Below are 72,089 nucleotides of genomic sequence, written 5' to 3' on the forward strand. Positions count from 1 at the left end.
AAAACGTTTAATTATGATATTGATGATTTAACTGGTATCCCCCCCCTTAAAACTTAATAAAAATATAAAATGTAGGGGTATGAACTCACCTTCGTATGGGGAATGAGGCTCGTGGCGTGAAACTGGTCGTGGCAACGCTACGCGATATTCCTCGTTTGTAAGACGTATCACCGAGTATATTTGCATTTCTTTCGTAGCGTGATCTCGATCCCGATTCATTTTGGTGAAGCTTTTCGTGAATAACCGCGAGGTCACCTTTCTTGGACTTTAAAACATTTCCGGGTTTGTTTGGTAATGTTTTAAACTAAAGGGGCTCGTTTTCAAATATTTTATATTTGAAGAAAAAGGCTGTTTTGCAATTTATTTTACACAAGGGACTAATTTGTAATGAATTATATCCAAAAGGGCTGTTTTTTTTAAAATGTTTAAATCATTTGGGACCTGCTTTGAAAAGATTTATGTCAAGGGATGATTTCCTGATTTAAAGTTATAATTAAAGGGGCTGTTTCTGTTAATTTGATACCAGGTTTGGGGTACAAGGGATTTGACGCCTCATCTTCTTCATCCGTTCGTCAAATCGAGTATAGGAACAGAGGGAGCGACGAACAAACGGAACCACGAGAAGGGTTCAATCTCCGGCGATGGCTGGTAGGTTTTGAGGAGGAATCGATCTCCGGCGAGCCTCATTTGGATTGCTTTAATCTCCGTCGGCAGTGATCCAAGAAAACGGCAGCAAGGTCGACGGGAGAAGTTGTGGTCGACAACAATGGTGGCGAGAGGCGGCTCCGGCTGTTACTCGTCGCCTTTTCTCTTCTGATTTTGGCAAGTAACACAAAGGGAAGATGGAGGTGCGGATCGGAACTGGGACAACATTTGGTGGGGGTTTGTTTTGAGTTGTTTGATCGACAGGAAGAACGAGGGAGGAAGGGTGTGGGTTTCTCCGGCGATGAATCGTAGCAGCGATCAGTCTCCGGCGAGTCCTCGTGTTTCTTCTTTCTCGTCGCCGACCGCAGAACTCAACGGAAAAACAGCAGCAACCATCGATGGTGGAGTGGTGTTTGGTGATTAGCTGGCTTCCGATCGGAAATCATTAACTGGGGTGTTTAGGTGGTGCTAGACGACGGTGGAAGACAGAGAAGGAGGAGGAGGGCGCCATGGCCGGCAGCTTCACAGGTTCCTTCTTTTTTTTTACTATTATTCAATGGAGCTTGATCAACAGGTTTAGATGGGTGATTGGGTTTTGATTATTTGACAGGGAAAGAAAGAGAATTCAATGGGTGTTTGGGATTGTGCTTCTTCCACAGGAGGGGAGAAGAGACTCCGATGGCCATTAAGATTTCTCCTTCGACTTGATTTGGTATGAACCCTTTTTCCTTTCCTGGTTTGTTTTGACAGCGTTCAATTCAGTAACAAGAGGGTTGTTTGGGTTTATTGTTGATCCGACAAGAGAGGAGAGAAGAGACGAGGTACTGCTGCCCTCTTTGATTGTTGGAGATCCCCCCTCCTGTGGGGTTTTTCTGTGATTGAAACTGAAGAAGAGGGGAAGAGAAATAGCAAAATCAAACACTGATATCGTGGGGTGTTTTGTTGTTTCAAATGACAGGAAAAAAAAAAAAACAGGAAGAAAACGGGGATGTTCTTCATAGCCAACTATCCCAACAGCAAGGAAAGAAAGAAAGCAATTGTTGTGAGGTGAGAAATTTGGTTCATCTGTGAGCCCAGGAAAAGGAAAGTGGAAGAAGAGCCAGAATCTTGGAAGAAAACATGCTGTCAATTGGCTGTCACTTGGCTTGTTTATTCATTTATTCATCTATTTGTATTTGTATTTATCTATTTATTTATTTGAATTTGATATATTGGTAGATGTATTTGTGTACGTATTTATATAATGTATTTGGTCTTTTTGAATTATACACAATACAAAATCTTAAGTGTATATTTATTTCGAATATATATACATTACATATCCTACATGTATTTAGATATTTGCAAAGGTAATTAACACACACATATATATATATATATATATATATATATATATATATATATATATATATATATATATATATATATATATATATATATAAATTTGAACTTATATATATTAACCATGTAACATTTATTAGTTTGTTAAACCTCGGTTGGTTAAATTAAAATACAAACACATATACTTAATAGACCCCAATTTACGTGTCATTAGTCTTTATTGCATAACGGCTCACGGGGGCTTGATCGTCGAACTCTGACCGAATTTTACCGGTTTTTACATTATCCCCCTGTTGAAGGGAATTTCGTCCCGAAATTTAAGAAATGAGTACCTTAAGAGAAAAGTTGTGGGTTTTCGGTACCAGTTTTAATTTATTACGATATTAGATACATATGTTTGGACTAGTTTTGTGAAAATTTGCCCCATTGGGTTTGCTAATTATTTTCAAACTATATGACGAGTAATATAAAATTTACAAATATGTATAGGTTCAAAAGGATTTTATCAGATTTGAGGAATTATTTCAACCAAATGAGTTGTGTAAATTAAACTTAGCTTTGCTAATTTTATCGGTGAAATTAAAATTCTTAGTTTACTATACGAAAGATTTTGATTGATCATCAATCGTCATAACCACTTAGGATGTTAATGATGTATACCGTCGTGGTGAACATACGATGCTTTGATTAGGGATAATCGACTACAAGATAAGTTTTGTATGGATGAAAAATATATATGGACTTGTTTATGGTTTACAATATTGTTAGGTTTTCACATTTAGTGGAATGAAGTTGTTTGATAGCGATGAGAATGATTGATTTATTCTACTTTGCTGATATGGGAATTAAGGGTTCAATCATTTCTTCGTAAATTTAAAATGCTCAAGCATGACAATGTTAGAATTATAACAAAGAAGGGAACTGAATACAAAACATGTTTCTCTTCCAGATGTTATATATGTATGATAAAACTAGATTGTCTTCCTTAATGAATCTGCAACTCACTAAACCTAATTCTTACTCAAACATAAATTTAAAATTCTGAAACACAAAAGAAATTTACATAAATATTGGTAGTAATGTCAAAGTATGATGTTTACAAAGAAGTTATATGAGACGTAACTACTAATGATGTCAAGTTTATTTTATTACAATGACTTGTTGTTATCATGAGAGATGAAGTATGTTGCCCAAATGAGATGCAACTGTCATATTCTCAGGGGAAACAAAGTTTGTTGCTAAAACGTGATACAAGATTTGTTGCTAAAATGAGATACACGATTTGTTGCTAAAATGAGATACCAGATTTGTTGCTAAAATGAGTATACAAGATTTGTTGATAAAACGTGATGTAAGACTCGTAGATGTACCAAGTCCCCATTCATGAGTTCATAACCCCAGCCTAATGACCGAATTGTGCCCTAGTGACTACTATGTGTATCAAGAACATAGTGTATAAAATGGTAAAATGCACTCAAGCGAATCGTGCAAGTGAGGAGTTGTCTACTTCGGGCTAGCGTTATCCATGATGACCATATACTCAAAGGAGTTAATGATTAGTGTGAACTGATTCCAGGGACCTAAATGTGATAAGACCTCATGAATTGACACTAGCATACACATACCAAGCAACTTATAGCAACCAAGTTTATACGAGTCAAATAATTATAATGAACGTAAGTAGTTTAGCTACAACAGGTCATGTTTTCTTTTGCATGATTGAAGACTTGTAGTATGCAGTGAAAAGAATTTAATCTGAGGTATATGGGAACTGATACGTCGCTTCAAAGTCAAGGATTTGCAGGGTAGACATGTGAAGCATTAAATGCATGCGGCACACAAGTCAAGATTTTAGCAGTATATACTTATACGTGTGTGAATGGAAGAAGAAAGTTACGGCTCAACGAGTATTTATATTCACTTCCTCTTTATTTGTTATTAATTACTTCTCCTACTTCACTTATATAAATCATCACATTCTTACCGCAACTTTTAACTTCTCCCTCACAAATGGATCCACCTGCAGATCATCAAAACCCCATATATGACCTCGATTGGTTTCCGTACTTTGATCATCAAGATCTTTTCAGGTATATATAAACGTCACTCATTACCCTATCTTTCGCACAGAAAAGTGATTTTGTCTATATTGATCAAAACATGATTTGGATTTGTAGTGATCAAAAGAGTATTTCATCGGGTTGGATTTGATTATCTTGAGTTTTGCTTTTTTTTTTTTTTTTTTTTTTTTTTTTTTCCTGACAGTGGTGACATGCTCGACCATCATAATTACGAGTTGTCAGAAAAATTGCCAGAAGGGCTTGATCAGCACGTTTCCACAGTACTTAACCAAGATCAAAACATCATTTCTAGAAATGAGTTTCACGATTTGGATCCCCTTGAAGACATAAGCTTATGGGATTGTTGGGAGGATGGTAATTTACCATCGGTTAGTTTCAGGGAAGACTGCAAACCCGGTGGTGATGCTACTGGTAGTTCTAGTGCTGCCACCACTGATCACGGTGGCCGGAAGGTGGCAAATAGATTTAGACCATTGGAGTTTGAAGAGATAGCGAAGTACTTTGAGATGCCGATAATCATGGCAGCAAAGGAACTTGGGATAGGGGCAACATTGTTGAAGAAAAGATGCAGGGAGCTAAACATAAACAGATGGCCTCATAGGAAACTTAAGAGCCTTGAATCCCTCATTCAAAATGCCAAGGTAAACTACTCTAATAACCTTCTATACATTACTCATGCATGTATGCATGCACTTGGTAACCATAGTAGTTTTGGTATTTTCTAAAATTTTAATTATTAGTTTCTTTATAACATAATCATAGGTCCTAGGCATATGTCACATCGAATCAATTGTTTTACTATGATTTCTGATTTATATTTACATAAACTTAACTCATTGTAAATTTTATGAACTCACACGAAAATTATATTGCATCTACCTAAAAAAAACTAGGAGTTGGGATTAAAGGAGGAGGTAGAGACGTTAGCAGGGCACAAGAAGATGATGGAGAAATTGCCAGGTATGGAATTGACAGAAAGAACAAAGAAGCTTAGGCAAGCTTGCTTCAAAGCTATTTATAAGAAGAGAGGACTTAAAAATCCTTAGTCCTTACCTTTTCTTTTAGCCATTTTGTTATAATTAGTGGATTTTAATCTACATTGTATGTGTTTTTCTCTTGATAGATTGATACCCCTTTTTAGTTTCATTGTGTTTGTCTATTGATTTTCAATGCAGAAAAGTTTGTATAATTTGGGTATTATAGTTTGTATTATGTATTTAGCTATATTCTAGATTGCCGACACGACTACGCTGACGACTCTATACCAGAAGTCTATATAAATAGACTTATGAATTTAGTAGGAATAACTTGATTATAATCTTGTGATTTGTTCCATGTCTGATCCACTCCTAAGATTTACTCGACATGCCCCTCAGTTATGCGTAATTAAAATTTTATTAGACTGTTGATCCTAATGAGTCTACCTTAAGTCCACCACCAAACAAGGAACATGTCAACTATGAGAAACACGCATATGGACTTGTGAGTTATTTGTAAATTGATTATGGAAATAAAGTTTTTAGATTTGTTGAAACTTCACAAACGTACTTAGGCACATGCTAGTCAAACCCCAGATAATGTAGTTGATCAGGCTACATCTTCCCAGACTTGACTATATGTCTCTAAGCCCACCTGTGCTGTCCAACAATCGTAATATTTTTGTTCTGTACTTGTGACCCTGTTCTTTGTATGAATGTTGGTAGGTATACTTTAATTAAGAAAACATTTATTTTTCTGAAGGTATATTTATTTGGAAAATGCACAAATCAGAGACTATTAGTCCCAACTGTGTTTATAGTTTGTATATCTTATGTGGTTTGATACACTTAATTCACTATAAACTGTGCTCTGATACCAATCTGTCACACCCCCAAACCGAGGATGGCGGAAACGTCCGGGGGTGGAGGACTTCATGTATAATATCATAACAACAATTGCAATAGTAATTCAAGTAAACACAACCAACATATATATATATATATATATATATATATATATATATATATATATATATATATATATATAATTGAAAAGTTACATCATTATGATTTACATGTTTATAAATCAATTACAATACATGGACAAGATAGGAAATGTTTGACGTCTTAGCATCCCATTCTCAACCACACTTGGTTACCTGTTTAATGATTTCCTAAGAATACAAGTGGTTTGAAAAAGTGTCAACACAATGGTTGGTGAGTTCATAAGTTTTTGTTTCGTATTATTAAATGCTTTTCACTTACAAACATAGTATTTGTTTTCTTTTGAAATTGGCAAACAATTGTATTTGAGATAATGGTTTATAGAATTGAGAGTTGATTAACAAAAGATAACAACAACTAATAGTCCTCACCCTATACATATACATATGTATATATATAGGATGGAGCATCTAATCATCATACACACTCAACCACGTGCGATCAATCACCTTAGCGTCCCAAGGTGGGGTGGTAAACCCAATAGCGCTATTATTGTCCATAACGTACCTCAAGAATACGGGCATAGTTATGGAGATTAGACTAAAAATGATAATGCACTACAAATACATGTAGCGTAAACAAAACAATAATAATAGTGCACTACAAATACAAGTAGCGTAAACAAAACAATATTTATACAAATACTGAGTTATGTATAACTTATAGAAAACTCGTATGGTGATGTGCAAGTAGCCATTTGAAAATCAAGAACTTGAACTACTTGCACCTTGTGTTGTTTTGAAAACTAAAATGTTTAATGTTTACCAAAACCGGTCGTGATTGAAGTTCAACTTATCTGATGTAATCTATTGAAAACGTTTAATTATGATATTGATGATTTAACTGGTATCCCCCCCCCTTAAAACTTAATAAAAATATAAAATGTAGGGGTATGAACTCACCTTCGTATGGGGAATGAGGCTCGTGGCGTGAAACTGGTCGTGGCAACGCTACGCGATATTCCTCGTTTGTAAGACGTATCACCGAGTATATTTGCATTTCTTTCGTAGCGTGATCTCGATCCCGATTCATTTTGGTGAAGCTTTTCGTGAATAACCGCGAGGTCACCTTTCTTGGACTTTAAAACATTTCCGGGTTTGTTTGGTAATGTTTTAAACTAAAGGGGCTCGTTTTCAAATATTTTATATTTGAAGAAAAAGGCTGTTTTGCAATTTATTTTACACAAGGGACTAATTTGTAATGAATTATATCCAAAAGGGCTGTTTTTTTTAAAATGTTTAAATCATTTGGGACCTGCTTTGAAAAGATTTATGTCAAGGGATGATTTCCTGATTTAAAGTTATAATTAAAGGGGCTGTTTCTGTTAATTTGATACCAGGTTTGGGGTACAAGGGATTTGACGCCTCATCTTCTTCATCCGTTCGTCAAATCGAGTATAGGAACAGAGGGAGCGACGAACAAACGGAACCACGAGAAGGGTTCAATCTCCGGCGATGGCTGGTAGGTTTTGAGGAGGAATCGATCTCCGGCGAGCCTCATTTGGATTGCTTTAATCTCCGTCGGCAGTGAGCCAAGAAAACGGCAGCAAGGTCGACGGGAGAAGTTGTGGTCGACAACAATGGTGGCGAGAGGCGGCTCCGGCTGTTACTCGTCGCCTTTTCTCTTCTGATTTTGGCAAGTAACACAAAGGGAAGATGGAGGTGCGGATCGGAACTGGGACAACATTTGGTGGGGGTTTGTTTTGAGTTGTTTGATCGACAGGAAGAACGAGGGAGGAAGGGTGTGGGTTTCTCCGGCGATGAATCGTAGCAGCGATCAGTCTCCGGCGAGTCCTCGTGTTTCTTCTTTCTCGTCGCCGACCGCAGAACTCAACGGAAAAACAGCAGCAACCGTCGATGGTGGAGTGGTGTTTGGTGATTAGCTGGCTTCCGATCGGAAATCATTAACTGGGGTGTTTAGGTGGTGCTAGACGACGGTGGAAGACAGAGAAGGAGGAGGAGGGCGCCATGGCCGGCAGCTTCACAGGTTCCTTCTTTTTTTTGACTATTATTCAATGGAGCTTGATCAACAGGTTTAGATGGGTGATTGGGTTTTGATTATTTGACAGGGAAAGAAAGAGAATTCAATGGGTGTTTGGGATTGTGCTTCTTCCACAGGAGGGGAGAAGAGACTCCGATGGCCATTAAGATTTCTCCTTCGACTTGATTTGGTATGAACCCTTTTTCCTTTCCTGGTTTGTTTTGACAGCGTTCAATTCAGTAACAAGAGGGTTGTTTGGGTTTATTGTTGATCCGACAAGAGAGGAGAGAAGAGACGAGGTACTGCTGCCCTCTTTGATTGTTGGAGATCCCCCCTCCTGTGGGGTTTTTCTGTGATTGAAACTGAAGAAGAGGGGAAGAGAAATAGCAAAATCAAACACTGATATCGTGGGGTGTTTTGTTGTTTCAAATGATAGGAAAAAAAAACAGGAAGAAAACGGGGATGTTCTTCATAGCCAACTATCCCAACAGCAAGGAAAGAAAGAAAGCAATTGTTGTGAGGTGAGAAATTTGGTTCATCTGTGAGCCCAGGAAAAGGAAAGTGGAAGAAGAGCCAGAATCTTGGAAGAAAACATGCTGTCAATTGGCTGTCACTTGGCTTGTTTATTCATTTATTCATCTATTTGTATTTGTATTTATCTATTTATTTATTTGAATTTGATATATTGGTAGATGTATTTGTGTACGTATTTATATAATGTATTTGGTCTTTTTGAATTATACACAATACAAAATCTTAAGTGTATATTTATTTCGAATATATATACATTACATATCCTACATGTATTTAGATATTTGCAAAGGTAATTAACACACACACACATATATATATATATATATATATATATATATATATATATATATATATATATATATATATATATATAAATTTGAACTTATATATATTAACCATGTAACATTTATTAGTTTGTTAAACCTCGGTTGGTTAAATTAAAATACAAACACATATACTTAATAGACCCCAATTTACGTGTCATTAGTCTTTATTGCATAACGGCTCACGGGGGCTTGATCGTCGAACTCTGACCGAATTTTACCGGTTTTTACAATTATAGCCACCCTTTGGATAAGGTTAGTACCTAGTGGTTACTCTGCCTAAATACTCGGCTACGCAAAACACATTATATATATATATATATATATATATATATATATATATATATATAATAAGTAAACATGTATGAATACAACGAGAATAACAGAACGACCAACCATGGGAGCCCCCCACAACAAGAGTTAGACGAGACACGATTCATCAGCACGCTGAAATACTTTCAACTAGCTCCCAACCTATAATAATTAAATCTTAAGTGAGCGGGATAGAGATGTATAGATCTATACATGATTGACACTCCCCTTTGTGGTTGCTAGCTACAACCTGACAGTAAGTCAAAGCAGGCATAACTTTCTAAACACATTTGCAACATCCAATGAAGCGTCATGGTTTTCAGGATCAACAGTCATAGCTCGATTTTAGGAACTCATCGTAACTTTGTTGAAACTAAAATTAACTATCCTAGACTACTACTAGGAAATAACCTAAGAAAGTTGTGATAGTACTCACAAACTCGAGGAAGCGAGTTTAGGATAAACGAGATAACTAAAATAAACACACCACATTTTATAAAAATAAAACATGTGGACTCGCCAACATTATTTTGACCTTTCAAAAACCACATGTATTCTCAGGAGAATCAACCCGGCTGAAGGATGAGGTAAGCCCGGTGATTCAGCTCGAAGTCTATATGCCTTACTTTTGTACTTTGCATTTATGACCTGTCTGTACCTCGAACAGCTTTGTAACATATTTTTTTAATGAATAAATAGCAACGTTGTTTAATATATCAATGTATTACTCAATGTATGTCTTTGGCCTGAAATCCAACATTCTAACGTCGCACAGCCCAACGTTTCCGCCGTCGGCTGGGGGTGTGACAGGGTTGTTTGAGTGTTTGACTTGGTCTTGCATCCCATCCATCCTTACATGGCCTTGCTCGCTCATTTAATGATGGTATGGACCTTCCTTTCACAAGTTGGTATATTAAGAAGTGTAAGTAACCAAAAACTTGCATGTTTTTTCTCACTCTTTTCTCTCTATGAAGGTTGCCAAACTGAGAGCTAAACCCTTCCCTCTCCTCTTTGTCTTACATCTTGGTTCAATATTTAAGCCTTCATATGTGGATTCTCTTTAAGCTTCATTTAGTATGAACTATAAAAGATTAAGAACAACATATATACAAGTGAAGAATAGCATCTTTGGAGGTTGATTCTTGCTTGGTGGTTACTTCTAGAGAAGCTATTCTTTGAGTATTTTTCCATCTTCATTAAATTCCTAATTGCCAAAAGGAATCAAAGTATTCAAAGGTTGTAAGTTGTTTCTTTTCTAAGGTTGTTTTAATATTCCTAAGCTTTGCAAAATGATCTTTGGTGGGTAAAATGGTTTTACTTTATTCAAATCAAAAATTACGTCTGTTGCTAATCATGCCATTTTGACACTATAATTAGACTATTTTTGAATAAAACCAAACACCCTGATCGTATGCTCATGTTGTCCAAAACCCAAACATACATAATGCAATGACACATGAGTACAATGCCTTGATTGCTAATGATACATGGATTTTATTACCTCGACCACAAAGGGTTAACATTGTACGATAAAAGTGGTTATTTAAATAGAAGCTTCATGATGATGGCTTACTTGCCCTTTACAAAGCCCAAATAGTCACTAATGGAATAATCCATATACTCGAAATTGATTATGATGAAACTTTTCGGCCAGTTGTTAAATCAGCCACCATTCAGACAAGTCTTAACTTGCCACTAACAGAAAGTGGCACATACATTATCTTGATGTCAAATATGTGTTCCTCATGACTACCTCGAGGAATCTGTTTACATGTATTTTCCATCAAGGTTATGTGACCAACGCTTCCCTAATCATGTCCATCACCTTTAGTGATCGCTATATATATGGCATCCAACATGCACCACTTGTTTGGTTTGAATAGTTTGCTAAATTTGTTAAGCGTATTGATTTTCACCACATCCGCCCATATAGGTTATCGATAGGGGCCTCATACCACTTGTTTATTACTTTATGTTGATGCTTTTATTCTAACATCTTCATTAACAAATGTCCTCATATTATATGTGCTCTTAGTAGTGATTTTTTTATTACAAACCTACGTGACGTCTATTGTTTTCTCAACATCTCTGCCACTCAAAACTCATCGAGCCTATTTTTTAGTAAACAAAAGTACATAACTGACGTCCTGCAACGAGCCGACATGCTTAATTGCAAACCATTCCAAACACCTACTACATCGAGTATAAATGGATACCCCCTACCCCCACCCCTTCATGTTGTTGACCCCACATAGTATCACATCCTTGCTGATGTGCTGTAATACCTTACTTTTACTATACCTGATCTCATGTATGTTTTGCAACAAATCCACCACTTTATGCATGATCTTCATGAGGCCTAGTTTGGTGCTCCAAAGCACATACTTCTCTATGTTTGGGGTACATTTGACAATAGTTTACAAATTCATGTCGACACTACGTCCAACCTTGTGGCCTACTCAAATGTTGATTAGGGTGTTTGTCTAGATACTTTATGTGATACATCTGGTAATAATGTGTTTCTCAGTTGTAACCTCACATCCTGGTCATCCGACCGACAAAGTATGATCTCTCGACCGAGTGTTGATGCGGAATATCGTGGCGTCGCCAATGATGTTCCTGAGACTTGTTGGCTTCACAACCTTCTTCGAGACTTGTACTCGTTGCCGCCTAAAGCCATCATCCTATACTGTGACAATTGTCAGTGTGGTCTACATGTCATCCAATCCGGTTCAACATCAACGCACAAAGCATAAAGCACATTGAAATTAATATTCATTTCGTTCGTGATCAAGTTGCTTTATGTCGAATTCAAGTGTTCCGTGTTCTTTCCAACTCTCAATATGCATATTTTTTTTACCAAAGGGCTTCCGTCATCTCTATTTCATGAGTGTCGGTCTAGGTTAATCGTACACATAAAACCTCCTGATAAAATTGTCATAGATTTTATTGTATAAAGATATGTATGTATGTATATCGTTAGCCCACTTTGTGGCCTTAGCCCAGTAAGCCGTATTATAATCTTTATATATTTACGATTAATAGAAGCCAGATGATTTATAGAAAATATAATGTCTAATATGTCCCGATCGGATTTTAATTCCAATATGAAAAGAAACACTAATTTTGCCGAAAGAAGACCAAAAAGTTGCATAAGATTAAAATTAGAATTAAAAGTTGACAAAATAAAGTATGAATTTATGCGTGTTACAATAATTATCAAAAGTGGAATAATGTGACTATAAAATTTAATATATCTAAGTAGCATGTGACGAAGGAGATGACGCTTAGTGAACCTTAAAAACTACATAGTTTAAGGTTTAATAACATATTTTTAATTACTAAAGTTGATTCACTTTAGACTTCTAAATTGGTAGAGTATCCTTGTTTGCTGTCTACCATTAAGCACTTCAACATTAAGCGATTTGTCTAACGATCCATACCACCTTCTAAATTATCTGATGTTTATTCTGATTTTTAACTTTGATCATAATTATCTATGTTCATTATGATTTTTGATTTTTGAATAATCATATTTTAGGTGATGTTTATATGTGCTATAAAAACTGCTAACAAAGTTCTATCTTGGAGAAACATATATAGTTATTTAAAAGAAATAATTTTGAAGGTACATATAAACTTGTCTCACTATCGCTAACTTTAATCGAGTAATTATGTGTTTGTAATTTTGATTTTTGATGTTGTAATTAGGGGTGCAAACGAGTCAAGCTATTTGTAAGCTATTTGGGATCAACTCGTTAAATGCTCGACTTAAGATCGATTTTAAATGATACTGAGCCGAGCTCAAGCTTAATATCAGACTTGTTTATTAAACCAATTCGAGCTCAAGCCTATGTTACTAAGCTTGACTAGGCTTGCGAGCCTAAACGGGCCTACATAAATAATCAAAAATATATTTTTATATATTAAAATAAGTAAGTATATAATAAATATCATTTTAGGGAATTAAGGTATACGTATACGAGCTCAGCCCACATAAGTCTTCACGAGCCGATCTCGAGTTCCATACCATATGGCTCAAAAATGAGTTTAGCTCAAGCTCGAGCCCCAAACAATTTAAACAATCAGAGCTTGAGCATGGTCATGGCTCAAGTTTCGACTGAGCTTGTTTGCACCCCTAATTGTAATAATCACTTTTAGTGGAGGTTTATGTGTCTCAAGAACTAATTACATAATCTAGAATCGGAGAAAGATGTATGAAGTTTGTTGCAAAAATAGTTATATATAAAATTCTCTTTACTAACTATTGCTAAGATTGATCAAATAATTATAAATGTGAATCTAGTTTGTGACGTTCTGCCAATCACTTTTTAGGAGATGTTCGTATGTTTCATAAACAACCTATATTGAAATTATTCGAATTTGGAGACAAAGTAAGAAGTTTTGTAACGACCCAAAAATCAGGGGTAAAAAAAATTTCATTTTTAATATAACCCAAACATAGATATCATTTATTTCAATCATTCTAAAACATTGTTCATTAAAACATTTATTAAAGTTCATCCCAAAATCATTCATTGCGAAAAACATGGGTGTGTGCGCTGTGATCAAGCTGAGCCCTTCCTTTCCAAAACAAAGATACCTAAAACCATAAACAAAGTGTAAACACGAAGCTTAGTGAGTTCCCCAGACCACACCCCACACACAATCCACATAATACATATCATATTAACTATAAACGGTACATGTATCACAAAAACCATATCAATCACATAAGCCATGCATATAATCATATAAGGAAGCCGTGGAAACCCTCCAAGGTCTTACTCCGGGTGCCATAGGAACCCCCTCATGGTCTTAGCCCACTGCCATGGGAACCCTCAAATGGTCTTCATCATCTACCAATCAACCATACATTCAAACATATAAGCTAAACATGCAAACATATAAGGATGCCCTGGAAACCCTCCATGGTCTTACACCGGGTGCCATAGGAACCCCCTCATGGTCTTAGCCCACTACCATGGGAACCCCCACATGGTCTTATATCCAACTGCCTCGGGAACCCCCCTGGGGTCTTCCATGCAAGCATCAGAAAGACAACTAGCATAACAAATACCACACAATCAACTAGTATACCGCATATAACTAATTGTCATGGGAACCCCCGCATGGTCTTCACATAAATACATAGTGTATCGATAGCACATTCACAATAATCATCACAACTAAATAAATGGGTCGGCCTTGGAAAATTAGACCCATTGGTATGGTGAGGAGACTCACCTCTCACTACAGAAGCTTCCCGCATGAATTCCTTAGCTGCTGCCCCGCCAGCTTCCCGAGCTGCCACTACCAATCAATATACCCAATTAGCAATTGGGTCCCATACCATAATCCTTAATCCATCCATACTAAGGCCCAATCCCAAAACAAAAGCCCGACACTATAATGTCCATAAGTCCTTTAATGGCCCAATTTCCAAATTGGGCCCAAACCCAATAGTCCACAAGGCCCAAATACCAAAAATTCCATAAGACCCAATCCGTGGCCCAATTTTCCAATTTGGGCTCAAAACCATAATGGGCCTCCACAAATAAATATCAACCCCAAAACCTGATGGCCCAACAGGGCCTAAAACACAAAGTCCAAAACCATAAAATCCATAAAGGCCCATGAATGGCCCAATTTTCCAAATTGGGCCCACGCTCTTTATTGGGCCTTAATCTAAGATCCAATCCTTCAATTAGTCCAGAACACAACCACTCCGATGGTCCATTAGGGCCCAAGAATCTAGGCCCAAACAGATGGCCCCAATCCGAAGCCCAAAGTCCGAAATCCAACTTGGCTGAGTACGCAGGGTGTACTCAACAATACGATGCGCGTACTCACTTGTACGCCCAACGTACTACCCTATAGTCTCACTTCTGCCATTAAGCATTTAATGCTTTAAGTCATAAATCCAAGCCACATATCTGAGTCCCATATAATTTCTAAACCCATAAAGTCACTGACTTGGTGACTTTTCATGCCCCAACAAGACCAAATAGCATTCTACTTTCATGGAAATGACTCAAACTCCAACATAGATGGTATTAAAATCTAAAGGTGCCAACTTTATGGACCTTGAACCTTAGAAACACTAAGAGGGGCAACTTAAAGCTCCTGGAATGAAATCAAGGCCACTAGATCTCATACTTGGGACCAAAATGAACAAAAACTCACAAATGGTAGATCTAAGAGATGAATGACCAAGTTCAAAGCTTTATACCTTCATCAAGCTGAGAATGAGTCCCAAAAGCCCGATCCATAAGCTCCTCCTTGATTCCCATCTTTGCAAGCTTTTCCATTCAGGGACCAATTCTGCCAACAACTTCAAAGTACTATAACTTCTTCGTTCTAAGTCCGTTTCCGACGAAATTTATATCCACGAAAAGGTAGTAAGAAGCCCTACGCTCCTAGCTACACCCTAAGCCTTAAAACCTTTTGAATAAAACCCGAGACCCATAAAAGACCGAATCGTCAGATTACACTTATACCCTTGGCCTCCGAAGACACAATCGGCCACTTTTAAAACCGGGTGTTACAACTCTCCCCCGCTTAAATTAGATTTCGTCCTCGAAATCATTCCTTACCATTCCTTACACCAAATAACTTGAGCATTATGGCCACAGCCCCGAGCATACCATAGCCTTTCCAAGGCAACCGAATCCAACCCTCGTAGGGTTCTAGAACCCGAAGATGAACGAATTCCTTGCAACCTGATCACATCTGCTCTATCTGAATCTGGAGTCTTGAGATGGTCTGTCTTCTTGACAGACTGCCCACATCGAATCATCCTCGAACTTATTCCCCATGAAAACCATCCTCATAAGAATACGTTCCTACCCGAAATACCTTGAGGCTTCCAAAAGAACAAAATCACCGGTCAACTGCGGCTACCGAATAACAAGCGATTCCACACACAGACCCCAAATCACTGAAGTCGCTCCTACTCCTCTTGCTGCCACATAGCTGCTTTCCTAAAGAATAACTGGGGACCTCCCTGGTCCCAACCTGTCTGCCAACTGTTCGGAACACCGGACACCTACCTGATTGTTGAGCCAAAAACACATGCAACAGTCACCTGTGACCTCCGAAGGATACATCGTCTAACAATAACTGCCCTATCCATACCGCCACTCGTGGCTCCTTCAATCCATTTGATCCATCCGATCGTGATAGGCTGACAACCTGTTGCCACTGAATCCGACGCAAAAAGGCGAATGCTTCGAGAATAACTGTAGTCTTATATCATACCTGTTCTCCTTCGACCTACCGTTTCCTAATTCCAACATGTCGTGGCTCTATTACGGATAGAGCCACCTGAGACACATCACAATGGCTTAAACTACTATCAAACCAACTTATTCATCACCTTGGAATTTTGCCCTCGATGCCCTTGGCATATACATGCCCCACATCCCATCTCACTAAAACAAAATCTTGCACTAAACATGCGCGAATTCCGATTTGGGTTCCTATCCAAACCGAATTGATACTGCGCTCCTATCCAGAGATCCTCGAATCGGTATTTGCATAATGCACCACGACTTCCCGTCATCCTTTACTCGACCGATTAATAAATACCCTTAGCCGATTCAGTGAGACTACCAGTCTCGCACCCGGTCCAACCACCAGGTTCCTATGAGATCCAATATCAGGGCTACCTAGCCGTCACTGTAACGTCCGGGTTTCGGGGCTAAGCATTTTTAGACGATGTAATAGTCTAGGTCAACTATTGTAACTCTTTTGATGTAATAAAGATGAAATATTTGAGTATTTTGTGAATTATGTGAATTTATATGCTTATTATTTAATTATAAATGTATAATTAATAAAGAATAAAAATAAGCGTCAAAATTAAAATGTGAGATAAGCCCGATATCTTTACATAAAGTTGTAGTGGTCGAAACAAGGATTCCAGAGATATAAAGAACGCCGAAATCCGAGTTATAACGAAGATGTTATGACCCGTCGAAGTTTCGTGATGGAACCGACACGATACCTGGAAGCGTAAATAATGAATTTACGATAAAGCGATTTTTAGCCTTAGCGATCTAAACGAAAGTTGTAGAAAACGTTAAACCAAGAGCGTCCATAAAAAGAACACCCAAATCTGACTTCGTATGAGGAAGTTATGATTTTTCGAAGTTTCGGTTTAGCAGTGTACAGCCCGAAGTTCGAATATTAGATCGAGCGGTTTTTAGCCAACACAACCTAAACGAGAATCGAAGATCTCGTTAATAGTAGCACAACGATAAAAAGACAGACAAAAACGGACGTCGGATGAAGAAGTTATGAATTTTTAACGGACCAATCCTGTCCCGACATGTTAAAAATATAACTTTTAAATTAAAGTCAAAATTAGCCGACAGAGTCTAAACGAAAGTTGTAGAGTACGTTCCCGCCTACGCGTGGATATAAAGAACGTCGAAAACAAAGCTCGTATGCGAAAGTTATGATTTTTAGAAGTCGGGAAGGAAAATTGCGAAATCTGCAAGGAGGTGGTGACGTGGCCAAATCTCAGTCGTTGCTTGCTGAGCACGGCCTCGCATCCGATGATCGCCACGAAGCCTCGCTCTACGCCCCGCGTCCGAAGCTGGGTACGCCTGGCGTACTTGATCTTGTCCGGTTTCGAGAGTGGGTGCGAGCCAGCTGGTGCGAGCTGGCATCCTTATCCGAACTACGCCCAGCGTAGTTGAGTGGTACGCGCAACGTAGGTCCGAAGTTTGGCCCTATAAATAGGCTGCGAGGGTTTCCGGATTTTTCACTCATTTCTCCATTCCTTTCTCTCACTACCCCTTTAACCCCCCTAAATCCTAGGAAAAATCCCTAGCACCCTAAGGAAGCCCCGAGGCTCCCGGAGTCCCGAGAAAAAGGGTCTTTCGGTTCGGAAACACTGCTCCGAGCAAGGCCCGGTTTTCTTTAAAATCCGCTGTAAGTGAGCTACGCCTACGCAATTTTTAATATAACTTTTAAATAATTATAGTAATGTTATTAGGTCCTTAAAATAATTATTTGGGTTATTATTATGAGTTATATTGAGTGTTATTTAACGCTTATATAATAATAATAATAGTTAGACTATTAATTAGTCGCGGTTAACGTTAAAACTAAACTCTAGTGGTATTAATACTAGGTTTTGATCAAGAAAAAATTGTTTTGAGATAACGAAGTGTTGTTCGAGTACCGAGTCACCACCTAATCAGGTGAGTGCATAGTTACTTTCATCTTACACATAGATATGAAGTATTTTATATAAATTACGTGCTATGTGTGCATATTATCTGAATACTTGCTGTCTATGTTGGATGAAGGATTTTACACATGTTTTTCGTTATTTAAACTGTATATGTATTTTATATCTACAAAAATGTTGGGGTAAAACATGGGTAGATGTAATAAGACGATGTGTGATAAAATGATGAGAGGCCTCGATGTTGTTGGTGATCCAGTCATCTAGCGGAGTATAGATGACGACCACATACTCTTCTAGACAGTCCAGTGGAACGCTAGCAGGCTCGCAACCTGTAGGTGTTTGTGAACGATGTGTTCACCGGTGTACTCCATCCCCCTCATGGTTGCCTTTAGGACATTTATTGCTGAGGAACCCCCTTTGCAGTAGTGTCCATCCCGATGATGATCCTTAGGCTAGGTCCCTTATGATAGGTGTTTAGGGACGTAAAGTGAGGATAACGGGAACGGGTAATCGGGTTATTGTTGATTAATGAAATTAATAAACTTATTTATTGTGGGTTGAAAACCCTATGTGCTCACCAGGCTCCCAAGCCTGACCCATTCAGTTTCATGTATTACAGGTAGTGGCGCTCGAGCATAGATGTGATGTTTTGGATGAGGGATTACGGATATAGGCCTGTAGATATGAAATAATGTAGTAAGGCTTATATTGTACTGTTTATGCTTTTGATCTGTATCGAACATGACATCCCGAGTGTTTTAATGAAATACATTTCCTTGGAAATTCTTTTGATAAATCTTTATCATATTTTGTTTTGGGACAAATTCCGCAACACTTTTATTTAAAATGTTACTCTGATTTTCAAACAAGCATAAACAAAATCGCTCTTTTCTGGCCGTGAAAATGGGGATGTCACAGTTGGTATCAGAGCATTAGTTTAAGCGAACTAGGAATTTGTAGGATTTCTAGACTTAAACTTAGAATGCTAAGCGATGATTGTGAGGTGTGAACACTAGCTTATTTTAGGAATTATGCCTAAAATGCTTTTATGTGCTAAATGCTTTATGCCTTATGTGCTGTTAATTGTTCGGATCTATGGTCTGTTGCCGACCGGATCTGGAAATCTTATGTGTTTAGGATTCTAAACGTACGACTACGATATTAGAACTAGCATGTAAACGTTTCAGAGAGATAAGGATGATTTAAACGTCTATCCTGAATAAAGTTCTAAATTCACCTTATTCGGTGTATAGATCAAAATGGCAAGAACCCGCAGTGGAGCTGGGAATGCAAATGGGAATAGAAATCAACCCGCAGTGATTCAGAAAATACCTGTCGTAGCGGATGTTCCTGAGCCAATCACGATGGCCGGAGTGCAAGCGATGATCCAGATGATGTTGGATCGTCAAATGGAGGAAACCAGGTGTTTGCTCCAACAAAATCGTGAGGAAGCTACCATACCAATCGTAGAGCCCGAGCTGAATGATGGGCCGTCTGAAGGAGGAAACTACAGTGGGACTGTTGGTCAAGCCAACCCACCGATAGTTAGGCAAAACCACCAAGATGGAGGAAATGACGGACGTGGATGCAAATACAAGGATTTCATGGCATCTAAACCACGGTGTCTATCTGGAAGCCCGACGCCGGTGGAAGTCATGAACTGGATCTCCGAGATGGAAACGATGTTTGAAAGTTGCGAGTGTAGCAACAGGCAGAAGACCGCTCTCGCGGTTCCTCTGTTGAAATCTGGAGTACTAAGCTAGTGGAAGCTACTAGCTGATTCAATGCCCAAAGGAGAAGCGAGCAAGATGTCGTGGGAGGATTTTCTGGTGCAGTTAAAGATGCAATACTGCTCTGAGCAGGATCTTCTGGAGATCAACAACGAATTCCAGAATCTGAAGAAGGGAAGAATGAGCGTTACTGAATACGCTGCAAGCTTTACAGAGAAAATGAAGCTTGTTCTTCACCTCGTCCCAACTGAACTCTCCAAGGTTAACAAGTTTGCCCTCGGATTACCAGCGGACTTCGGTCCAATGGTGAAGCAAACAACCACTCTGAAAGCCGCCATCTAGGCTGCTAAGAATGTGGAGACCCAGATACGAGAGAAGGGTCTGGAGAGAGCGGAGGTGGGAGAGAAAAGGAAATTTGATGGGTCGTCGAAATTCAGCAAGAAAAGCAAATTCTCAAGGTCTGGTACGCAGAAGTCTGGAGGAGGTGAAGCCAAATGGTGCGACAAGTGCAAGAAGAAGCACCAGGGGAAATGTGACGGAGGAGTCACTTGTTTCAAATGTGGAAAACCTGGGCACTATGCCAACGACTGCACGTTCACTAAGAAGGTCTGTTATGAGTGCAACGAGGAAGGGCACATTTTGAGGGACTGTCCGAAGAAGAAGGAGGCAGGAAGACCCAACATTCCACCGAAGCCGAAGGCAAGAGCCTTCCAGATGACGCTCGAGGCTGCAAAGGAGGCAGCAGACGTCGCTTCAGGTACCTTTCTTGTAAATGGATTGCCTGCCAATATACTATTTGATTCGGGAGCAAACTATTCCTTTGTATCGCATAGATTTGGAGGAAAATTAGCATTGCCTGTAGAAAAACTTGATAATGCCCTAATTGTGGAAGTTGTCAGTGGCAAGTTCGTACCTGTTAGTAATCGTGTTAAGAACATCGTCATCGACCTAAACGGAAATGAATTCCACGAGGAGCTGTTACCCATATAATTGAACGGTTTCGACATCGTTCTGGGAATGAATTGGCTTAGCGCCAACGATGCTGAGATTCAATGCCGAAAGAAGATAGTAAGGGTAAACCCACCCGGAAAAGAGTCATTTATGGTGTACGGGGACAAACGCCGAGTAAATTCTGGAATCATCTCCCTGATGAAAGCCAGAAAATGTTTGTCCAAGGGATGTGCATCATACTTGGCATTCGTAATCGATGCTAAGAAGGAAAAGAAAGAGGTGCAGAATATACCGGTTGTGTGTGATTATCCGGAAGTCTTTCCCGAAGATCTTCCCGGATTACCGCCTGATAGACAAGTCGAGTTCAGAATAGACTTGTTACCAGGAACAACACCGATAGCGAAAGCACCATACCGATTAGCACCGACGGAGATGAAGGAGCTCATGACGCAACTTCAGGAGTTGTTGGACAACAGTTTCATTCGACCTAGTTCATCACCCTGGGGAGCTCCGGTGCTATTCGTGAAGAAGAAAGACGGAAGCATGAGAATGTGTATAGACTATCGAGAGCTGAACAAGGCAACGGTGAAGAACAAGTATCCATTGCCGAGGATTGATGACCTATTCGATCAGCTGCAAGGTTCGAGCTACTTCTCAAAGATCGATCTTAGGTCAGGATATCATCAGCTGAAGGCGAGAGAGCAGGATATTAAGAAGACTGCATTCAGAACAAGATATGGACACTACGAGTTCTTGGTTATGTCGTTTGGACTAACCAATGCTCCAGCAGCATTCATGGATTTGATGAACAGGGTTTGTAAACCATTCCTCGATAAATCTGTGATAGTGTTCATCGACGACATTCTCATCTACTCGAAAAGCCAAGAGGAGCATGGCAAGCATCTATGAGAAGTGTTGGAAGTCTTGAAGAAGGAGAAGCTATATGCAAAGTTCTCCAAGTGTGATTTTTGGATCCGAGAAGTCCAATTCTTGGGTCATGTGGTTAACCAGGAGGGGATAATGGTTGACCCAGCAAAGATCGAAGTTGTGATGAAGTGGGAACGACCAAAGAGTCCCACTGAGATTCGAAGCTTTCTTGGATTAGCTGGATATTACCGACGATTTATCCAAGGCTTTTCTTCGATAGCTGCTCCATTGACTGCTTTGACCCATCAAGGAGCTACATATACGTGGGATGAGAAACACGAAGAAGCATTCGAGAAGCTAAAGAAGAGGTTATGTGAAGCACCGATTCTTTCTCTACCCGATGGAGTTGAAGACTTCGCGGTCTATAGTGACGCATCTGGAGTCGGGTTGGGTTGTGTTCTGACCCAAAGAGAAAAGGTGATAGCATACGCGTCTCGACAACTGAAGGAGCATGAAAAGAACTACCCCACTCACGATTTGGAGTTGGCAGCGGTGGTTTTTGCTCTAAAGATATGGAGGCATTACCTCTATGGAACGAAGTGCAAACTTTTCACTGATCATAAGAGTCTCCCATATCTCTTTAATCAGAAGGAATTAAACATGAGACAACGACGCTGGCTAAAATTACTCAAGGACTATGACTGTGAGATACTTTACCACCCCGGTAAAGCAAATGTTGTTGCTGATGCTCTAAGTCGAAAAGTCAATCTTGAAAGGAAAAGGCCAAGAGCGTTGAGAATAGAAGTTGTCTCGACGATTGTGGAAAGTATCAAGAAAGCTCAAGAAGAAGCTTCGGAAAAGAATGACCGAAAAGAAGAACGTTTGGGAAAGACGTTGGTATTCGGTACAAACCGTCAAGGACTGAAGGTATTCCAAGATCGGATTTGGGTACCTAAGACAGGAGGAATAAGAGATCTTCTGATGGAAGAATCTCACAAGACCATGTACTCGATTCATCCCAGTAGCACTAAAATGTATAGGGACCTAAAACCCTACTACTGGTGGCCGACGATGAAGCTCGATGTTGCGAAGTATGTGGCAGAGTGTGTGACATGTGCGAGAGTTAAGGCACAACATCAGAAACTGTATGGGAGTTTAGAACCTTTACCTGTACCCATGGGTAAATGGGAAGACATCACCATGGATTTTGTGACTAAACTTCCCAGGACGAAGAACGGTCACGACATGATTTGGGTGGTCGTGGATCGTTTCACAAAGAGTGCACACTTCATAGCTGCCAACGAAAGGTGGTCTATGGATAAGCTTGCAAATGCTTACGTGAAGGAAATTGTGAGACTTCACGGTGTTCCTCTAACGATTGCATCGGGTCGTGATAGTCATTTCACGTCAAGGTTTTGGAGAAGTCTACAAGAGGAATTGGGTACGAAGTTGTGTTTGAGTACGACTTACCATCCGCAGACTGATGGACAGAGCGAAAGAACGATTCAAACGCTTGAAGATATGCTGAGAGCATGTACCCTTGAGTTCCAAGGTAACTGGGATGAGCACTTACCTTTGGTAGAATTTTCCTACAACAACATTTTCCACTCGAGCATCAAGATGGCACCCTATCAAGCCTTGTACGGACAGAAGTGTCGTACGCCGTCTTGTTGGCTTGAGGCTGGAGAAAAGCAGTTTATGGGCCCCGAGATAGTCAATGAGACTGCTGAGAAGTTAAAGGTGATCAGGGAAAGGATGTTAGCAACTCAGGATCGTCAGAAGAGCTATGCTGACAAGAAAAGACGACCGATGACCTTCGAAGTTGGGGATTCGGTTTTGCTTAAAGTCTCACCGTGGAAGGGACTTATAAGATTCGGAAAACGAGGAAAGCTAAGTCCAAGGTTTATTGGACCGTTCAAAGTTCTTCAGAAGATTGGGAACCAAGCTTACAAGCTGGAATTGCCCGAAGAACTCGATGGTATTCATAACACCTTCCATGTGTGTTATCTGAGAAAATTCACGGGAGAAGTTCCCGACATAATTCCGATCTCAGAGCTAAGAATGGATGAAAACAAGAGGTTGATTGAAGAGCCCGAGGCAATTATTGACCATAAGACTAAGAAGTTACGACGCAAGATGGTCGACTTAGTGCTAGTCCAGTGGAAACATTTGAATGGGCCGAATCTCACTTGGAAAACAGAGGATGACATGATGAGTCGCTATCTGCATCTGTTTGCTGACGCATGATTCCGGGGCGGAATCATCCTAAGGGGGAGAGAATTGTAACGCCCGGGTTTCGTGGCTAAGCATTTTTAGACGATGTAATAGTCTAGGTCAACTATTGTAACTCTTTTGATGTAATAAAGATGAAATATTTGAGTATTTTGTGAATTATGTGAATTTATATGCTTATTATTTAATTATAAATGTATAATTAATAAAGAATAAAAATAAGCGTCAAAATTAAAATGTGAGATAAGCCCGATATCTTTACATAAATTTGTAGTGGTCGAAACAAGGATTCCATAGATATAAAGAATGCCGAAATCCGAGTTATAACGAAGAAGTTATAACCCGTCGAAGTTTCGTGATGGAACCGACACGATACCGGGAAGCGTAAATAGTGAATTTACGATAAAGCGATTTTTAGCCTTAGCGATCTAAACGAAAGTCGTAGAACACATTAAACCAAGAGCGTCCATAAAAAGAACGCCCAAATTTGACTTCGTATGAGGAAGTTATGATTTTTCGAAGTTTCGGCTTAGCAGTGTACAGCCCGAAGTTCGAATATTAGATCGAGCAGTTTTTAGCCGACACAACCTAAACGAGAATCGAAGATCTCGTTAATAGTAGCACAACGATAAAAAGACAGACGAAAACGGACGTCGGATGAACAAGTTATGAATTTTTAACGGACCAATCCTGTCCCGGCCTGTTAAAAATATAACTTTTAAATTAGCCGACGGTGTCTAAACGAAAGTTGTAGAGTACGTTCCCGCCTACGCGTGGATATAAAGAACTTCGAAAATGGAGCTCGTATGCGAAAGTTATGATTTTTAGAAGTCGGGAAGGAAAATTGCGAAATCTGCAAGGAGGTGGTAACGTGGCCAAATCTCAGCCGTTGCTTGCTGAGCACGGCCTCGCATCCGATGATCGCCACGAAGCCTCGCTCTACGCCCGGCGTACTTGATCTTGTCCGGTTCCGAGAGTGGGTGCGAGCCAGCTGGTGCGAGCTGGCATCCTTATCCGAACTACGCCCAACGTAGTTGAGTGGTACGCGCAGCGTAGGTCCGAAGTTCGGCCCTATAAATAGGCTGCGAGGGTTTCCGGATTTTTCACTCATTTCTCCATTCCTTTCTCTCTCTACTTTCTTTTACTACCCCTTTAACCCCCCTAAACCCTAGGAAAAATCCCTAGCACCCTAAGGAAGCTCCGAGGCTCCCGGAGTCCCGAGAAAAAGGGTCTTTCGGTTCGGAAACGCTGCTCCGAGCAAGACCCGGTTTTCTTTAAAATCCGCTGTAAGTGAGCTACGCCTACGCAATTTTTAATATAACTTTTAAATAATTATTGTAATGTTATTAGGTCCTTAAAATAATTATTTGGGCTATTATTATTAGTTATATTGAGTGTTATTTAACGATTATATAATAATAATAATAGCTAGACTATTAATTAGTCGCGGTTAACGTTAAAACTAAACTCTAGTGGTATTAATACTAGGTTTTGATCAAGGAAAAATTGTTTTGAGATAACGAAGTGCTGTTCGAGTACCGAGTCACCACCTAATCAGGTGAGTGCATAGTTACTTTCATCTTACACATAGATATGGAGTATTTTATATAAATTACGTGCTATGTGTGCATATTATCTGAATACTTGCTGTCTATGTTGGATGAATGATTTTATACACATTTTTCGTTATTTAAACTGTATATGTATTTTATATCTACAAAAATGTTGGGGTAAAACATGGGTAGATGTAATAAGACGATGTGTGATAAAATGATGAGAGGCCTCGATGTTGTTGGTGATCTAGTCATCTAGCGGAGTATAGATGACGACAGTCCAGTGGAACGCTAGCAGGCTCACAGCCTGTAGGTGTTTGTGAACGATGTGTTCACCGGTGTACTCCATCCCCCTCATGGTTGCCTTTAGGACATTTATTGCTGAGGAACCCCCTTAGCAGTAGTGTCCATCCTGATGATGATCCTTAGGCTAGGTCCCTTATGATAGGTGTTTAGGGACGTAAAGTGAGGATAACGGGAACGGGTAATCGGGTTATTGTGGATTGATGAAATTAATAAACTTATTTATTGTGGGTTGAAAACCCTATGTGCTCACCAGGCTCCCAAGCCTGACCCATTCAGTTTCATGTATTACAGGTAGTGGCGCTCGAGCATAGATGTGATGTTTTGGATGAGGGATTACGGATATAGGCCTGTAGATATGAAATAATGTAGTAAGGATTATATTGTACTGTTTATGCTTTTGATCTGTATTGAACATGACATCCCGAGTCTGTTAATGAAATACATTTCCTTGGAAATGCTTTTGATAAATCTTTATCATATTTTGTTTTGGGACAAATTCCGCAACACTTTTATTTAAAATGTTATTCTGATTTTCAAACAAGCATAAACAAAATCGGTCTTTTCTGGCCGTGAAAATGGGGATGTCACAGTCACCCTACTGTGACATGCACTACTCATCCACATGATCCTGTATCTCAAGATCCAACCCTTGTATCAGCAGTCTCTACCGGTTCCATCCTAAATTCCTATAACCATCCGGGTTCGCCCCCGGATAACTGATCGATCAATCACCTCTGGTCCTTATCCTAACTAAGTTGTGGCTCCCCCACAACCTTGCGAAGTAGCCTACCATAGTCAAAATCACCTAAAAGAATTCGTGAACGCTACGACACCCCCACAGTCTTACAACACTTTCTACTGCTAGTGAATGCTACGACTCCCCCGCAGTCTTACAACACAATACCCTAACTGTCCGTCAGTGAATGTTACGGCTCCCCCGTAGTCTTACAACACTTTCACCCTAGTTGACCATTAGTGAATGCTATGGCTCCCCGTAGTCTTACGACACTTTCACCCTAGCTGAACATTAGTGAATGCTACGGCTCCCCCGTAGTCTTACACCACTTCCACCCTAACTGAACATTAGTGAATGCTACGGCTCCCCCGTAGTCTTACAACACTTTCACCCTTGCTTTTGTCCTGGATACCTGGACGGTTCTCCCCCACTTAGATTCAACTAAGTCCGCTCGGCACATGAAAATTGAAGAATTCCAAATCCTCCTTACGTTCCAATGATCATTTTGCTGACGACCGGTGCTTACCAAAGCTAGCGCACCAAAAGTATCCCTGTCCAAACAACACACTTCCTGAAACCAGCTAACACTTCTTAAATCCCAACAACATCAATGACTCCAGATGCGTAAAAATAACGTTGCGCTCAAATATCAACGCCCAATGGTCGGATGCTCCAACCCAAAACTCTAGCAACAACTCTCTCTTCCCTCGGCACTCCCGATTGCTCTTCCAAGCACAAGTACTAAGGCTACTGAAAACTAACCATAATTCCCTCGTACAAGCCCTTGAACCAACCCCAAAAATGACTGGAGCAGGTGAAATCACTGCTCCTCCCTGATCGTCAGACAATCGACCTCCTTGTTGCCCACCTGATCACAACGAAAATAGAATGGACTTGCCCCCTATGGGCAATCTCCGATGACGTGGCCAAACCTGCTACACCTGTAGCAACCCAGATCACTAAACAGATTCTGACAATGACTCGGAGCAATCATGGTACCCGTGGAAACCGCCCCGCGAGATTCGTCTGTCCAAAGATCTCTCAAAGATTCCTCGGCATGCTGACTGGCATCTGACCACCCTTGCTAACTCAGACAATAGCAGATAACCGACCCGAGATCTATCTTATCACAATTCCAAAGCGATGCAAATTCCTGATATCCATTGGAAATGGTAGAATATAGCATTTCCGCAAACATCTGAAGGAATCCTGACCTCCCCCTCCTGTTTTACCTCGACCACCTTCAGGACATGGTGTAACACTTCTTTCCAGTCCCAACGACAATCCCAACCCTTGGAACGAAACTCCATCGTGCAGTTTCCACAAGCGTTGCACTAAACCCGACCTACTGGCCTCTCAAAAGCTGATCCGAATTTCTTGGGTCTCCACCCGAGATCCTACACTAGATTCACCTGTCTAAACCTCTCTCATCGAGGTTCTGCCAATTACTTTCCGCCCTCGGATCTGGGAGCCATATCATTTAGGGTCTAGCACCCCGACGCTCTCACCAACTCAATCGTCATGGCTGAACTGCAATAGCTAGTGCAACCTCTGCTCTAAACTGGCTACAAACCACTCCCAAGAGACAGTCTCCAATCCCAAAGCGCAATAAATCGCACAATCAATCCTTGCCGCATGATACAAGAGATCCAAGGCAAACTCGAAACCCTGGCAGTCCTTCCGCTAACAGGCTCACCACCGGAGCCGGGACCAAACCCTGGTCCTACCCATACATGCTCATCCTCATCTTGGCAAAGCAGCTATCCCCACTATCAGAGCATAACCAAGAATTCTCCTTCCCATAAGCTTCTTAGATTCTCCAGGACTCTCACCAATTGGAGCATGGATCATGTGCTTTCCATGGTACGGGCCCATACTACCTTCCACACCTATCCATACTTTCCTCAGCAATCCTACCGAATTCTCTAAGTCACCTACTCCATTGGTGCACCAAATATTCACTAAACAGCAACACAATATCCACCAAAGCAACTCCTAGGCTCCCCCTAGGTTCCCAACCTCACCGAACCGCCCCACTAACTCACTGGAGCATATCCTAGGCTTTCCTAGGTTCCCAACCTCGCCCTGCCATCAGCTGATGAAGAACTCCTCATGATGCCAGCCATCCACTTCCTGGATATCGTCCTATCAACTTAGTAGCTGACTCCCATCAATCAAGAGTTCCACAAAGCACAAAGCAAGCAACATTCGTGTATAAGCACTCCGATCCAAAGAACTATCATAGAACATTCAGCCTACATATCGCAACTCGTGCTATCCATATCCATCCATCCTCACTGTCGGCTGCCTTATGCATGCAAATTATACACAGAACAGGATCTAATAGACTGTCGAATAATAGACTCTACCCTAGGACCACAACTAGACGAGGAACAGGAAATAAGGCGAAATCAATTATTCTAAGGCTATAAGATCCTAATTGTATACAATTTTGAAAGCATACACATAGAAGTTACTAATACCAATAATCATTCTCATTCTAGAATGGCATCCAATATTCCCAAGGCTACAAGAACCACATATCAAACTAATCTATTGCTGACTACTCATCACTAGCATGCAAGTCTACCAGCTCATACAACATATACAAGCATCTCCCCTAGCCCTAACTAGCATGCGATTCACAGATTCATAAACCAAGTCATAACAGATAACATATATGAGTATTCTTGGAAAACTTACTTGAGCTCGGTTGATTGCATGCACCACACCCTTTCTTGTCTTAGAAAACTTTTTCCTTGAAAACATTTTTCTTTTTGAAAACTTTATAGATCCTCAGTTTGAGTTCAGACACCCCCGAAAGTATGTCTGAATCCCTCAAACCAAGGCTCTGATACCAACTTGTAACGACCCAAAAATCAGGGGTAAAAAAAATTTCATTTTTAATATAACCCAAACATAGATATCCTTTATTCCAATCATTCCAAAACATTGTTAATTAAAACATGCAAACATATAAGGATGCCCTGGAAACCCTCCAAGGTCTTACACCGGGTGACATTCCATGCAAGGATCAGAAATACAACTAGCATAACAAATACCACACAATCAACTAGCATACCGCATATAACTAATTGCCATGGGAACTCCCGCATGGTCTTCACATAAATACATAGTGTATCGATATCACATTAACAATAATCATCACAACTAAATAGATGGACCGGCCTTGGTGCCTTAAACCCGTTGGTATGGTGAAGAGACTCACCTCGCACTGCAGAAGCTTCCCGCATGAATTCCTTAGCTGCTGCCCCACCAGCTTCCCAAGATGTCACTACCAATAAATATAACCAATTAGCAATTAGGTCCCATACCATAATCCTTAATCCATGCACGGGTAAAATAACCATTCTACTCCTGGCCCAGTATGATCCAAAACTAAAGCCCAATCCCAAAACAAAAGCCCGACACTATAATGTCCTTAAGTCCTTTAATGGCTCAATTTCCAAATTGGGCCCAAACCCAATAGTCCACAGGGCCAAAATACCAAAAATTCCTTAAGACCCAATCCATGGCCCAATTTTCCAATTTAGGCTCAAAACCATAATGGGCCTCCAAAAATAAATATCAACCCCAAAACCTGATGGCCCAACAGGGCCCGAAACACAAAGTCCAGCACCATAAAATCCATAAAGGCCCATGAATGGCCCAATTTTCCAAATTGGGCCCACGTTCCTTATTGGGCCTTAACTTAAGATCCAATCCTTCAATTAATCCAGAACACAACCACTCTGATGGTCCATTGGGGCCTAAGAATCTAGGCCCAAACAGATGGCCCCAACCCGAAGCCCAAAGTCTAAAATATAACTTGGCCGAGTACGCAGGGCGTACTCAGCAGTACTTTGCGCATACTCGCTAAAAGGCTTGTACGCCCACCGTACTACCCTCTAGTCTCACTTCTTCCATTAAGCACTTAATGCTTTAAGTCATAAATCCAAACCACATATCTGAGTTCCATATAATGTCTAAACCCATAAAGTCACTGACTTGGTGACTTTTCATGCCCCAACAAGACCAAATAGCATTCTACTTTCATGGAAATGACTCAAACTCAAACATAGATGGTCTTAAACTCTAAAGGTTCCAACTTTATGGACCTTGAACCTTAGAAACACTAAGAGGGGCAACTCAAAGCTCCTGGAATGAAATCAAGGCCACTAGATCTCATACTTAGGACCAAAATGAACAAAAACTCACAAATGGTAGATCTAAGAGATGAATGACCAAGTGCAAAGCTTTATACCTTCATCAAGCTGAGAATAAGTCCTAAAAGCCCGATCCATAAGCTCCTCCTTGATTTCCATCTTTGCAACAAGTTCCATCTTCTTGAAAATGGGCCAAACACCACCCAAAATGCACCCACAAAGCTCACAACACTCTTGGATGAAGCAACCACTCGAAATTAGGGTTTAAGGCTCTGAGAATGAAAGAGAGGCGCACCCCCATTGACTTAAGGTGCTATAAATAGTGAGCTAATCCTAAAAATTAGGGTTTTGGAGATCCTGGACGTACACTGGGCATACTCCCTGTATGTTGGGCGTACGTATTTCGAACCCGCGTTTCATTATCCAGCACTACGTGGGGCATACCCCAGCTTATGCTGGGCGTACTCACCTGGATGCCACCTTGCATACATGGGCTGATATGCAAGCTTTTCCATTCAGGGACCAATTCTGCCAACAACTTCAAAGTACTATAACTTCTTCGTTCTATGTCCGTTTCCGACGAACTTTATATCCACGAAAAGGTAGCAAGAATCCCTGAGCTCCTTGCTACACCCCAAGCCTTAAAACCTTTTTAATAAAAACTGAGACCCATAAAAGACCGAATCGTCAGATTACGCTTATAGCCTTGGACTCCGAAGATACAATCGATCACTTTCAAAACCGGGTGTTACAAGTTTATTGAAGAAAATTCCATTTTTTAGCAAATGTAAAACTGTCTACCATCCCTAGTTTGATAAATAATTATCAAATTATGATTTTGATTCTTGATATTGTAACAATCACTTAAAAAGATGTTAAAATATGTTTTAACACTTAATATTGTGATTTGAAGTCGCAGTAGATAGTTATATGACATTTTGCACAAATGATTAGAAAGGAGAAAATGCAATCACGAAATTATTCCCGCCAAACCCGAACCAGTTAGAACGGGCTGCACCAACACAAGAAACCATTAAAATTAGTTGACTATTATAGCATTTTTGTTTCTAATTACAACATTGTTATTCTAATTTTTCGTGTTCTTGTGAAAACACTACATTTAGAAAAAATCTATTTGATTATTGCATTATACTTTCAAACATTTAGAAAAAATCTATTTGATTATTGCATTATACTTTCAATATTATTTCTTACGAGGACATTATAATTTAAATTTTTTATCCGATTATAGTTGTAAAAATTGATTTGTATCTTAATGATATTACTATAATTAAATATTTATAAAACTACAATGTTGTAATAGGAGCGAATTGAAATAGAATGATATGATAAACAAATCAACAAAAGTATGTTGTTATTTCTTCTATTTAACCCTTTAACATAGGGCTAAATAAAAGAAATATCATCTCAGTTTCATTCATTTGTTTATTATAACAACCTATTTTCATTTATTTTTATTTCATCGTACTTTCAATTTCTTTCTTAGTAAATATACCCAATTTGTAACAGCCCAAAATTTAGAACCAAAAATTTCATTTTTAAGTAAGTAATTATAACAACTAGTAGTCTGAAAACATCGATCGTGTCATCCCATATCATAATCAAAACCAATACGTCAATAACCAAAACATGTCATAAGAAAAAAAATATCAGAGTACAACTCCCAAAGATCCCATAATGCAGAAAACCATAGTGTGATGCGCTGTGATCATGTCGGCTCATTTCCTTTCGAAGAAGAAGTACCTAAAACCAAAACTGAAAACCGAAAACCGTAAGCACAAAGCTTAGTGAGTTCCCCCAACATACCCCAAACCATACATAAATAACAATCAAACATATTTGGGTGCTTGCAACCCCTTCGGTATCTTTCAACCGGTACTGGGTATATTTCAACCCCTTCGGTATATTTCAACCGGTACTGGGTATATTTCAACCCCTTCGGTCACTTTCAACTGGTACTTGGTATATATAAACCCCTTCGGTCTCTTTCAACCGGTATTGGGTATATTTCAACCCCTTCGGTCTCTTTCAACCGGTATAGGGTCTTGCACCCCTATAACTACCACATAATAACATACATACACATACATAAACATATTGTCAGACATATCTGGGTGCCCGACATACCCCTTCGGTCTATTTCAACCGGTTACGGGGTCTATTTCACCCCCCTTACCACTACCACATAATAACATAACAGTAAACACATAAATCTCAACAGATAGTGGCACACCAGGCAATTATCACAAAGACAATCATCTCTCCTATATCAACTACTAGTGGGCTGGAATTGGTACCTTCGACCCACTAATACAGGGAAGGTAACTCACCTCCACTGCTGAAGTCCCGTGGATAAAACTCTAGTTGCTGGACGACAGATTCCCGAACTGTCAACATCAAAACAACACCCAATTAATAATTGGGTCCCAATACATAACCATAAGTCCATGCTTAGGGTAAAAACACTACTTTACCCCCAACCTAGCTTGATTCAAGCCCAAGGCCCAAACACACACTCTGAAGGCCCAAAAGCCAACAATGAACCAAGGCCCAACATATGGCCCAAATTTCCAAATTGGGCCCAAACCGCTCACATGGCCTTACCCTAAAGCCCAACTAGATATCCTAGTCCATATACTTGTTCTTAGATGGCCCAACAAGAACCCAAACACCTAAGCCCAAAAGAAGGCCCAACTTGAAGCCCAAACATAATTAGGGTTTTTCACATAAAATGACGATTAGGGTTAAGTGTTACTACTTAACCCATTAAGGACTTAATCCATTAAGTCCATCACCCCACTAGGCCAATCATACAGTGTAATCGGGCATAAGTCATAACTTCAACTCACTGGTCCAAAATGCGGGTCCCGACAAATCCGAAACTAACATCTCTAAATTAGGGTTTTCTAAACCCTAATTAGGGTTTCCAACCCAATCAAAAGCCAATTAGTCCAATGGTTAAGTTTTTACATGAATTAAAGTCTAATAGGTCGGGTACCACCCACCTCGGGCAGTGGTGGTTGGCGGTGGTTCACGGCGGCAGCCACCACCTCACGGCGGTGGTGGTGGTTTTGATTCTAGACCAACTCATGTCCAAGTATCCCAAATAGCAATCTAATCACATATAAATGCACACCGCCACCCAAAGTGGCAGCTGGTGGCGGCAGAATGGCAGCATGAGGTGGCAGCCACCACCTCACGGTGGTGGTGACGGGTTTTTCCTTGATTAATCCGGACAAAAAGTACATTATACAACATCGCACCATAAATCTCACACAAGTTACACCAAAACACACACACACACACACACAGCCACCCACACGCGGTGGCTGATGGTGGAAAAAAAGAAGAAGTGGCGGCAGCCACCATGGTTGGCAGCCATGGTGGTTTTTCTCGGTTTTTTGGCCAAACGAGCACACCCACTACGAACAGCAACACAAAATACACACATGCTTGCGACACACGAGCTAAAACGCACACAACATCCTCCCTCGGAGTGGATGTTGACCGAAGCAGTGGAGAAAAGTCATACGAGCGGCGGTGGTGGTCGTAGCTGAGGCATAGCACCGAAGAACGGAGAAAGGAACGGTGACCGTGAACGACAACAACAACAACAGAGGAAAGGAAGCCCGCTGGCGGTACTCATCGTTGGCAGAAAAGGGAGCAGCGACGGTGCTGGATGGTGGCTCAAAATGGCGGCACGGACGTCGGCTGAGAATCGGCGGTCGCTCGGAGCTTCGACTGATCAGAAAAACGGGAGGGCGTCGGGTGGTGGCGGCTGGAAGGTTCACGCATGGCGGCTGAGGAAATATGGTGTAGGGTTAGGGTTACTATCAGCTATACAGGAGGGAAGAAGTGCCCGGTTTAATCCCTTGCCTTCTTTCAAATTTTTACTTATTTTCCAAGTTTAGTCCCTCACCATAAAACCTTTTTCAAATTAACTCCAAAACTTACCAAACAGCCCTCAGCCTTTAGAATTCTTTACAATTAAAGTCCAATATTTACCAAACACCCTCTAACATCTGAAAATCTTTACATACCAATCCGGAACTTACACTTTAACCCCCAAAAATCTAAATTATGACATTTAAGTCCCCGAAACCATCATCCTGCTAAGCTATTATGGATTTAGGGCTATAATAAAATATAATATACAGCTCGGGGTTTAGGGTTAATTATTTATTTACTTATTCTATTTAATTTCGAACGGAATGTTAGAAATCTCCTACACTTAAAATAGATTTCATCCCCAAAATCATTCCTTACCATCCCTAACACACCCTACAACTTGAGCAACATGGTCACGACCCCGAGCATACCCAAGACTTACCAAGGCATCTGAAACCAACCCTCGCAGGGCTATACAACCCAAATAAGAACGAGTTCTTTACAACATGATCACATTTACTCAATCTGAAATCTGAAGTCTCGAGATGGTCTGACTCCCTGACAGACCGCCCATACTGAATCATTCTTGTTGAACCCAGTCCACTGATCTCCCAATTGACTACTCAACTTCTGATATCTTGAGGTTCTCTTAGATAACAGAATCACTGACCAGTTATCCCTGCAGATCAGTTATACTTGACCAAGGCTCAGATAATCCTTCAAGTAGGAGACTAGTCCCTGCCACGGTTAGACTCAGACGAGAGCTGCGCAACAGGATCAAATCATCTACTCTGAGATTATTTAATCCAACTGTAAGTGACTTAGCACTTTTGATCAACAAGCTACCCCACACACAAGAATCCTCGACACACTACTTTTGCCCGAAACATCATGTTGTCTCTTATCTACTTTCCAAAAGAACCGAGACCTCCCTGGTCCCAACTTATCCGCCAACTATCTGGAATACTAGATTCCCGCCCAGTTGCTGAGTTAAGAAAACCCTCACAGTCGCCCCACTCGACTTCCGAAAGAAAACTTCAGCCGTCAATAGCTACCCGAACCCTATCAGCACCAAACCCGGTGCTAAGCTGAACGCTACGGAACCAACTGTGGTCTTACCTCATACCTGGTCTCCAACGACCTACTGTTCCCTGATTATAATTACACTATGGCCTAAATCATCTGCAAGAATCCGTGAATGCTACGGCGACCCCGCAGTCTTACATCACTTCCCACACTATCTGACTGCTAGTGTATGCTATGATACCCCACAGTCTTACAACACTTCCCACACTGACTGGCCACTAGTGAATGCTACGGCTACCCCCGCAGTCTTACAATACTTCCCATTCTGACTGGCCACTAGTGAATACCACGACTACCCCCGCAGTCTTACAACACTTCCACTCTGACTGACCACTAGTGAATGCTATGGCTACCCCCGCAGTCTTACAACACTTCCACGCTAACTGATAGCTAGTGAATGCTACGGCTACCCCCACAGTCTTACAATACTTCCATGCTAACTGCTATCGAGTGAATGCTACAGCTACCCCACAGTCTTACAACACTTCCACGCTGCCATACCTGTCGTCCACTGCCTTACTGCTAATATATCTACCCGAACACCATCCAGATGCTAACACGCGCCTGACCTACTCTCAACCGAACTTAATTTATGATTGGAACCCCAACCTAAGTCCTCGAAGCACACTATCTGATGCCAAGAAAAACGCGAGACAAATGTTGGAATACCGAACTCCCAACTTCCACAATCCTCAATCTAGACGGCCACTCGACCGCCTTCCTCCCTGACGAGGATGCGAAACTCATGCTAGTTTCACACCTATTTCTGCTTCCTGAATACCTGATCGATTCTCCCCTACTTAGATTCGACTAAGTCTTCAAGGCACATGAGAATTGAAGGATTCCCAATCCTTCTTACTCTCTATTAATCAAACGTTTGAAAACCTGCGATTACCAGTGCTAGCGATCCATTACAAGCCAAACTTAAAAGATCATACAACCCCTGAAGACTAGATGAACACTTTATGAATCCCAACAATACTGATAACTCCAGATGCCTTGAAATGACACCACACTCAAATCTTGAAGTCCAATTAACTGGTGCTCAGAGCAAACTTCAGTATTAGACCACTTCTCTTGGCGCTTCCAAAAGCCCAACCCAAGCACAACGACTGAACTCACCGAACCCCGATGATGCTGGATAACCACCCTGATTAACCCTGACCGCAGACCTTCCACACAATACCCAAGAGCCGATCCCGACCTCAACCCAAAATATCAATCGAACACTTGGAACTCGCTTACGGTTCATGGTATGCAAATGGCATATAACACTTCCCGAAGATGTAACCCCAAACATAAGAAGAGAAATAACTCAAATATACATTTACCCCAACCAATGAAAGATTCCAGAATAATGTACATACTGATAAAACCATGAAGAAAGCAACAGATAACATCCCCGCAATGTCTCCTGCTGGAGTCATGACCTCCTCTGTCTGACATGGCAAAGCCCGACTCCTTTCTGTTGGGCTCCTGCCCTACCCTCTCGTCCATCCGTGATCCTCAAAGTAGCTGGAGCAGGCGCGCTCACTGCTCCTACCTTCAACATCGGATAGCCAACCTTCTTGTGGCCCGCCTGATCGCAGAGGAAACATAACAGGATTTCCCCCTGAGTACAATCCCTGCTAACACGACCAAACCTTCCACACTTGTAGCAGCCCAAACCTCTGGAACGACAAGTCCCCTCATGCAGTTTCCTTCACGTGTTGTACAGGTTTCGGCCCTGCTGGCCTTTCATGCGTTGTTCAGAAATCTTGGGTCTCTTCTCGGGACCCTGCAATGTCTGCACCTGATCTGACCCCCTCTTACCAATGTGCTCCAAATCTACCTCCCACTTACGGGCTCTAGAAATCATATCATTCAGGGTCTCACACCCCGAAATACTCACGAACTCCCTGATATCATCCCACATCATATCATGATTCTTCACTTTCTTCATCGACTCATCTGACGCATACTGTGGTACAAACAAAGCCATCTCCCGAGACTTGGCTGTTGTCACACCCCCAAACCAGACAGTGGAAACGTCTGGGGGTGGATGACTTCATTTGTAGTATCACAACACATGCATTATAGTAATCAGAGTACAAACAACCACTGTATTTAAAAAGTGTAAGTATTTACATGTGTTTCATCATTGTATACTGAAACCAAATAGTTATACAAAAGAAGAAGACAAGACTTAAATAGCTCCATCTTCTCAAAAGCTCAGGAGGTACCTGTCTACTGGTTTCCTGAGAATACAAGTAATTTAAAAAGAGAGTATCAACATAAAGTTGAGTGAGTGCATAAGTGTTTATGTTTTAAAGTATGCTTCTATTTCTTGAATATGTATACTGTTCCATAAAATCCTATATTTTCTGCTGTATATATGAAAGTAGTTTTAATCTCATAAAACCGTTCTGTTTGTAAACCAATGTTCTGTATTTGTATTCCTTTATGTAAAACTTGTATCTGTGAGTGTGCCTGGTTCCACCAACTGTTATTGTAAACTGTAATGTAATACTCTAAATTGTATCTTGTAAAACTAGTACTTTGGAAATATACTTAAGTTTAGTTAATTATACACTAACGTATTGTTAATATCTTTTTAATGAGTTATTATAACCATACTGAGACTAGATGTCCTGCCCCAACGCATTGAAGGCGTTGAAAGCTGTTGATAACAACTGTCACTCGTAGGTGTGTATGCCTGACTATAGCTAGCAGTCTGAGTGCGGGGTTTTCAATCCCAATATAGATCTATACACACATTGTTTCGATCCCCGACTGGAGATTCTGGTTATAATGTCATGACTTTAACTATATTGTTTAAATGAATTAAACAACCTGTATAAAATGACTCATAAAAAGCATATAAACGTTACATGTATAATAGTTATTGAAACCCAATCATTCTGAATTAAATGATTGACAGTATGTTCTTGGATTAGTATTCGTAACATGTATTTGAAAGATGTATATTCTTGATTAGTTTTGAATCAAACCTTTGTTCTTGTAAAACAATGTACTTTAGTATACTTGAATTATTAATTAATGTTCTGTGATTCATAAATTATACCTATTATAATTTATATGTACTTTCTGAATTGATACTGAGTATTCATGAATGCAACCCCTTGCTCAACATGTTACAAAGGGTATTTGAAATGATTGAAATAGCTTTTATACTTATATACATATACAAATATATATAAATAAAACTTAAATGACATTCGTTCAAATAACCGATACTTATAATCCCACATCCAAACAAGGAAAAGGAACCAAAGTGGGTTATCAGTCCTAAGCCTTTTAAACCTTATTTATATAAATATATATATATATATATATATATATATATATATATATATATATATATATATATATATATATATATATATATATATATATATATATATATATATATATATATATGATTTCTGGGAAAAATGCAAGTTTATAAAAACATTTAAAAGAAGTTTAATATTTTGAAATACTTTTGGTGACTTGATGTCATTTTAATACAATCATTGAAAACTATTTGATTTGATGATAACTGAAATCCATTTTGATAAGATATTTAAAACCATTTGTTTATAACACAAAATCTTTGTGTTAGACTTGTATTCCCCTCCCCCCCCCCTTTAAAACAGTAAAAACTACGAAAATACGGGGGTATGAACTCACCTGATTATGAGTGATCTGGAAGGTAAGATAGATATAGGATGCTTGAGTTCACAATTGAAGTTCCGAAGCACAGTTGGATCCTATAAGGCATACATTCACATATATGTGTATTCAATTAGTGGTTACAACTCTTAACTAGTATAGGAAACCACCTAAGATTGTAGGAAACACCCTAAATAAAGTGTTAGCCTCACAAATGGAAGCTTGGAAGGGGTTTCACGGCCACCCAAGGATGGATTTACGGCCTTATAGAGTTCACGACCTCATGAGGTTCACGGCCTCATGAGGTGTTCACGACCCAATGAATCTATGAAGGGTTCACGGCCCTTATGAAGGGTTCACGGCCGTGATCCCTTCAAGTTCATGAAGGTGGTGATGAATCATGAAGAATCAAGGCTAGGATCTAGTAACCTTTCAAGTATAACAAGTTTAAGGTTGAAACACTTACGTTTTTGGAGCTTTGGAGTGTTCACGGTCAAAGATTTTTGAGAGAGAATGGGGTGTTCACGGTTGAGAGGAGGAGAAGTGAGGAGAAAAAGAGGTCACTCTTATATATAGGAGGTGGTTCACGGCCGTGAACCTAGATTGCAGCCGTGAACACCTTGTGAGTTGTTTTCTGGTTCGAATTAATCCTCCCGATCTCAAGCTAACTCATCCTCCCATCAATTCTTACATTACACTGGGCTCAGAAACTCTCAAACAGACACTTAACAGTGCTAAAAGATAGCAGAAACTAGTTTGACTTTGATTGAATTGAATGACTGTACAAGATAGAAATTTCGGGTTGTCACATCATTCCCCAGTTAGAGAGAATTTCGTCCCGAAATTAGAGTTTAAGCAATTAAGCAATTACAAATAACTAAGTAAAAAGATGAGGATATTTCAGTTTCATTTGATCCTCGCGCTCCCAAGTGAATTCAATTCCCCGCTTGGCATTCCAGCGAACCTTCACTATAGGGATACGACTTTGCTTCGTTTGCTTGACCTCTCAGTCCATGATCTCTACTGGTTCTTCCATGAAGTTGAGGCTCTCATTGATCTCGATTTCATCGAGTGGGATTACAAGAGTCTCGTCGGACAGACACTCTTTCAAGTTCGAGACGTGGAAAGTAGGATGTACGTTGCTAAGTTCGTGAGGTAGTTTGAGTTTGTAAGCTACAGGGCCGATTCTAGCGATAATCTCGAAAGGCCCTACGTATCTTGGATTTAGCTTTCCACACTTTCCGAAATGTATCAAGCCCTTCCAGGGTGAAACCGTCAAAAGAACACGGTCACCAACCTGGAATTCTAAAGGTTTCCTTCTCTTGTCAGCGTAGCTTTTCTGTCGGTCTCTAGAGGCTTTCAACCGTTCACGGATTTGAACAATCTTCTCTGTCGTTTCCCGAATGATTTCCGGACCAATGAGAGTGCTGTCAGGAACGCGTCCTTTAGCTAACTGTGTGTCACTGTAACGCCCGTAGATCCGGGCTAGTCAATTTAGAGACGATAAGCATCAAAAATGACTTTTTGATGGAAGATAAATTAGAAGGATTAATCTTAACCAAGTTGTAGTATATGTCTCGAGGTTTCCGAAAATATAAAGAACGCCGAAATCCGAGTTATAACGAAGAAGTTATGACCTGTCGAAGTTTCACAATAAACCGGCACGGTGCCGAATGTCGTAAAAAGTGAGTTTTTGATAAACTACTTTTTAGCCTTAGTGATCTAAACAAAACTTGTAGTGTTCGTTAAACCGAGAGTAGGTATAAAAAGAACGCCCAAATCTGACTTCTTATGAGGAAGTTATGATTTTTCGAAGTTTCGGCTTAGCAGTAGACTGCTAAAAACTCGAATTTTAGATCGAGTGATTTTAACCGACACGACCTAAACGAGAATCGAAGGTCTCGTAAATAGTAGTACAACGGTAAAAAGTCTGACGAAAACGGACGTCGGATGAAGAAGTTATGAATTTTTAACGGATTTCCTGTCCCGGTCTGTTAAAAATAATAATATAAAAATTAAAGTCAAAAATAGCCGACGAAGTCTAAACAAAAGTCGTAGAGCGTAATTTTACCTACACGTGCATATAAAGAACGTCAAAAACGGAGCTCGTATGCGAAAGTTATGGATTTTAGAAGTTTTGGCGCGAAAATCGAGAAATTATTTCAAAATCCGAGAAATTTCGCATAGGCCACGTCACCTTCGCTGTATGAGTGCCACGTGTCCGAACTGCTGAGTCATCGGAGGCCAGCTGGCAAGGCATGTCGCACCCTCCTCGCACCGAAGGTTCGGTCCAATCAGAGGTTGAAGCGTGTGGCATTAGTGGCGAGCCCTCGCATCCAAAGCGTGGCCCAATCCGAGACCGACGCATGTCTCTGTCCGAAGCGCAGGTCCAATCAGAAGATGTCGCGTGTCTTCGCGTGTCCGAGCCTCGCACGAGCCACCTGGAGCCACCTGCCCTTCGCTGCTGCTGCCACCTGCCCCCCTCGGTCCGAAGCCTCCTACTATAAATAAAAGGTTGCGAGCCTTCTCGGATAATTTTAGGAAATTGGCAATTTTGACCCCTTTTTCAATATTTTAGCTATTTTCACATCCCCCGAAGCCCCGGTTTCAATTATAGCACCCGAAACACGTCCCGAAGTGCCCGAGAAGCCGGAAAATTTATCTTTCGGTTTTGAAGCCCGACCCTTCGCAGAGCCCGGTTTCTCAATAAAACTCTCGGTTTTATTAGAAACGATCGTTTTAGGAAACGAATTGCTGCCCGATTTTCATTAAATCAGGTGAGTGTATAGTCACTTTCACCTTACACATATATATGAAGTATTTACCTTAAAATACGTGCTATGTGTAAATATATTAATTGTTTATTTGAGGTGACTGTTGAATTGATGTTTTATACAAGTTTTAAACTATATATATTTTGATCTACAAATATGTTGGGTAAAACATGGGTAGATGAATTAGATGATGTGTGATGAAATAAAAGTGATGAGAGGTATCGATGTTTAAGATGGTCTAGTCATCTATTAGAGTATAGATAACGACCACAAACTATTTTAGATAGTCCAGTGGAACGTTAGTAGACTTGTAATCGGTACGTATGTTTGAACTATATGTTCATAAAGTGTTCTTGAACTATATGTTCCTTAGGTGTTTTTGAACTATGTGTTCATCCGTTAGTTCTTCTTTTTGACACTATTATGTGTCGGGGTACGGGAGCGTACGAGAGTACTTTATTAGTATTTTCCCTATGCTTTTATTTTGAAGAGCTTTGGAGTCTTCGTTTCTTTTGTGAAGTGATCGGACGAGCTTCATGAGTCAGTGTTTTCATTTCCGATGCCGGATAAGGGTGAGTCTGGAGGTTCAGACCACAGCCTAGGCATTAGTCAGTGTTTTCATTTCCGATGCCGGATAGGGGTGAGTCTGGAGGTTCAGACCACAGCCTAGTCATTAGTCAGTGTTTTCATTTCCGATGCCGGATAGGGGTGAGTCTGGGGGTTATGTACCTCACGATATTCAGACCACAGCCTAGGCATTGATAACTACGCCTGACTTAATTGTCTTGTGGTTCTTTCTTCTACGAACAAAGGTTTGTGGTTAAACTTATTCCATTCATTCGATATCTTTATCGATCCTTGTTTGCTGCTTGGGGATTTCTGAAGCAGTTTTGTTAGTTGGTTGTTCATATCGATCCTTTAGGCTAGATCTAGTAAGATCACTGTATAGGATCAGTATGTGGGGATCGATGTTGTTAGTGCCTGTTGTATAAACCTTGGCGACGATGTGACTTCGTGCCTGTTTGATATAAATTGCTGAGGAAAGCAATGTTGTCACCCTTTGATATAAATTGTTGAGGAAAGCAATGTTGTCACCCTTTGACATAAATTGCTGAGGAAAGCAATGTTGTCACCCTTTGACATAAATTGCTGAGGAAGCATTGTTGTCACCCTTTGACATAAATTGTTGAAGAAAGCAATGTTGTCACCTTATTGTTTGTCTTATTTGACATAAAATGCTGAGGAAAGCAATGTTGTCACCCTTTGACATAAATTTCTAAGGAAGCAATGTTGTCACCCTTTGACATAAATTGTTGAAGAAAGCAATGTTGTCACCTTATTGTTTGTCTTATTTGACATAAATTTCTGAAGAAAGCAATGTTGTCACCCTATTGGTTGTCTTATTTGACATAAATTGCTGAGGAATGCAATGTTATCACCTTATTGGTTGTTTTATGTTAGGATGTCTGGTTTGACATAAATTGCTGAGGAAAGCAATGTTGTCACCCCGTTGGTTGTCTTATTTGAAATAAATTGCTGAGGAACCCCCGAAGCAATGTTGTCACCCTTAGTGAAAATCCTTAGGCTAGGTCCCTTGTAATAGTTGTTTTAGGGACGTAAGGTGAGGATAACGGGAATGGGTAATTAGGGTTGTTTTTGGTTGATGAAACTTAATAAATTATTTGTTGATTGATAAACTTAAAGAGTTTATTATTTATTGTGGGTTGAAAACCCTATATGCTCACCAGGCTTCCAAGCCTGACCCACTCAGTTTGTTTGTATCACAGGTATGGATACGAAGTTGCTTTACACTGAGAGATTAAAAGAGAAGTAGATCACTAGTGTAAATGAATGTAAGTTTTGTTTATGCTTATGTTTTTGTATTGAAAATGACATCCCAATGGTTTTAGTGAATAAAATACATTTCTTCGGAAATGATTTGATAACATTTTTATCATGTTTTTCTGGCAACAAATTCCTCAACACTTTTAATCAAATGATTACTCTGATTTTATTTTAAAAAGCATAAACGAAATCGGTCTTTTCTGGCCGTGAAATTGGGGATGTCACAGTTGGTATCAGAGCATTAGTTTAAGCGAACTAAGAAATTGTAGGATTTCTAGACTTAAACTTAGAATGCTAAGCGATGATTGTGAGATGAGTGTCTGCTATATTTTAGACACGAGCACTAGTTTATTTTAGGAAAGATGCCTAAAATGCCCTTATGTGCTAAATGTTATATGTTTGCCATATATGCCATTATTTGTTCGGATCTATGGTCTGTTGCCGATCGGATCTGGAAACTTTATGTGTGTAGGATTCTAAGCGTATGATTACGAGATTAGAACTAACATGTAAACGTTTCGGAGTGATAAGGAGATTTATACGTCTATCGTAAATAAAGCTTTCTTATCTTAAATTCTCGCCCGGTACACCGAACGTTTGCTTGGGTGTACAATACGTTATGGTGTAGATTTGTAGAGAATTGAGTAAATGGAGGAAATGAAAAGCTTATGATAGTGAATGATACCTATCAGAAGATATCGTAAGAGTGGTATCTCGCCTTTAGAATATGTCTAATAAAATAACGAAACGTTTAGAGGGGTACGGTACGTCTGAAGTACACCTCCGATTGGCAGGATGATGAATGGTTGGTGTAATTCTTGAAGTTGTCCCATTGTCTGGAACTTCCATCACCAACCAAGTTGAAGTAGAATTGATTGAAGATACTCGTGGAAGAAGTCCTAGTAGAGTCTAGGAAAATTCTATGATTAATTGGACACATTCGTATGTGTTAAATTGTTTTGTGATATTAGGACTTGGGGACTGCGAGACAGTACTTGGGACGAGTATGTGTAGGTGTGAATAGTAGTAGAGATCTATACTACTGGAAGCACAAGACTCACGCTTGGATCAGGGAAAGTCACAAGGTTACCAAGAAACTAGTGATTGATTCCATTTTATTCGGATATGTCATTACCCTTGTTTCAGTAATGACTATTAAGTTGGTTGTTATTCCGACCCTAGTGGTCATATCAAATTGAGTCCGACTACGATGAGTTTGTTACATGGTTCGGAGGACCAAGTTCGATGTAGCATCTGACTAAAGTCAGAAGGTTGAAATTAATGTGATCGATAGCATCACGCTCGTTGTTAATGAAGCTTGTAGCTGGAAATGCTATATGCTAAAATGTGATTATATCACATTAAGATACGAACGAAGGTATATTCCATTCTGGAATTTGAATCAAAGAGACTTGAGTCTAGACGTTGCATCATCCGATAAAGTTCATTAGAACATGACCCGTCGATCTGTTACAATAGATAAGGGGAAGTACTTATCCTAAAAAGAAGGAGTCCTCAGTAAGGATTTATTTTGTAACTTGTAGGTTACGATTGAAAGTCCAACCTAATACGAAGAGCAGGTGTAAGATTGAGCATCATGGTTATTACTTAGGATGGAAATATAACGTATGTAATCATTATACAAGTCTTATTTTCGTTGATGATTCCGGGACGTAATCATCCTAAGGGGGAGATAATTGTAACGCCCGTAGATCCAGGCTAGTCAATTTAGAGACGATAAGCATCAAAAATGACTTTTTGATGGAAGATTAATTAGAAGGATTAATCTTAACCAAGTTGTAGTATATGTCTCGAGGTTTCCGAAAATATAAAGAACGCCGAAATCCGATCTACAACGAAGAAGTTATGACCTGTCGAAGTTTCACGATAAACCGGCACGGTGCCGAATGTCGTAAAAAGTGAGTTTTTGATAAACTACTTTTTAGCCTTAGTGATCTAAACAAAACTCGTAGTGTTCGTTAAACCGAGAGTAAGTATAAAAAGAACGCCTAAATCTGACTTCGTATGAGGAAGTTATGATTTTTCGAAGTTTCGGCTTAGTAGTAGACAGCTAAAAACTCGAATTTTAGATCGAGTGATTTTTAGCCGACACGACCTAAATGAGAATCGAAGGTCTCGTAAATAGTAGCACAACGGTAAAAAGTCTGACGAAAACGGACGTCGGATGAAGAAGTTATGAATTTGTAACGGATTTCCTGTCCCGGTCTGTTAAAAATAATAATATAAAAATTAAAGTCAAAATTAGCCGACGAAGTCTAAACAAAAGTCGTAGAGCCTAATTTTACATACGCGTGCATATAAAGAACGTCAAAAACGGAGCTCGTATGCGAAAGTTATGGATTTTAGAAATTTTGGCGCAAAAATCGAGAAATTGTTTCAAAATCCGAGAAATTTCGCATAGGCCACGTCACCTTCGTTGTATGAGTGCCACGTGTCCGAACTGCTGAGTCACCGGAGGCAAGCTGGCAAGGCGTGTCGCACCCTCCTCGCACCGAAGGTTCGGTCCAATCAGAGGTTGACGCGTGTGGCATTGGTGGCGAGCCCTCGCATCCGAAGCGTGGCCCAATCCGAGACCGACGCGTGTCTCTGTCCGAAGCGCAGGTCCAATCCGAAGATGCCGCGTGTCTTCGCGTGTCCGAGCCTCGCACGAGCCACCTGGAGCCACCCGCCCTTCGCTGCTGCTGCCACCTGCCCCCCTCGGTCCGAAGCCTCCTACTATAAATAAAAGGTTGCGAGCCTTCTTGGATAATTTTAGGAAATTGGCAATTTTGACCCCTTTTTCAATATTTTAGCTATTTTCACATCCCCCGAAGCCCCGGTTTCAATTATAGCACCCGAAACACGTCCCGAAGTGCCCGAGAAGCCGGAAAATTTATCTTTCGGTTTTGAAGCCCGACCCTTCGCAGAGCCCGGTTTCTCAATAAAACTCCCGGTTTTATTAGAAACGATCGTTTTAGGAAACAAATTGCTGCCCGATTTTCATTAAATCAGGTGAGTGTATAGTCAATTTCACCTTACACATATATATGAAGTATTTACCTTAAAATACGTGCTATGTGTAAATATATTAATTGTTTATTTGAGGTGACTGTTGAATTGATGTTTTATACAAGTTTTAAACTGTATATATTTTGATCTACAAATATGTTGGGTAAAACATGGGTAGATGAATTAGATGATGTGTGATGAAATAAAAGTTATGAGAGGTATCGATGTTTAAGATGGTCTAGTCATCTAGTAGAGTATAGATAACGACCACAGACTATTTTAGATAGTCCAGTGGAACGTTAGTAGACTTGTAATCGGTACGTATGTTTGAACTATATGTTCATAAAGTGTTCTTGAACTATATGTTCCTTAGGTGTTTTTGAACTATGTGTTCATCCGTTAGTTCTTCTTTTTGACACTATTACGTGTCGGGGTACGGGAGCGTACGAGAGTACTTTATTAGTATTTTCCCTATGCTTTTATTTTGAAGAGCTTTGGAGTCTTCGTTTCTTTTGTGAAGTGATCGGACGAGCTTCATGAGTCAGTGTTTTCATTTCCGAAGCCGGATAGGGGTGAGTCTGGAGGTTCAGACCACAGCCTAGGCATTAGTCAGTGTTTTCATTTCCGATGGCGGATAGGGGTGAGTCTGGAGGTTCAGACCACAGCCTAGGCATTAGTCAGTGTTTTCATTTCTGATGCCGGATAGGGGTGAGTCTGGAGGTTCAGACCACAGCCTAGGCATTAGTCAGTGTTTTCATTTCCGATGCCGGATAGGGGTGAGTCTGGGGGTTATATACCTCACGATATTCAGACCACAGCCTAGGCATTGATAACTACCCCTGACTTAATTGTCTTGTGGTTCTTTCTTTTACGAACAAAGGTTCGTGGTTAAACTTATTCCATTTATTCGATATCTTTATCGATCCTTGTTTGCTGCTAGGGGATTTCTGAAGCAGTTTTGTTAGTTGGTTGTTCATATCGATCCTTTAGGCTAGATCTAGTAAGATCACTGTATAGGATCAGTATGTGGGGATCGATGTTGTTAGTGCCTGTTGTATAAACCTTGGCGACGATGTGACTTCGTGCCTGTTTGACATAAATTGCTGAGGAAAGCAATGTTGTCACCCTTTGACATAAATTGCTGAGGAAAGAAATGTTGTCACCCTTTGACATAAATTGCTGAGGAAGCAATGTTGTCACCCTTTGACATAAATTGCTGAAGAAAGCAATGTTGTCACCTTATTGTTTGTCTTATTTGACATAAATTGCTGAGGAAAGCAATGGTGTCACCCTTTGACATAAATTGCTGAGGAAGCAATGTTGTCACCCTTTGAAATAAATTGTTGAAGAAAGCAATGTTGTCACTTTATTGTTTGTCTTATTTGACATAAATTGCTGAAGAAAGCAATGTTGTCACCCTATTGGTTGTCTTATTTGACATAAATTGCTGAGGAATGCAATGTTGTCACCTTATTGGTTGTTTTGTGTTAGGATGTCTGGTTTGATATAAATTGTTGAGGAAAGCAATGTTGTCACCCCGTTGGTTGTCTTATTTGACATAAATTGCTGAGGAACCCCCGAAGCAATGTTGTCACCCTTAGTGAAAATCCTTAGGCTAGGTCCCTTGTGATAGTTGTTTTAGGGACGTAAGGTGAGGATAACGGGAAAGGGTAATTAAGGTTGTTTTTGGTTGATGAAACTTAATAAATTATTTGTTGATTGATAAACTTAAAGAGTTTATTATTTATTGTGGGTTGAAAACCTTATATGCTCACCAGGCTTCCAAGCCTGACCCACTCAGTTTGTTTGTATCACAGGTATGGATACGAAGTTGCTTTACACTGAGAGATTAAAAGAGAAGTAGATCACTAGTGTAAATGAATGTAAGTTTTGTTTATGCTTATGTTTTTGTATTGACAATGACATCCCAATGGTTTTAGTGAATAAAATACATTTCTTCGGAAATGATTTGATAACATTTTTATCATGTTTTTCTGGGAACAAATTCCGCAACACTTTTAATCAAATGATTACTCTGATTTTATTTTAAAAAGCATAAACGAAATCGGTCTTTTCTGGCCGTGAAATTGGGGATGTCACAGTCACCCACTTCAGCCCAGCACAGAGGGGATCTGCACTTTCGGCCATAGAGGGATTCAAATGGAGCAACCTTTATGCTTGTGTGATAACTGTTGTTGTAAGAGAATTCGACAAGGGGTAAATGAGTATCCCATGCCTTTCCAAAGTCTATCACGCAAGCTCGCAACATATCTTCTAGAGTTTGCATCATCCTCTTACTTTGTTCGTCAGTTTGTGGATGGTAGGTTGTACCAATGTTCAGCCTAGTTCCCAAAGATTTTTGTAAAGACTGCCAGAAACAAGAAGTGAATCTTCTATCTCTGTCTGAAATAATAGATATTGGCACACCATGCAGTCTAACGATCTCCTTGAGGTAAGTTCTTGTTAGCTTTTCCATCTTGTCAGTCTCTTTGATTGGTAAGAAGTGTGCAGATTTGGTTAATCTATCGACGATTACCCAAATAGTATCATAACCACCCGATGTCTTGGGTAACTTAGTTATGAAATCCATTGTAATCCGCTCCCACTTCCATTCAGGGATTTAAGGTTGTTGCAATAAACCTGAAGGTTTCTGATATTCTACATTGACTTTGGCACAAGTAAGACAGTTGCCCACAAAGGTAGCAATTTCAACCTTCATGTTAGGCCACCAGTATAGTTTCTTGAGGTCCAGGTACATCTTGTCTGAACCTAGATGAATGGAGTATCGGGTTTTATGTGCTTGATTCATAACTACGTCTCTGTGACCACCTAACTTTGGTGTCTAGATCCGGTTCATGAAACAATAGACTCCATCATCCCTGACTTTGAAGTTTTTAGCCATTCCTCTCAAGGTTTCACCTGCCATGTTTTCGGGTTTTAAGGCCTCAAGTTGAGCCTCTCTGATCTGTGTGGACCGATGTGAATGGATTGTCATGGTCAACGACTTTATTCGGCGTCCCGAGTATTCTTTTCTGCTAAGGGCGTCAGCTACTACGTTAGCTTTACCATGGTGATAAAGAATCTCACAATCGTAGTCGTTTAGTAGCTCCACCCACCGTCGTTGTCTCATGTTCAGCTCTTTCTGATCGAAGATATGATGAAGACTTTTATGGTCCGTGAATATTGTGCATTTTGTGCCATATAAGTAATGTCTCCAAATCTTCAGAGAAAATACCACTGCTCCTTGTTCAAGATCATGTGTTGTATAGTTGACTTCATGTGTCTTTAGCTGTCTTGAGGCATAGGATATAACCTTTCCTCTTTGCATAAGAACACATCCAAGCCCTTGATTAGAAGCATCACAGTACACTACGAAATCCTCTGTCCCTTCAGGAAGAGACAGGATCGATGCACTACACAGAGCTCGCTTCAGTGTTTGGAACGTTGTTTCTTGCTTTTCTCCCCAGCTAAAAGTTACACCCTTTGCGTCAGGGTGGTAAGAGGCTTAGCTTTTCGAGAGAAATTCTGGATGAATCTGCGATAGTAGCCAGCAAGACCTAAGAATTAACAGATTTTTGTAGGTATTTTGGGTGCTGACTAGTTTTCAATTGCTCTTATTTTGGAAGGGTCGACGTGTATTCCTTTTGAACTGACCACGTGACCTAGGAAATCAACCTTCCTGATCCAAAATTCACACTATGAAAACTTCGCATAGAATTTCTCTGATCTAAGAGTTTGCAATACTTGATGAAGATGTTGGCCATGTTCCTCTTCACTTCTTGAGTAGATAAGGATGTCATCTATGAAGACTATGACGAATTTGTCCAGGAATGGACGACACACTCTGTTCACTAGGTCCATGAACACAGCAGGTGCATTCGTCAATCCAAATAGCGTCACTACAAACTCGTAATGACCATAACGAGTTCTGAACGCGGTTTTAGGAATGTCATCCTCCAAAATCCGTAACTGATGATATCTGGATCTTAAGTCTATTTTCAAAAAGTAGCTCGCACCTTGAAGTTGGTCAAACAGATCCTCAATGCGAGGCAGAGGATATCGATTCTTGATGGTAAGTTTATTCAGCTCGCGGTAGTCTATGCACATACGGAATGATCCATCCTTCTTCTTCACGAACAAAACCGGTGCTCCCCAGGGTGAGAAGCTTGGTCTTATGAAACCTTTACTAAGGAGTTCGTTAAGCTGGCTGGATAATTCCTGCATTTCAGAAGGTGCAAGACGATAGGGGGATTTGGCTACAGGGGTAGCCCCAGGGAGTAAGTCGATTATGAATTCGACTTGTCGTTCGGGAGGCACTCCTGGAAGATCATCAGGAAAAATGTCGGGAAAGTTGCAGACCTCAGGAATGCTCGCGATGTCTTTCACTTCTTGCTTTTTATCTACTACATGAGCTAAGAAATCACAGTACTCTTTGTGAAGGTACTTCTGTGCCTTGATGCAAGAAATGCTCTGGAGGTTCGTTCTGAGTTTGTCGCCGTAAATAACAAGAGTTTAGTTAGTTGGTAAGTTCAAACGAATGGCTCTTTCATAGCATAGGATGTCAGCGTGGTTAGAGCACAACCAATCCATACCTATTATGACGTCGAAACTTTTGATAGAGACCGGCATAAGGTCTATTGGGAAAGAAAAGTTATTCAAGGTAAGAGTACATCCTATGTATATATCGTTGGTGGATTCGGATTCCCCGTTAGCCATTTCGACTGTGAAAGTTTTATTTAGTGGTTGGGAGTTTTGATTTAGAAAATGTTTGAACTTATGGCTCACAAAGCTCTTCTCAACACCACAATCAAATAGAATGCATGCATAAGTGTTGTTGAGAAGAGACGTACCCGTGACCACCGCAGGGTCTGCCACTGCTTCTTCGTGACCCAAAGCTAAAATTCTCCCAACTCCACCGACATTTCCAGCTTTTGGACAATCTCTCTTGAAATTCCCCACATCACCACATTGGTAGCATGCTTGACCTACTCCAGCGGCAGGTACTTGGTTAATCAGTTGAGGTGGTGATCTACAAAATCGGGCAGTATGCCCTTTTCTGTTGCAGTTACGACACTGCATTTCCCGGCAATTTCCGTTATGATGAAAATTGCACTTGTTGCACTTGGGGAGATTACCAGCATAAGGCTTAGCTAGTGCAGGGTTAGCAGGAACAGCAGCATGTACAGTAGCAGCATTGACTGCAACTAGTTGTTGCTTCTTTGAGGATTCTTGTGAAGACTTGCCCTTCCTCTTGTTCCAACCTTTCTTCTTGTTTTTGTTGTTGTTATTGTTGTTGTTGTTGTTTCCCTTCGGTTGTTCTGGTGCAGCAACCACTGAGTTTTGACGGGCTCCGTGGTCAATAACAGATTGTGCCAGCTCTTTGGCACTTTCAAAGGTAACAGGCCTTGAAGCTAAGACACTTGATTGAATCTGGGGCGACAGTCCCCAAATATATCTCTCGATCTTTTTGCACTCCAAAGCAACCATTTATGGACAAAGAATTGCTAAGTCACAGAATCTATTGGTATAGGTTGTTATGTTAGAACCAACCATTGTAAGACCCCAGAGCTCTTGCTCGAGTTTCTGAATTTCCCCTCACGGACAGTATTCTCGCATCAGCATAGTTTTTAAGTTCTCCCAGCTTATCGAGTTAGCCACTACCAGAGTCAGTGACTTAACATGGACATTCCACCATGTTAAGGCTCTATCCGAAAAGGTATAAACAACGAACTTAACCTTGCTACCCTCCGGACAGGAGAAGATTTCAAAAATTGCTTCTGTCTTCTCAATCCATTGTCTTAATGCCATAACTCCTCCAGTCCCGTTAAAGGTCCTGAGTTTGGCATTCGAGAAATCTTTATAAGTACACTCTCGCGAGTGCCCATGACTCTCGCCATGGTTAGAAGGATGTGCACTAGCTCCTGACCCACTAGCACTAGGAGTATTGATATGAGACATGGCAGCTGCAACGGATGTCGTGACCGCCGCTTGAAACATAGCAGCATCGAATTGAGGAGGTGGTGGCGGTGCTTCATTGACATTGTTACGTCTTGGATTTCTCCGAGGAGGCATCTTTTACTATAAAAGTTAAAAGATAAAATGATGATAAGATATCAAGAGTGAAGTTGAATTTTGATATCTCTGAACTAAAACATTTAGTTCAACATGAATCTTGTAATGAATTGGAAATAGAAGTCTACGAAAATTACAACTTGCAACAGGATGATATGAAATTGAGTGGTTATTTTTCAAGAAGTATGAAAATGCATGTCGATTATATTGGCATATTGAATACATAAAGTCTGAAAAACTTGACCCTAAACAGGTCTACAATATACCAAATTCTGGGAAAAACATCGACATCATACTGACCTTCCGAAAATGAAATTTTCGCGGTCGTACTGAAAAACATGAAAAATAACGCTAGAACATATCCGCAGACTTAACTATAACTAAAAGAGTGAACAGAGAATGAGTAGAGTATTATCCATTTCTTAAACCAAAAGAAAGGATGAGTAGAGCATCTCCTACTGGCGACGGGTATCATTTAGACGAACCCTCAACTCAGCCATCTGACGCTCCACATCAAGCAGATGTCTATCATACACTGTCTGGCGTACTCGAAGCTCTATGACTTCAGCTCGAGTTACAACCAACTCTTGCAGCAGGGCCTCATTGTCTCTCTTTGCTCTGTTATGAGCAAGTTCAAGATTGCGAATACTATCCGTATTGGCATTCGTGTCAGCATCTAGCTCTATGGTTTGCTGAATGGCTGTCACTCCTAGCTCAACATTTATAGCCACTCGGCGAACCATAATAGGAAGAATTCTGTCTGCAGATCCTCCCTCATTTACGTTGTAGAAGCTTCGGTCTCCGTTGTAGGGTAAGGCTTGACCTTGCTCTCGGCTCCACCTACCCAAGTTCTCAGCCCATGAAGGCGTCGGACCTTGGAAATTTTGTCGTGGATTAGGATTCTGGGCAACTGGTGGTGGATTATAGGCTTCTGATTCGGAATCATTGTCTTCAGGAAAATTTTCTGGAAAATCATCATCTAAGGGAATTTCATGATTCTCTTTCGGCTCTGCATCTTGCCCTTGATTGGGAAAATAAGGGTCTCCAGGTAGATGAACTCCAGCCATTGTTATCTAAGCGAGAATAGGGGTAAGAGATATAGAATATAGTTAGTAACGATAGATTAAAGATACAAGTTTCTACGAGAGAGACTTACAGTTAACAAGTAATGTATTGTGTATGACTTGTTCTAGGTATTACTATAACTATAAAGTGTATACTAATTATATATAACTTGGGTATAATCGACCTTTGATTAAATGACCCGGCTCTAAATCCACAACCAAACAAGGAACAGGAAATGAAGATAGATCACATATTCTAAGTCTATATAACTTTAATTATATATAACTATAATATACCCTTAATATTTATAATTCTACCCTCAATGGTTCTTTTGTTTTCACATGTTTGTTATTAGTATATAATGCCTAAAATACCCCTATAGTATTTTAATCTTTATGTTCTGTTCTGGAGTTCTTCAATATATGTATAGTTGGTAAGTTTTAGACATGTCGCAACACCACTATCACTCCCAAACACATGTTGGTCATATCTCAAATCAATATAGTTGATCAGGCTATATTAGTCCCAGATATGATTACACAACTGCCCAGGTTTAACTGTAATGTTTAACATCCAAATACTTTTAAATTCTTATGACTGTGATACTGTACTTTTAGGTATGAGTGTTAGTATACTTCTTGTAAAAATACTAAAATTTTTAAAAAGTACACTTTTAGTCAGAGCTCTCATCCCCAAATGTATTTATAGTTTGTATATCTTTTATGGATTGATATACTGACTTCACTATAAACAATGCTCTGATACCAATCTGTCACACCCCCAAACCAGACGGCGGAAACGTCCGGGGGTGGATGACTTCATTTGTAGTATCACAACACATGCATTATAGTAATCAGAGTACAAACAACCACTGTATTTAAAAAGTGTAAGTATTTACATGTGTTTCATCATTGTATACTGAAACCAAATAGTTATACAAAAGAAGAAGACAAGACTTAAATAGCTCCATCTTCTCAAAAGCTCGGGAAGTACCTGTCTACTGGTTTCCTGAGAATACAAGTAATTTGAAAAGAGAGTATCAACATAAAGTTGAGTGAGTGCATAAGTGTTTATGTTTGAAAGTATGTTTCTGTTTCTTGAATATGTATACTGTTCCAGAAAATCCTATATTTTCTGCTGTACATATGAAAGTAGTTTTAATCTCATAAAATTGTTGATAGCAACTGTCACTCGTAGGCGTGTATGTCCGACTGTAGCTAGCAGTCTGAGTGCGGGGTTGTCAATCCCAATATAGATCTATACACACATTGTTTCGATCCCCGACTGGAGATTCTGGTTATAATGTCAGGAGTTTAGCTATATTGTTTAAATGAATTAAACAACCTGTATCAAATGACTCATAAAAAGCATATAAACGTTACATGTATAATAGTTATGAAAACCCAATCATTCTGAATTAAATGATTGATATTATGTTCTTGAATTAGTATTTTTAACATGTATTTAAAAGATGTATATTCTTGATTAGTTTTGAATCAAACCTTTGTTCTTGTAAAACAATGTACTTTAGCATACTTGAATTATGAATTAATGTTCTGTGATTCATAAATTATACCTATTATAATTTATATGTACTTTCTGAATTGATACTGAGTATTCATGAATGCAACCCCTTGCTCAACATGTTACAAAGGGTATTTGAAATGATTGAAATAGCTTTTATACTTATATACATATACAAATATATATAAATAAAAGTTAAATGACACTCGGACAAATAACCGATACTTATAATCCCACATCCAAACAAAGAAAAGGAACCAAAGTGGGTTATCAGTCCTAAGCCTTTTCAATCTTATATATATATATATATATATATATATATATATATATATATATATATATATATATATATATATATATATATATATATATATATATATATATATATATGATTTCTGGGAAAAATATAAGTTTATAAAAACATTTAAAAGAAGTTTAATATTTTGAAATACTTTTGGTGACTTGATGTCATTTTAATACAATCATTGAAAACTATTTGATTTGATGATAACTAAAATCCATTTTGATAAGATATTTGAAACCATTTGTTTATAACACAAAATCTTTGTGTTAGACTTGTATTCCCCCCTTTTAAAACAGTAAAAACTATGAAAATACGGTGGTATGAACTCACCTGAGTGTGAGTGATCTGGAAGGTAAGATAGATATAGGATGCTTGAGTTCACAATTGAAGTTCCGAAGCACAGTTGGATCCTATAAGGCATATATTCACATATATGTGTATTCAATTAGTGGTTACAACTCTTAACTAGTATAGGAAACCACCTAAGATTGTAGGAAACACCCTAAATGAAGTGTTAGGCTCACAAATGGAAGTTTGGAAGGGGTTTCACGGCCACCCAAGGATGGGTTTGCGGCCTTATAGAGTTCACGGCCTCATGAGGTTCACGACCTCATGAGGTGTTCACGGCCCAATGAATCTATGAAGGGTTCACGGCCCTTATGAAGGGTTCACGGCCGTGATCCCTGCAAGTTCATGAAGGTGGTGATGAATCATGAAGAATCAAGGCTAGGATCTAGTAACCTTTCAAGTATAACAAGTTTAAGGTTGAAACACTTACGTTTTTGGAGCTTTGGAGTGTTCACAGTCAAAGCTTTTTGAGAGAGAATGGGGTATTCACGGTTGAGAGGAGGAGAAGTGAGGAGAAAAAGAGGTCACTCTTATATATATAGGAGGCGATTCACGGTCGTGAACCTAGATTCCGGCTGTGAACACCTTGTGAGTGGTTTTCTGGTTCGAATTAATCCTCCCGATCTCAAGATAACTCCTCCTAGCATCCATTCTTACATTACACTAGGCTCAAAAACTCTCAAACAGACCCTTAACAGTGCTAAAAGATAGCCGAAACTAGTGTGACTTTGATTGAATTGAATGACTGTACAAGATAGAAATTTTGGGTTGTCACAGTTGTGACCTCTGCCACAGTCTCAGTAGTATGGCGGAGATCCAGAAACTCTCGCGCCAACTGCTACACCTCAATTTCCGGAGCAAACTCCGCTAGAACCCGATCGAGAAATCATCCCATGACACAACATCAACCACATCATCACCCAACTCACTACCAATCTCTTCCCACCAATCACGTGCCCGATCCTTTAACATGCAGGAAGCATATCTGACCTTCGCCTCCTCGGGGAAGAAACTCGTCCTGAACGCGTTATCCATATTCGCTAACCACCTCCTACTGAGAATGGGTTCCCTAACCCCATGATAGTCTGGAGCTCCACAAGCTCGGAACTCCCGAAACGTCATCGCACGCGTCCCCATCATAGCCATCACCTCAAAGCGAAATGCGCTCATTCTCTCATCAAGGATCTCCAAAACACCCTCATTGACTGTACCAAAGATCATAAGAGTCTGGTCTATGATACTGCGCTTAATCTCAGCTGGAATAAACTCCCTCATCTGATCTTCGAGCTGCCCGGCTCCAGAGTCTGAGCCTGATCCCTTGTCGGCACCAAAACTGCCAACTGACCCATCACGTAGCGTCACCATGCTGGAAACATACCTTAACAACCATCCAGATACTCATCCAATATCGAGGGATCATACACGCACTACAAGTTTCTTGGTATTATGGCAACCCTTCTGGAATCGAGTACGGATCCTCTGCTTTCAGTAGTACGGGCCCATACTACCTTCCACATCTATTTTTACTTTCCTCAAGATTTGCCTTGACTCCACCAAGTCCCTTTCACCAATACCGCTCCCAACACTAATATCATCATAGGCTTACCCTAGGGTAATCTACGCCCACTCTCTGCCATCAGCTGCATAAGAAGTCCCTGCTATCTCCCCCTAACTAGCTCGCGAATACCATTATATATTACTAAGACCAGATAATTCTTCGAATGAGAGGTCTCTCCCTACAACGGTTAGACTCAGACGAGAGCTGCGCAATAGGGCTAAACCTAACCTTCTGAAATTATTTAGTCCTCATAATATGTAACTTAGCGTATTCGCTTTCTAGTTAGTTAGAGATAACTAGAACTTCTAATAGCACAAAGCAAGCAACATTCGAGCATTGAGTAACCAAAACCAAGCATATCCTAATCAAGCCATTATATCACTAACTAAATAGTACTAGCATGCAGTTCAATAAGCACATATAGTAGGCATACCATGCATTCTTCTTACATCCTTAGCCCTAATCTAGCATGCAATTCTCATACACATACAATTGGCATACAAGGCATCCTTCCTAGATCCTTAGCCCTAATCTAGCATGCAATTCTCATAATCATAACACATATCATAACAAACATTTATGTGTATATTTCAACCCCTTCGGTATCTTTCAACCAGTACTGGGTCTATTTCAACCCCTTCAGTCTATTTCAACCGGTACTGGGTATCTATTTCACCCCCTTACCACTACCACATAATAACATAGCAGTAAACACATAAATCTCAACAGATAGTGGCACACCAGACAATTATAACAAAGACAATCATCTCTCCTATAAATAACTACTAGTGGGCCGCCATCGGTGCCTTCGACCCATTGATACAGGGAAGGTAACTCACCTCACACTGCTGAAGTCCCACGGATAAAACTCTAGCTGCTGGATGACAGATTCCCGAACTGTCAACATCAAAACAACACCCAATAAATAATTGGGTTCCAATACATAACCATAAGTCCATGCTTAGGGTAAAAGACTACTTTACCCCCAAACTAACTTAATTCAAGCCCAAGGCCCAAACACACACTCTGAAGGCCCAAAAGCCAACAGTAAACCAAGGCCCAACATATGGCCCAATTTTCCAAATTGGGCCCAAACCCCTCACATGGCCTTACCCTAAAGCCCAACCAGATATCCTAGTCCATATACTTGTTCTTAGATGGCCCAACAAGAACCCAAACACCTAAGCCCAATAGAAGGCCCAACTTGAAGCCCAAACATAATTAGGGTTTTTCATATAAAATAACGATTAGGGTTAAGTGTTCCTACTTAACCCATTAAGGAGTTAATCCATTAAGTCCATCACCCCACTAGGCCAATCATACAGTGTAATCGGGCATAAGTCATAACTTCAACCCACTGGTCCAAAATGAGGGTCCCGACAAATCCAAAACTAACATCTCTAAAATTAGGGTTTTCTAAACGCTAATTAGGGTTTCCAACCCAATCACAAGCCAATTAGTCCAATGGTTAATTTTTTACATTAATTAAAGTCTAATAAGTTGGGTACCACCCACTACCACCTCGGGAAGTGGTGATTGGCGTTGGTTCACGGCGGCAGCCACCACCTCACGGCGGTGGTGGTGGTTTTGATTCTAGACCAAAACATGTCCAAGTATCCCATATAGCAATCCAATCACATACAAATACACACAGCCACCCAAAGTGGCTGCTGGTGGCGGCAGAATGACGGCGTGAGGTGGCAGCCACCACCTCACGGTGGTGGTGACAGGTTTTTCCTTGATTAATCTGGACAAAAAGTACATTATACAACATCGCACCATAAATCTCACACAAGTTACACCAAAACACACATACACACACACAGCCACCCACACGCAGTGGCTGATGGTGGCAGAAAAGAAGAAGTGGCGGCAGCCACCATAGTTGGCAGCCATGGTGGTTTTTCTCGGTTTTCTGGCCAAACGAGCACACCCACTACGAACCGCAACACGAAATACACACATACTTGCGACACACGAGTAAAAAAGCACACAACAGCCTCCCTCAGATTGGATGTTGACCGGAGTAGTGGAGAAAAGTCATACGAGCGGCGACGGTGGTCGTGGCTGAGGCATAGCACCGAAGAACGGAGAAAAGAGCGGGGATCGCGAACGACAGCAGGAGCAACAGAGGAAAGGAAGCCTGCTGGAGGTCCTCGTCGTTGGCGGCAAAGGAAGCAACGACAGTGCTATATGGTGGCTCACAATGGCGGTACAGACGTCAGCTGAGAATCGGCGCTCGCTCGGAGCTTCGACTGATCGGAAAAACGAGAGGGAGTCGGGTGGTGGCGGCTGGAAGGTTCACGCATGGCGGCTGAGGAAATATGGTGTAGGGTTAGGGTTACTATCAGCTATACGGGAGGGAAGAAGTGTTGGGTTTAATCCCGTGCCTTCTTTCAAATTTTTACTCATTTTCCAAGTTTAGTTCCTCAGCATAAAACCTTTTTCAAATTAATTCCAAAATTTACCAAACAACCCTCAGCCTCCAGAATTCCTTACAATTTAAGTCCAATATTTACCAAACACCCCCTCACTTCTGAAAATCTTACATACCAATCTGTAATTTACACTTTAACCCCCAAAAAATCTAATTTATTACATTTAACTCCCCGAAACCATCATCCTGCTAAGTTATTACGGATTTAGGGCTATAATAAAATATAATATACAGCTCGGGGTTTAGGGTTAATTATTTATTTACTTATTCTATTTAATTTCGAACGGAATGTTACACAATTATACTGTTATCAAAAGATCTTCTCAATTATAACACTAAAATTTGTTTTGTATATAAGTGACATTATTATAATTAGATAGGTTTTCCAAAGTAAGTTGTAATATGAATAGATTAAATTAGACAATATTGTGTTGGTGATTTTAGTGTCATCAATCCATTTAGTATAATCGAGATTTATCCAAGACAATTTGAGTTCAACATTGGCTTTAACCCAAGCTTGAAGGTGCGGAGTGCACACTCAGATAAGTTAATAAAAACTCTAGAACATGGAGGGGTGTCCATGGACATTGCATAGCCCCCGACAAGGTTCTCAGGGTAGCACCTATAGTGGGGTCTATAGAGCATAAACCCCTGTAGGGTTACAAGATCCATACGTTGCAAACATCTTATGTAGTTATTTTTCCGCCAAAAACCAACAGTTGCGTTTGTTCCCAATAAATACAATTTCCCACAAAACTAATCGATTTTAACCGCATGTTGTCTATATAAACATCGTGGTTGTTGCAAAAAGGGATGATCGATTATTGACTGTTACTTTACCCATGTTGTCTATATAAACATCGTGGTTGTCTCAAAGAACACGAAACAAAACAAATATATTATGTGTTTTTAGCAAGCTTAGATTTTTTTTTTGGAAATCCATATTGGTTTCTTGGATTAACCTTAGGCTGAATTTGTGTAACCTCATGCAACATGGTCGAATTACATATTTTCAAAAGCGTTTATAACATGATCCGAAAAAATATCCAAGTTACATTAATAGTAAAAACCTATTTTCTAACATGTTGTATTTCTTTGTATTTAACCATATAATTTAATGTAACTTTCATTGCATTCGACACATACCAACATTGACTTCATGCTATATCTTCATATTTGGGATCGTATCGATGTCCACCAGAGGCTCCAAGTTCCACATACACAAAGAAAAAAAATTAAAACTCAAATGCATATATATCTTCATATTATATATATATATATATATATATATATATATATATATATATATATATATATATATATATATATATATATATATATATATATATATATATATATATATAGACTTAATAATGTGGCTAAACAAATCAAGATACTAGGCCCTTTTCCATTAATATTTTCCTTTAAATATTTGATGTCACACTTAGAGAAATGGAAGAAAAAAAATAAATGAGGTCAAATTTGTAAAAAGTTGCAACTTAATTAGGGAAAACCTACAACAAATTAATTAGGGAAATCCTACTTTCCCCAACTTTCTACATTAAGGGTTCGTTTGATAGTTGTTAACTGAGTTAGAGTTGACTACGTTAGAAGTTCTGACTGAGTTAACTTCTGATTGAAACTTGTTGTTTGATTTTGCATTTGATTGACTATGCCAAATGACTATATTACCCTTAAACATTTTTTATAATAATATATTTATGCAATAATCACAAACCACAATATATTATTAATTAACTCCGTTTAAGCAATAATCTCAAGAACATGAAGATTAAAAGAAAAAGAAAATCAACATATCTCGTGATTATCTTCACCTTCTTCTTAGAAATTGAAAATTATAAAGATAACAGTTTGCATTCATATGTACATGGTTTGAACCATTATCATTGGCGGTTGCTGTTTATCAAGGTTGTTGCAACAATCACATGAATAAATCGATGTATTGCTTTATGCAAAATTCTACTATTTCAACTATTCTAAAATATAAAATATAATGATACCGGTTACAATTTATAAAAACAAATCATAAAATTACAAAAGAAAAAACTTAAACTCGGGGACAGGGTTGTCAGAGTTGTAAGCCACCTAATTATGCAATTCAAAGAAGCTAGTTTTGTGATGCGTCCAAATTTCTAACAACAGGCACACTAGTAAAATCCTGAAATACACACAAACATTATGACATAAGTTATCCAACTTATGATAAATATAGATCAATAACCCACCTATTTAATATTGTTCCACTCTAAAAATTTGTTTAGTATAAAAGATAACAAACCTCTGGTGTAATAGGGTAAAGAGTGATCAAACACACAAGTGATCTACAGATCTAGTAGGCATCATTAGTATAATTCCAAGCTTTAAGTAGCAGAATACCAATACAAATTTGCAGATTTTGATCTAAATTTATCACCACACATATCAAGGATCACTTTTAAAAATCACTGGTTACTTTAATTTTCATCATTACTGTATGCCCTTTCTATATCATTAGCTTAAAAAAAACTCTATCATGGCCTATCTACAAAGAATCTCAAGAGTAATTCAAGCGCAAAGCTTAAGTGAATCAAATGCTAAAGTTCAAGAACCCATATTCAATTATTGAGCTTCTAATTTCAGTAACCATTCATAGCAACAATGTAAAAACCAAGAAAAGAAAATACATAGGTCTCTGGTTGTGAGGTCTAAGGAAGACGACGGGCTTTGGTTGGTCGTCGGTAGCAAGGGATCAGGGGAGAGGATATCACTTTTCTTCTTTCTGTGGAGGTGTCTTCAGTAGGGAAAAATTGGAATTGAAGGGCGTTGATAAATTTATCCCGATCCTTCTCATTTGAAGAGGGGACTCAATCAATGAATTTTGATGGGCCGAGTCCACATTTTGGACCGAATCCACGACTTTAAAAACCATATCAAACATGCTAAACTGTGTTTTTTTGGATCCTGTTAGAAGCTAAATCAAAAAACCCCTAAGTTAAAATGAAACTTATACCTTGGTTAATTGTATGGTGCATCCATCTAATGCTGATTGCTTTTATGCATGCAATAGATTCTAATCCACTAGCAGCTCCTAAACCATGTCAATCATCGACTAAAACAAAATTTTTTCAAGATTAGGCTCTACTATATGAAACAATTTTTGAAGAAAAATGATAATTTACCCCAGTTTTAGTGTTCATGCCTTGGTTCTGTTCATCTTGATACCTGATGTATTTGTAAAGACCGTCTTCATGGCATTAACCTCAGCTAAATCCCCAAGTTGGATTGATGTTGAAGGTCACTTCACATAGTTCACCTAAAAGTGTGTAAGGATATGTCAATTTTATGTTTTGGATGTTTGTACAACAAATTTGGGTTTAGGAATTTGGGTTGTATTTGTTATACGATAAATGACTAGATTGGATGATATTCGACAAGATTTCTAGGACTATTTTTTAGGATGAGGAGGCATTCATAACTTTTCATTAGATGGGTGCATTTTAAATATCTTTTTGGGTTTTTGCACAAAAAAAATTAAAACTTTCTCCTTTGATATTAGTCACAATATCAAATACAGCTCAACATGTTCTATTATGTCTTGTACGACCTAATAAAAGTAGCCTTATAGATTAAACATAGAAGCCCTTTGGTAATATGATAACATTACTTAATATATTAAATAATTAGAAAAATATTAAATCACATCAATAGCCAAAATGGTGCATAAATTGATAAATTCAACAACATAACAAGTTTTATTTTATAAAAAACTAGCCGTGAATCTTCTTTTTCAGGTAAAAATGTATTTCAAAATCTCTTTTAACCCTAACAAAGCTCTTCAAATTGGTTTCATTTTTTGCAATTGACAAGTAGGGATTTTTTATTTAAGTATGTTTCTATGTTTCTAGCATATTATAGTTCACTTAAAACAATTTCATAGTATCTTTTCATAGTGCTTTTTCACACGATGATTTTTTTTTCCTTTTTTTCGTAATAAATTATGCACATAGTGTTGAAAATATAGTATTTTAATTAATACGTAAATACGTAATGATTCTTACTCATAAATTTTCTCTTGTTTTAAATTATAGTTGTTCATATGAAGTAATGAACAAGTTTCCATTTTCAGGCCACTGCAAAACTATCTATGTTAACAATGTTTATTTTCAAGCCACTACTCAATTGATAACATTTGGTTTCTGTGGTTTTAGATTATACCTCACCATCTTATCCATTGTTGTGTATACATGAATGACGTCGCGTTGTTAGCCACTGTGAAACTATTTATATGAATTTTTTATGGTTTTGTGTTATACATCACCATCTTTTGCTACGAAAAACTTGAACAAATTCGTAATGGAAGATATTACAGATTTTGTTCATATTTTGCTTATGATGTGAGTTTTCATTATTAGATTGGTGTAAAATAATTATATTTTAGATTACAAATTTGAGTTTCAATCCAACCAAAAGGAATATGACGGGGAGAGCACCTCATGACCCAAAACACTCAGTCCTCAATAGAAGCCTCACAAGCTTGTGTACCTCTACAATAATAATTAAGAAAAAAATAGTAAACCGTACAATCTGAACGACCCACACCAGCTCGCCCTAAGACCCACATCGGTGGTCAACCACTAGGGATATTTTGGGCATGTCAGGAATTCAACCATTGAACTCCTGTGTGTTGGAGGGTATTATGTAGGGTGATCGTGGAGGACCAAATTCCTTATGGGTCGTATGAGTTCACTTTCCGAACTGGTATTTCCACCCTATGTTTGGGTTACAGGAAATCCAGTATAGGATAATTTAAAAGGACACTTGTGTATCTAGGCACATAATCACAAGCCAAATCACCAGAAAGTTCTCAATTTGTTTTTGAAGAAGAAGAGCTAAAAAGGGTTCTATATACGACTCAAAAGAAGAGTCGTATATATACATGACAAATTATGGTTAATCTTCTAAATTAGTTATGCAAATCTCGAAATTAATGGCATAATCAATGGTTATCAAAACTGACAAGATTTGTCAATCTTACTGTGACATCCCCATTTTTACGCTCATCTTAAAACTTTTTATTTGTGCTTATTTAGAACAAAATTTATTTATAAATGTGGAATTTGGTCCCGTAAAAGTATTTCCGAAGAGATGTTTTTCATTGATTATTAAAAACTTTGGGATGTAATACCTGATACAAGAAACATAAACATAAACAGGCCTTACAATATCTTTAGATTAATATTCTACATCTCCATGAATCTCTCATTATTCATGTACCGTTGTACCGCTACCGGTGATACAAAGAAACTAAGTGGGTCGGGTTGGAAAACTTAGTGAGTACCTAGGGTTTTCAACCCACAATATCATAATCTTTTAATTATATTTTTTTTCAGTGGTTAACCCAGTTACCCATTCCTGTTATCCTCACTTCCTAATCCTTAAATAATGATCTCGAGGGATCTTTCCTAATGGATCTTTATCACCAACACTTGTCATCTATTCTTCCTTAAACATCTAAGCGCAGCGGTACAATAGTTCTTTGAGCATAACACAACAGTACGATAGTACATTGGTCATAGCACAACAGTACGATAGTACATTGGTCATAGTCAACAGGTCACGACTCATTATTTTGCACAACATTTTACTAACTAATATTTTTCCTTGGTGACTAGGCACAACAGTACAATAGTACATTGGTTACAACACAGCGGGTCACAACCTATTATTTCGTATATCCCTTTTTACTAACTTACCCTGGCCTCTCATTTATTATTTTACTCAAGCTTTTGCTAACCTATCACAACCTCTTATATATTATTTCACACATCCCTTCATTACGCAATCGTATTTTAAGTATGATAATATATATATATATATATATATATATATATATATATATATATATATATATATATATTATAAAGCATATTAGTCATATCTTGAATTTTAAGAGGTATAAGTTACAAACCTTTTTGTACAAATCAATTTTGCATAAAATATCATTAATACTTCCCAAAAATTTGAAGATTTGAATTAAGGAAGGTTATTAGTAAAATTAATTTGGAGCAAAATGATAATTTTAAAGTATTAAATTAATGTATATATAAATTAATTTAAATTTGTTAAATTGGAAACTGATATTAATTAATCTACATTAAATGTATAATCATGCAATATAAATATAAGGTGTAAACATAATCATTTTATTTAAAAGTGGTAATTGTTTTTTACATAATAACTAATAATAAAATCTAATAAATATTTTCTCGTAAGAAAACTTTTCTCCAAAAGAGCTATTTATCGTCGCCGCTTTGCGCGCGGGTACACATCTAGTATATATATATATATATATATATATATATATATATATATATATATATATATATATATATATATATATATATATATATATATATATATATATATATATATATATATATATATTATTTTTTTAATCGAGTAATGACTAAATCATGTTGCACATATATTAAACACAATTAAACAGTACACATAACATTTACTTATATTTATGTGTAAGCAAAAAGTAACTATGCACTCACTTGATATAAGTGAATGATTGGTAAATTCGGAAACGCTTAACCTAACACCTAGACTTTTCCTTTGATGCGACTTATGTAACCACATCACTTAAATCTTAGTCTTTATATGCCTATTAACTAATTATAGTCTAGATTCCTCACTAATCTCAATGTCTACATCAAGTAAGGATCAGTCAGGCATGACAGTTGGGAGGCATGATTATTTCGGCATAATAGTTTTTCTGAAATCTGACAACCAAACCAACGTGGCCATTCTAGACACCTCTCCGGTAAGTAGATCAATCAGTATATGTTCATAATAACGACTATGTAACATCCCAAAAATCATGATAAAATTTTCATTTTTCAAAACCAACCACAAACCATAAATTTTTTCAAAACTAATTTTCCAAAAGTTAAAATCACAAATCAGAGTATCCTAAAATCAAATCTCATAAAAATTGAAGGATGTGTATGGCCAAGCCTTTGCTTTTCCCGATCATCTGAAATACTTGAAACATAAAACTTAAACTTAAAGGCAACGCTTAGTGAGTTCCCCCAAAGTACCATACACAACCAAATAGATAACAGCATGCAAATATGAGCCTTCAACTTGTCTGGACCGCCCCGTAGGGCCTACAGCCTATCTGAATTGCTCTATGGGCCTTCGGCATGATTGGACCGCCTCCCAGGCCTTCAGCCTATCCGGACCGCCTCAGGTATTATGGCCTTCAGCACAAAGCAGGACCGCCTCAACCCAACACAAACCATAACTTGTCAACATATATAGTAACAATCAATAAACAACAAGAACAGATAATCCGACTGATCTACCAATCTAACACATACTCAGTGATCACAGGAAATCATACAGATCTACCAGTCTATCGCATAACCATCACAACATCAATCCTATATATCAGGATACATAATCCAGTGGTCCGACATTGGTGCCTTCGACCCACAAGTACAGTGAGTAAAACTCACCTCACAGTCTGAAATGTAGTTGAACAAATCACAGCTCAAACTGTTGACTCTACAGGTCACCTATATAACAAGTAGTGGCCTAATCTCAAATTACTGATCAAAATACCCACAATACCTCTAAGTCAAACTTGGTCAAATTCAGGGTCAAAAATTTAAATATTCCATCTAGTCTGAGTATGCCTTGCGTACTCCCCTCTACGCCTAACATAGAGGGTACCTGTCAAATCACAGGTTTGAAACCTGGTACGCACATCATACCTCCAGGTACACCCAACGTACCAGAGCTAAATCTTCATTTCTCCATTAAGTTCTTATTTCATCAAGCCAAAGCACCAAACTTCAGATACAGGTAAAAAAGGACGTCTTAATGGATAAAGTCTCTAACTTTATCCATTTGCATGCGTACAAGAGGGTAAAAACTCAAACCCTTGGTCCAAAAGTCATCCAAAGTCCTAAAACTCTTGCATGGCTTAATGAAAATGTCAAAGCTCTCATTTTTATGAATCTAAGGGCTCAAAACTACATATAATTACACTTCAAGGACCTGGAGTAGATTATACTCCATTAGACCAAACTATGGGACCAAAAGTGTACACAAACTCAAAGCTAGTAAGATCTAAGCAAATAACTCATCAAGATCTGAACTTTATACCTCCAAAGGATGCTTGAGGGTGAGATACTTCTGGATCTAAGTGGTCTTGAGCTTCCAAGATGAATCCACTATCTTCTCTTTCCTTCAAGAACACAAAGATACACTCTTTCAAACTCAAAATGATCACACAATGGATTAAGGTTTACAAGGGATGATTTGGGAGATGGAAGATGATGAGGGGAAAGGTCTTGAGGAGATAATGATGCTTAAATAGGGCTTAAACCGTAAAAATTAAAGTCCATATAAAAATCATAGCTCTTTCAAACGTCATCCATTCTTGACTGTATTTATATCAACAGACTCTTATTCACGAGGTATTCAACTCTCGTTTAGATTGTTTTTGGCTAACAATCAACCAAAGTCTATTTCGGTTTCTGAGTAGTATACTACTACGCTGAAACTTCAAAAAATCATAACTTCCTCTTATGAAGTCAGATTTGGACGTTCTCTATATGCACAATCTCGATTTTAAAATTATGCCGACTTTAGTTTAGATTACTTAAGCTAACAAGTAATCTATCAAAAATTCACTTTTTACGATACGCATAGTCGTGTCAGTTTAATCGTGAAACTTTGAAGAAACATAACTTCTTCATACGAAGTCGAATTTCAGAGTTCTTTATTTGTACGAAATCCTTGTCACATATACTATAAGCTTGGTTAAGATTATTTATCCTAAATAACCTTTTATCAAAAGTCATTTTCATCGCTTCTTAAACCTTAATTGTCCAGCCCGAAGTTGTGGGCGTTACACTTATCATATGTAAATCTCGAAATTACGGGCATAATGACCCACTATAATTTAGGCTACCACCAGGCGATCTTCCCCTTGGACTCCTCTAGGGGCGCTTCCCCTAGGACCCTGCAAGGCGTGCGGCCCCCTTGACCTCCATTTTTCTATCGTACCGGCTTATAATTCGATCTTATATACGCCTGCACTCTGCATTCACCAAAACATATAATATAGAGTACAAACGATAAGCCCCTTAACTCACATGTTAGTTCCAATTACACAAACTGTCAGGTGAGAATAAAATCACCAACAACCCTCCCCCATTTTAGTGTAACCCATGAACAAACATACAATTATATTAAACAAACCAAACTAGTACATAATGAAAATCTAGAAACGATTGAATTCCCATTTTAGTATCAAACAATTCAAATACTTGAGAATCGGGGTGTTCTAAGAATTAAACCCTTCAACCCAATTGAATACCTGAAAGTAAAATACATACTAGTTTATTGAATTTTCTAGTGAAATACAACTTGACACTATTATAAAGTTATGTGTCCTAATCCTCTCATGATTGTATCAAGGCCAAGTCCCCAACCTTTTGAAATGCGGCTACACTTCACAATCACGTAGGTAATTCCTTTACTTCATGTATCTACACATATATTTTATCAAGGAATTATTAAGAAGTTAAACTTCAACCTGGTCAACTTGCAGAATCGAACACATACCTGGGATGTATAATTCATGTGTTCCAATATATAAGTGTGAGCTTTCCACATTAAATTCAACTCCTAATTATTAGAAGTGAATTGGGTGTCTCACCATTACAGAACTAATGGACTTTAATCCCATCACAAACTCAACGAAAATCACACTATTCATGATTAGTTCTCTAATCATATTGTGTCTAACACCTACGTGTCTAGACTTTCCATTAATTTGGCTATATGCCTTAGCTAAGGCGGCTGCATTATCACAAAGGATAGAGATGGGTTTTATTTGCTTTGACCATAAAGGAATATCATAGACTAAATTTCTTAACCATTATGCTTCTTTACTAGCAACTGCTAACACAACAAACTAAAATTCCATTGTCGAGTTTGTAATGCAAGATTGCTTCTTAGAAGACCAGGAAATGGCACCTCCCCCAACCAAGAACACATAACCAGTTGTTAAGGAATGGTCCTCCATGTTAGTTATCCAACTTGCATCTGAATGACCTTCTAATATAGAAGGACTTATCAAGTAGCACAACCCATAATCCTTGGTTCCCTTGAGATACTTAAACACTCTAGATTTCTTGATAATGTTGAGCACTAGGATTACTAGTGTACCTGCTCAACTTTCCCACTGCATAAGAAATATCAGTCCTGATACTTGTCATTGCATACATAAAACTGATGGGTTTTGAGCACTCTAACAACCTTATGGTGCACATGCAACCCTAGATGCTTTGGATCTATGTTTTCTCTAATTATACATGCAATTTGATTTTCCAAAGCATTCATCCTAACTAGCATACAATTGAATGAAATAACTAGTTAGATAACTTACCTCTTAATAGGACTTGTAGTTATTGTCCTTCAAAAGCTTTAGCACCTCAAATTTGATGCCTCTAATGTGTCACAAACACCAAGTGCAAAAGGAGGCTTGAGAGAATAAGTTACTTAGCACAAAATCGATTACACATTCTCAAAGAATGTATGTGGCAACCGATTTTGGCTCTAGGGGGTTCTATTTATAGTGTGACAAGTTCTAGGGTTACATCCACGCAAACCCTAATGCACCATGACTCTTCATATTACTTAGGCTCCATGGGTTAACCTCCATGGACTATCCATGTTGGTTTAGCCCACCTAAATAACCATGGATCATTGGTCTACACTATAAGAATCATTGATTTACCAAATCAGTCCCCGTATATTTAATTAGTCTCTTTTGATCATTAAATTAATTCTAAAATAATTCTTGATCAATACTAATTAAATAATATGATTTCATATTAATATATTATACTTGTAATATATTTACAAATCACAAATAACCTTATTCTCAAAAGTCCATCCTATCAATTTGCATTGATGAAGGCAACCCAAAAGGACCATGCTACTCTCAGGTCAAGTACATACTAATTATAGTTATGGGCTTAGACACCTAATCCAACAGTCTCCCACTTGGATAAGTCTAATAACTATAACTACAAGTACGACTTAAAACACCGACTAGCAATCGTAACTCTTAAAAGCCGTTGTTGAACTCTGACCCAGTTAGTGACGCGTCCTTTAGATAAAGGATTATATAATCCTCTGTTCTTCAAGATATCAGCCGGAAAAATACATGGAACAATGTCATACTTATTTTCTAGCAGTTTGTTTCTCGATTTCCGATTTGTTTGACAGAGAACTTAATTGAACACATCAATTTAGTCCCGACCGGGCCCGACACATAAGTCAAAACAAAATCATCGAGGGGCCCAAGATATCGCTTTTAATCCTCCAAGAATTAAAAGGAACAGATAAACTTCGACATTATATGCTTGTACTAACTATTCGTCAAATCATACACAACATTGCATTTTATAACATCAAGTTACTGATGCGTTGTCGCACTATCAATGTACAACCAACTTATATTCAACAACTCATA

The sequence above is a fragment of the Lactuca virosa genome, chromosome 6, assembly GCF_052849685.1.
Source record: "Lactuca virosa cultivar CGN04683 chromosome 6, Lactuca_virosa_CGN04683_v6, whole genome shotgun sequence".
Taxonomy (NCBI): Eukaryota; Viridiplantae; Streptophyta; class Magnoliopsida; order Asterales; family Asteraceae; genus Lactuca; species Lactuca virosa.